This window comes from Parasteatoda tepidariorum, chromosome 2 (assembly GCF_982258835.1).
Source record: "Parasteatoda tepidariorum strain Cologne lab strain chromosome 2, Ptep-v5.0, whole genome shotgun sequence".
Lineage (NCBI taxonomy): Eukaryota > Metazoa > Arthropoda > Arachnida > Araneae > Theridiidae > Parasteatoda > Parasteatoda tepidariorum.
The window spans coordinates 100424011-100496099 of record NC_141756.1 but is presented as its reverse complement, the minus strand read 5'-3'; the positions used below and the strand labels follow the sequence as shown (position 1 = coordinate 100496099).

General features: G+C 31.1%; 1 protein-coding gene across 1 annotated transcript; it reads right to left on the bottom strand.

The window, feature by feature from the left end:
* Positions 1–18175: 18175 nt before the first annotated feature.
* LOC107436097 (dual specificity tyrosine-phosphorylation-regulated kinase 4) lies at positions 18176–66681 on the bottom strand. Its single transcript, XM_043054928.3, is given in 14 exon segments — positions 18176–18332; positions 25400–25522; positions 31236–31444; positions 34165–34294; positions 38079–38271; positions 39521–39643; positions 42130–42191; positions 42194–42267; positions 43758–43898; positions 45658–45794; positions 47265–47428; positions 51330–51601; positions 55300–55565; positions 66505–66681. Coding segments are annotated over 14 exon segments (2046 nt in total). The 5' UTR covers positions 66556–66681; the 3' UTR covers positions 18176–18231.
* Between the last annotated feature and the right edge of the window lie 5408 nt (positions 66682–72089).

The following is a 72089-nucleotide window of genomic DNA, read 5'->3' as shown; positions in this document are numbered from 1 at the left end:
TGCAAAAACTTAAGTTGTTCTTGTTGTCGTTGGTCATTAAAGCAGAGGGGGTGCGACTATTCTTTTTTTCCAATGGCACCTTTAAATGCCAAGAGTTCGACTTCCGTCCCACCCATACGTCCCACCCGTTTATAGGGCGGAACGTGTTCATTCAACCACAGTCAGTATTTGTGACCTGCTGAGCTTTTGGAACTCAAGTAAGTCAGTAGAGACATACTCTCATAATATTGTTGAATTCGTGGTCTTCCTCTCCATGTAACGCAAATACGGGTTAGTTCCATCAAAAAGTCTTCCACGAAGGCAAAATTTCTCCCAATAATTGATCCAGGACTTTCCTTGTCTTCTGGATTGGGTTCAAAATTACAAGGGTACGGAGTTGAACATTAGAAGTCGTAAACCCAAAACTTGGGTCGGCTGTTCAACGACGGGTACAAAAATATTGTTGAATTGAGCCGCTATGGCTCAGGGGATAGAGCCTTCGCCTTCCTATGAGGCAGACCGGGTTCGAATACCAGTCGATACGAATTACGTATCCGGTTTGCACCGACCACAGTGCTGACGTGAAATATCCTCAGTAGTAGATGGATCATGGGTTAGAGTCCCCTTGCCGTCAGGTTAACCGTGGGAGGTCGTCGTGGTCTTCTTCTCCGTGTAACGCAAATGCTGGTTAGCTCCATTAAAAAGTCCTCCACGAAGGCAAATTTCTCTCAATAATCGATCCAGGAGTTCCCTTGTCTTCTGGATTGGGTTCAAAATTGCAAGGCTACATAGTTGAACAATAGTAGTCGTAAACCCATAAAAATTGGGTCGGCTGTAAAAAAAAATATATTGTTGAATTTTTTTCTTACATATACTATTTCATTTATATCAATTTTCAACTTACTGTTCCAGCTTAGAGCCCCGTCATAGCTAGCTTCTTTTCTGCGGAGCATATTTGGAGCTTGAGTAAAGATAAGTTTTTTTTCTGCATTGCTTATTTTCGTTTCTGCATTATTGAGTTTTTTTCCCAGCATTATTTAATTTTCTCACAGTTGCGATCGACTGATCGTAAACACACGGCTCCCAGTAGAACACCGAAGTCAAGCCGGTGGATGACAACATTGATCAGCCTGCGTAGGGACTGAGTGTGCGCCTCATAAAACTGTTCTACCGTTAAGTGCTCGACTTCGCACGCAGGTCGTCGAGCCAAAGAATATATTGAATATAAAGAATATATTCTTTGATCGATCAATCGAAGCAGGAGACCCAGCTCCTCCACAGACGATCGAAATTGCGACGGCACGTCTTCGGATCATCCTCAGGAATGTTTCCCAGACAGTCGTCAATAGCCCATTGTGCAGATCTAGTACGACGTAAACAAGGTAGCCAAGTTGATATTTCAACTTGCGATCTGCCTACTTTTCGTGAAAAATAAAAATACTCATTTGTTGTGACTAATACAAAAGAAAAATATTAATTTTTTCCCCGAGCATTTTATGTTATCGATTTTCTGCCAATCTTAGAACTATTTTTATGTTTAGTTAAAAAGTATGATTTAGATGAGAAATAAGATTCACATTTTCCCAACACATTTCAGCTTTTGATAATTTTAATTATTTTGCCCTAAACTACTTTTCAGCTGAGAATATTCACATCAACCTTCATTTATCAAAAGGTACCCCGAGATTGAATCGAGTTAGAATGTCTTATATACTAGTGCAGAGATCGGCAAACTACGACCCGTGGGCCAACTGTGGCCCGCCGGAAGATTTTATCCGGCCCACGGACAGAATTTTAACTAACCGATCAGTGGCGAATATAAACAATATACATTATATACCCATTTTCTTGTCTACTTTGTTCAAAGCTATTTTTGTTCTTTTTTTTTTAACCAAGTACTGATGACCTTTTCATTTTTTCTATTTTTGTTCTACAAAACATAAATTAATTAAAGTAGTTAGCACAAACAGCTTCAATTGATAAAATGATGAAAGCAAAAGTTCTTCATAGAATAGCCGTAAATTAGCCCCAACTAGTATTTGTCTTTCTCGAGGAGTAGACATATAGAATCTAATATAGGTGAATTGTACTTCACATGAGGCTGACTACGCATTTTAAGTTCCAACGAGCGGATTTTTCTGCCGGCGTGAGTTCTAACATAATTTACAGCGTATGGAAAGGTTGCACAACGCCATTGTAAATAATGGTGAAATTATTAAATGTATAAAATGGCTACTGCCTTTTTTAATTATTTGTAAACATTTTTAATCCCAAAATGGCAACTAAAAAACGCAAAGTTGATGTAGAGTGCCATGCGTTCAATGATGAATTGACTTTATTTTATTTCAGAAGTCAGAATTTTTATTTTAGAAGTTTTTACTCGGCCCACCAAACTTTTTTTTCCAGATTTTTGGCCCACGACCAAAAACGTTTGTCTATCCCTGTACTAGTGAATTGATTATTTATTAATCGTAGTTGCAGTTACGCCACAATACTTCCCCACCAGAATTTTATCAGGGATAGAATTCGATGAACGGATACAACTAGTTGCCGTATTTTCGAAAGATCAGGAGAGCTGTGTTAAGTTCACTGAGTTTTGAGCATTTGTTGTGAGAGTTGTATTAGGTTCATGGTTGAGTGAGGGGTCTCTCCTGTCTTGCTATTAGCATTCGAGTGAGTGTATGATCTCGTTGTGTGTAAATGATGACTAAGTAACAACAGCGCGAGTAAGACGCAGTCACAAATAGAGAGTCAACTGCACAATGTGGGCTATATGTCGAAGTAGGCGTATTCACAACACGTCCGCAAGTAGCAAATGTGGGGAAAGGATCTTTCGACTATGTCAGCCTTTATCCATAAAAAGTTACCACAAGACAGTGTTGCCAGAACTTAAGATTGAAAAGTAGTGAATGGTTGCTCCAAAAGTAGCGGATTCGAACATTTTGTAACCCCAAAAAATGCTTAAAACAAATCAAAAATCCAAAACGAATGCGTTTAAAAAAAAGTAAGGAAATTCAGACGTTTCAGAATCATTTTATTACGGGATGGGAAAAAATTAAAAAAGAAAAATAATTTCGGTAGCTCATTTTTAAGATTTGTAGCGTACGAGAAATAATGAGTTGCCCAGAAAGTAGCGGGTAGTCCAAATTTGAATTTCAGTAGCAAGGACTAATAAAAGTAACCCAATCCACCACTTGTAGCCCATTTGGCAACACTGCCACAAAGTAGAATTGAGTTAGAATGTTTTATATACTAGTGAATTGATGTTTAAAAATCTTTCTGGTAGTTACGCCACACATATTTGCTTTGTTATCTTTCAGTTTTTTTTATTCTAAAAAACGCTTTTTTCCACTGAGCTTGTTTCGTTATCGATCGGAAAAGAATATTGAAGCAAAAGTGAAACTTAACTTTTCTATATTTTTTACTTATACTATCTTATATACTCGATATTTAAAAAAAATATTGCTTGGTCTTCGCGGCTTATGGAAATTTTCCCCGAGCGTAATTTTCACTGTTCTGCCTCAAAACCTAAAAAATAAAACTTTGCATATTTTAGAGCAGGAGTTTCCAACTTACATGTGGCCTGGGGGCCGCAATTAAAAGCACCAGTCAAATGGCGGGCCACAAGTTTATCAAAATTTTATGTAGGACTCTTTTATTTTTGATGGAATATTAAATATTATTGTCCGATTTTTATCAAAGTATTTTATATTGAAAAGCAAAATAACAAGCATTACAAATAGTGCCTGTTACGTATCATTTTGAATCTTCTTCAGAAACTTAGTGACAAGATTTTTTTTCTTTCAAATTTATTTCTGTGATAATTTAAAAAAAAATTTTCGACTTATTAGGAATTATAGCAACAACAACAACAAAAAAATTCTCGAGCATATGAAATTAATTTTTCTTTCTTTTCCGCTCATGCGATATTCAATTCAAGGAATTTAAATAAAACATGATATTCATTCCCTCTTTCATGCGTTTTAAAATTTACAAATGTTAATAATTTCGTCCAAAATGAGTGGTTTCAAAAAATTAAATGGGAGAATTTCTTCAAGAAAATTTCTGATACGCACATGCTAAGTTATATTCACAAAATACAAAAAAAACGAAATAAAAAAGAGCAACATACACGATTATTTTTGTATTTGAATAAATATTTTCTTGGATGCAAAACCTGAGTAATAGATTTTTTGCACCGTTGGCACAGAAACGAAGAAATTGGGTTTATTTAAACGAAAGAAAAGTATTTTAAACCCATATAGATTTTTTTGTGAAAATTGTCCGATAAAAAAAGACAAATAATATATTTTAGTTCACGGGCCACAAAAAAAGGCTTCGCGGGCCGCCAGTTGGTTACCACTGATTTAGAGAAATGTTTAAAGTACTTTCTGATATCAAGATCCAGTTGATGTTGTCATATTGAGTTATTTTATGTCAAAGGTTATCTTTTCGCACCATATATTTTAGTTTAGTGAAAACTATAAGCAGGGTCATTGTGATTTTTTTTAGAAACCATCTTCTAATTATGTGTGAGAAAACGAGCCTCCCTTTCTTTCAACTTCAAATATTTTTAGAGTAATTAAGAAGTTTATATATCTAGTGCTTCGTTGTACAATATAAACTAATCACAGAAAATTTATACTTTCTTCCAGCCACATATTCTTACGACAGTAAACAAAACAAAACAAAAAAACTTTCAACTTTTTCTGCCGAATCCAAATTTTCACCTTTCATAAAAAATAAAAATAACTAATTTTTTAATTAAAGGCCGCACGATAAATTTTAGTGTTGTTAATTTTAATTAAATTAAGTTAATTTTTAGTGTGTGAATTTTCTTCGTTTGTTTATAAAATCACCTTCCTTTTCTCGCCTTTCTGACGTGTACTTGTTCAATGCCTCCTTTAACTCCTCTACACTGTTTCTTATAGGTAGACCGATCAGACCACTATGACGGAAAACTAGTTTAAGAAAGAGCCAGATATCTAGTAAAAGATCTAGAAAGTGATAGATATCTAGTATAGCTTTAATAGAATGTCTAGTAAAAATAAGAAAGTGATAGCAAATACAGTTCTAATTTTTTTTTTTAAACTTATGAATATAATTGGCTTGTTTTATTTACTTGTCTACCACCAAATATTCAATTCTCAAATATATATGCTATCGATCGCTCGATTACTTTTAAAATAGAATCTAGTTTCATGCGCACTACTGGTTCACTTTTTAAATAATCTGCGCGAACTACTTATTAAAAACCGTGTGGTGGAGGCTTGTATCACTTTCACTGACAACCCATTTATTACTCATAAAGTATGTTATTATTAAGTAAATAGCTACTAAAATAAAATAGTAATAAGTAGTAATTGAGTTTTTAAAAAAAAAAACTTTTATTACTTGCTTTTTATATTGAACTTCAAAGATTTTTATTTCATTTTCTTTCAGGTAACAGTGAATAATTTTAATATATTTAATGTCAGGGGAAAAAAATTAAAAGAATTAATAAATGGGGACAGGAGTTAATCAATGACACCAGACGGAAACATTCATTCAAGTGCAGACTTGCACTTGATTGAAGTGCAAAAGTTGACATTTGTAAGAAAGAGAGAATGGAAAGAAAGGGATTCATTTATTGTAACAACTATAATACAATCTTTGAAAACAAAATGCATGATCTAAAAATAAAATCTACACAAAAGTAACAAGAATAAACACTCTCTAAAGAACGAGATTTTAACAGTTGGAGCTGTTCATTTATAGTTATATATCAATACATAACAGCTCCGATAACAGTCAATGAAAAAGAAAAAAGGTGCGTACCCATTCTCGTTTTCCTTCATCAATAAAATTGGAGTTTATGAACGATATGAGTTGGAATGAGCTAAGAATGTGCGTTTCCTTTTTCATTTTATTTCTTATTATTCAATTCTAGTCATTGCGGAATGTGTATCAACGAGCTTCTTTTTGAATTTTTAATCAACACACCATTTTTTTTTACCCATTGTCAAAATAGGTGTTGTTTTGGGTTTAAAAAGAATTAATAAATGGGGAACAGAATTAATCAATGACACCAGACAGAAACATTCATTCAAGTGCGTGCGCATCGTATTTGGAAGCTTTTCAACTGTGTTCAAGAGTAATAGTGCGCATGCGTCGTCATTGCATGCGTTGCTATAGCGACAGCTGCTGTTTTGTAATTTTTTTAGAATTCTTTTTTTCATTTTATGTTCCTGTCATAACTTATCGACAGAAGTCTCATTGACCGTTCTATTTATTTTAAAGTTCTCTCTCCTAACAACTCATTTTTTCCCTCTCATATGAATTCAAAGCTTATAAATGTGAAACATTGTAAAATCATACTACAAAAAAAGGCTTATAACATTTTATATTCGTAACAAATATTACTTTAAAAAGAAATTAAAGAAAGGAAATTTTTATTTTATTTTCGGTATAAATTTTCGCCATTTTTAATTTCGTAGTTTTAATAAAACTCATGAAACAAGTCTGATGAATAATTAATTAAAAGATAAACCTATAATTATACAAATCAATAAGTTTATTGATTTCACTGCATTCAAACGTTGAAACAGCATCCTTAATGTGAAATAAAGGAAGCAGATAGATATACTTCTCTAAGAGAGAACTTCCAAAGTTTTAAAGAGTGTTTCGAGCATTTTAAGCAAATCACCCATTAACAAGAGCTGCCAACGCATGAATGATGAAATCAAAACAAACTTGATAAAAGTAACTATGAAGAAATAATAAAAGTGAAAAGAAAAAAATCTTCGATAGCGGAGAGGAACGAGAGACAGATAATCGCAAAGGGCAAACCACAGCAAGATGCATTTCCAAGCGGAATGAAGGATAGTGAGGAATCTCTATCATTAACAAAGAAATCAGCATTCATATGAATGAAGAAAAAAATCCAGAAGATCAAGATGAATTGATGTGATAGGGATGGTTTCTCATTTTTCCCATTGGCTGCAATCATGCCCCATTAACAAAATTCTTCATAATCACTATCAGTGTTCATAATCACTCAAGAATATATCTCATGCCTTACCAATTCAACATTGGCTGTATTGAACAAACTAGAGAAGCTTTAATAATTGTATTAAGAAAGTACGACAGGTATCATTAGCGAATTCGATAAATCATCCAATGGCACACATTGCTGTGGTCATAGATTAAACTTCAGTAACACCGAAATTTTCTTCCATCCTTATTACATGGGCTTATCTTAATGTTCTGAAACCTAGTTTCATTGCCGTTTTTCTTGTTTATGACATAAGTACCTCACGTTTCCTTCATTCTACTTTAAAATTTTATTCAGCTTAGGTTTACCTCCTTCGATTTTCACTTTCATTTTGTTTTCTATTTTATCGTTGGCAACGCTAGATTTCATTTTACCCGTTGGCAAAATGGGTCTTGTTTTGGGTTTGAGGGCGTACGCACTTTATTTGGACGTAACCACACTTTTCGACTGTGTTCAAGAGTAATGGTAAACAGTGCACATGCGTCGTCATTGCATGCGTTGCTGTGGCAACCGCTGCTGTTTCGATAATTTATAATAATTTAAAGTACTTTTACTTTTTTTTATTAACTTATAATTACTGTCCTGACGGGGATTTCAATATAAATATGAATACTGAAGAAGGAAAAGTACTTTGTGACATCTTGAAACACGTATATAACCAGGATTTGAAAACCAATCCGACGACAAACATCAATTGAGAAATAGTTGCACAAATATTTGTCGTTTAAATTCGAAACAAGTTTCTTGAAAATGATTGCTATAATATAACGCAATTATCCTGCATATTTCGCTAATTCCTGAAATGTAATCCTTCCTGAAACTAGAATCAATTGCGAAATATATTATAGGAATTATATTTTTCAAAACATTATCCGCAATATTAAAGAGATTTAGTTTAACCTAACTAATGAAGCAGAACATATTATATTCATTAGCGACACACTGGAATAGCGATAAAAACAAATTAGGCTATATCAAATATATTTTTCACTGAAACAGACTAGACAACAACGAATAATATAGTTGTCTACATTATTGTTATTTGTTACATGCATAACATTATTGTGAATTTTTAGCAATCGTTAACAAATAATGCAGTTATAAATGATTCGTTAACATGCCTTTAATTATTCATCTTTCGTAATATCTTCACGCTACCTTCTATTGTTATATAATTGTACAAAAATAATTATGATGGAATAATTACAAAAAAAGAAGATTGAATAGTGTGTTAAAATCCTTTTCATGAATTATTCTCACTGGTCAAAGGAGAAACGAGAATGGGTGGGTAATAAATGTTCTCTCACAAAAGACGGACAATTTTATTGCTGAGTGGACCGCAGAAGTCCTGCTTCTTTTTTTTGTGCCACTAACAAATAATAAATATTTATAAAATATTCAACAAAGTGTTACACAGGTTCTTAATATTAAATTACTGGTTAGAAACACAAGAAAAACGTCACTCACTTTACTATGCAACACACTCAATGAATGCGAATATTTCCCCCCGTTTAAACATGAAAGAGTAAAATAAGATTCCTCAAGCTGATTCAATGAATTTTCAACAAAAACATAGTAATGAATGAATTATTAAATATGCACTCAATGAATGCGTATTAGAATATTTTTCCCCTTTTAAACAAGAAAGAGTAAAATAAGATTCCTCAAGCTGATTCTATGAATTATCAACAATGATAAACATATAAATAAATGAATTATTAATACACTCAATGAATGCGCATTAGAATATTCCCCCCTTTCAAACATGAAAGAGTAAAATAAGATTCATCAAGCTGATTCAATGAATTATCAACAATGATAAACATATTAATGAAGGAATTATTAAATATACACTCAATGAATGCGTATTAGAATATTTTTCCCATTTTAAACAAGAAAGAGTAAAATAAGATTCCTCAAGCTGTGATTCATTGAATTATCAGCAATGATAAACATATAAATAAATGAATTATTAATACACTCAATGAATGCGTATTGGAATATTTCCCCCCGTATAAACAAGAAAGAGTAAAATAAGATTCCTCAAGCTGATTCAATGAATTTTCAACAAAAACATAGTAATGAATGAATTATTAAATATGCACTCAATGAATGCGTATTAGAATATTTTTCCCCTTTTAAACAAGAAAGAGTAAAATAAGATTCCTCAAGCTGATTCTATGAACTATCAGCAATGATAAACATATAAGTGAATGAATTATTAATGCACTCAATGAATGTGCATTAGAATATTTCCCCCCGTATAAACAAGGAAGAGTAAAATAAGATTCTTCAAGCTGTGATTCAATGAATTATCTATAATAAACATATTAATGAATGAATTATTAAATAAACACTCAATGAATACGTATGAAAATATTTCCCCCGTTTAATCAAGAAAGAGTAAAATAAGATTCCTCAAGCTGATTCAATGACTTATGTAAACTCATACTTAAAATCTTTTCGTTCTTTCACATGTTATAATAAGAATTATGAGTCTTTCTCAACACATTTAGTAGAAGTGTAAATATTTTCTTGAAATAGGTTTCACGATTAATAAACAAATTATGACATTAAACATGAATTAAACATTATTTTTGAAATGCAGAAGGGAACTCATACATAGAATGTAATATTCATACATAGAACACAAACATAGAATTTTCATTTTGGATTTAAACATATTAATGAATGAATTATTAAATTTACGTATAAAAAAAGAGCTTTACAGTTTGTCATGCATCATTGATTTAGAAAACCCATTTCCTTCCAAATTTGACTGTTTGGAAGAAAATGGCTATTTCTGGTCATTAAATATTTTAAGTAAGTGACTGCTTTAAGCTACAGACGAAAAAATAAATTAAGGAATTTAATGAGATGAAATGTATGAAAGAGTTAACAAATGACAACTTCATTTTTAAAAAGTTGAGTAAAAAGGATTTTTATTCAACTTTTAAACTTTTAACCATAAAAAGAAAACTTTTACCTTTAAAGACCTTTTGAAAAAGAGCAATCATAAAAAGACCCTATCGTAGGGGGAAAAAATTGAAGTATCAATTTATATATTTTTAAATATGAAATTTTGTTAAGGTATTCATTTCAAGCTCAGCTTTTAAAACGTTTATTAACACATTTTAAACAAACATGACGATAGTTAACATTTCATAATTATGTCATTTCAGTTAGATTTTTTTAAAATCATAATATATAATCAAAAATTACGTATTTAAATGATACCAGTGTGGTTTTGATTTATTTAGTTCATATTTGTTTAAATCATATTTAAATATCATTCAAAAAGTTTTTAAAGCTGAAACAAATTAACAGATTTACAGAGGATTAGTATTATTTTACGCAAGAATAAATGATTTGCATATTTTTTTGTTTTACTTTTTATAACTCATTATAGTGAAAATAATGAAACTAAATTCATATAAACCAAGACTGAGTGGCATTAAAATGTTGAAAAGTTATAATTTGTAAATGCTAAATAGCATATAAAAATCTACTTTCCTGTGCCACAAAATAATTTCCTTACCACTTGAATGATTTCACCGACAATATGTATTTCAATAATAAATAATTTGCAAGCGAGATGAAAAATTCGAAGAAATAACATAAACAAGTGAAATGTATACATAACATCTTGTCACAATACAGATTTTCGTAAAACTGGAATATACTTTATTTTAAAATCTTCTCAATAATAGCCTTATTCACAATTTAACGTAATGATAAACTTTTCAAACTGATTATCAGACATTTTTAAAGATATATTTTTAACAACATTGCATAAGACATTTTTCCAATGAAAAGTCAAATAATATCTTGAAACTTTAAAGATCATTACTGCACAAATCAACTTAACAACTCTTAAATTGAAATAATTTCTGCAACTCAAATTGCCTTGTAAATGAAACATATGTTACAAAAAAAGCGTAGAAATTGCAGCTTAAAAATTATTTATTGCAGTTTTGAAACCAAAACTAAACAATATGAGTATTAACGATTTAATTCACATTGTTCATTTTACACAATTTATTCAATTATTAAGGTTTATACAATGACAATGAAACACCTTTGAAAATATCTCTGTTTGTTCAGTAAATGTTACTGTGAAAGACAGAAATTTGGGGTTGTTGACTTCTGGTGAATGTCGACAATCACATACTCGCTATGGTAAATGTCCGAAATATATGCTAAGTCAAGTGCCATTGCCCGGTATCCCCTACACTGACGTTTTTTCAAGGTTCAGTCCCACTGCCCAGTATATATTTAACCGGTACACTGTTAGAAATTTCTCGGAAAAAATGGTTAAATAACAATTCATTGACTGGTTATTTTACCATATTTAATCAAAACAGTCAAATAACCGTAAATAAAATGGCCATGAAACTGTTAGGTTTCAGAAAAACTGTTTACTAACTGCTTTCCCCAAATACGGTTAAACATCCAGAATTTTATCGCATCTACTAGAACCACTCAATGAAGCTACTTAGTTCTTTGCATATATCACAGCCGAGCGAGCTTATCTATCAATCTCAAGAACGGCAGAACTGGAGTTTGAGTCCTAGTGTTGACACCACAATAGTTCCTCCATTCCCTTCAACACTTGAAGAATTTCCTGCGTCCGGCACTCTCCAGTGCCCATTACCTTACGAAAAGCTGAGCTCCTATGGCTAGTTAAATAATTAATTTTTCATTTTTTTACGTTTTTGAAAAATGCTAGTTGTAAATGGTTAAAAAACCGTATAGTTTTGTATTCAAGGTTTTATAACCATACTTTTTGTAAATGGTTTCAAAATCATGGAGGAAAAAAATGTACCTTAAACTTTAGGGTTAATCAGATGGACAGACCGCTGTCAGTTATTTTACCATAATTTTAGAATGAAAATTATACACAGATATTTTTTTTAAAGGTTCAGTGCTACTGCCCGGTATACATTTGCTCGGAACTCCGGACGCTGATGTTTCTCCTAATCTATCCTTAACAGACATTAAAATATCGAATAAATATAACAATAATAAAGAATACCGTTCACCAATGAAGGTTCATTCTCTGGATTTCGGTCATTCACGAATAACGAGTATATCATTTGAAATTGTCATAGTTCACTGATTGTGCTTATTCTGTTGTACGTAAAGAAAATTATCACCTAACTTTTCCCTGATCACCACCCTTTGAGTTACACATTAAAAGGGAACAAGTTTCTATGAAATTATTCAATTAGAGAGAACTGAGAAAAGATTTTGCAACTAATGAAAATCAGTCGACATACTAAATATTGATTGAAGTCTGTTTTCCCAATAATATATCTTTCTAAATTCCATTAGTAAAGAGCAGTACATTATGTGTACATAATGGTCATCTTTAGTTTGCAATCAGCGGGAAAAAAATGAAACCTCAGTACATAATCAGCGAAAAAAATAAAACGCTAGTAAACAATCAAAGAATGAGCTTCGTTAAAAAAGGACATTTAGAGTATACAATAAGCGAAGAAAATGTACAATCACTATATAATCAGCAAAAAATGGTATTTTCAGTACAAAATCAACAAAGAATGCACATTTTGACGATATAATTAACAGTGGGAAAGAAGTGTTAATATGTATTGAGAAACGAAAAGCCATCGACAGTATGTGATCAGCATAGTTAGTGAAAGAATGGACAACAACAAAAACATCATTTGCTGTAGTCAACATTTGTTGTCCTTTTTTTTTTGTAATACAACAAAAAAAAGGGCATCGATGTCATGTGACCAGCAAAGAGTGGATAATGTTAAAAAAAAAGTTCATACATTTTAACTTTACCATAAGTATCACACTTCAAAATGGTACACAAAATAAAACACATTATTACACTGATTAAAATCGTTACTACTCTTAAATCATTTACTTTAAAAGAAGTTAAAAATGGCACCTTGGGATTTGATCATTTGAGCACCGCATTTGTCTTTTGGGAAAAACTCTGAAGAAAAACAAAAACAAAAAAATCCTTTGAAATAGTTCTAGAATATTTTAAGAAATATTGGACGTTTGTCTACTCTATACTACTTTTTTAAGGATGAAAGAAAAGAAGTTGAAAACAATTGTATTTACAGTTTTGTATAGAAAAGAAGAGCACCAAGCTCATGACACACATTTGACGCTAACATGTTTGCAGCGCCATCTTCGGTTAAGATGGCACACACGACGCCATGTTTTGGTCCGCGATATTTTTTGGCATTTACATATTTACAAAAATAATGCTTGATTTTTTTTTATGTTTGTATAATAACAGAAATCAAGAAAGTGAATTATACTGATGAACAAAAAAAAATTAGATCAAAGTAATTTATGACCATTTCGTTTTTGATTTTGTTTTATTTACATTTTCGTAGAAGGCATTTTTACTTCAGTTCTTAGAAGTTCATCAAAGGAAATTCCACATTTTCTGATATGTTGCGAGACAGGAAATTTAATTACAATGTAAATTCATAAAATAAAATTTGATTGAAATATTTTTTTTTAACTATGCGAAATTTAGGTATTCTCTTTGAATGATGTACAATGAATTAAATTTAAATTATTAATTATTTCCTTGTCGAGACACTTAAATAAACGATTTGGACTGGACTGAGAAGCATTTAAACTATCCATTTCAACTATGCACAATGAATTAAATTTAAATTATTAATTATTTCCTTGTCGAGATACTTAAATAAACGATTTGGACTGGACTGAGAAACATTTAAACTATCCATTTGAACTATGCACAATGAATTAAATTTAAATTATTAATTATTTCCTTGTCAAGACACTTAAATCAACGATTTGGACTGGACTGAGAAGCATTTAAACTATCCATTTGAACTATGCACAATGAATTAAATTTAAATTATTAATTATTTCCTTGTCGAGACACTTAAATCAACGATTTGGACTGGACTGAGATGCATTTAAACTATCCATTTGAACTATGCACAATGAAATAAATTTAAATTATTAATTATTAAAATACAATTAAGAGGAAGATTTTTCAACGATAGTATCATAAATCTCAAGTGCCTAATGAGAAAGAAAATGGAGAAAAATTATTCTATGAGGATCTTCGTACACTACACAGAAGCTGTCTTAAACATGATGTCAAGATCATTGTGAATAATATGAAAGCTAAAATAGGAAAAGAATTCAGGCCAACAATTGGAAGGCACAGTCTACACAAGAGCAAGAGCATTGTTCTATTTTGCTACTGAGACTATAATCCAGTTCTTTATTTGATAGCAAAAGAATTCACAAGGCGATCTCCTGACGTAGAGACGCAAGATCAAATCGACCATGCGACTCGTATCCATGACGTAAGAACCTTCCGGAGTGCAAATTGTGATTCTAAGATTTAAAATGCTCATAAATTAAATTGTGAAAGTCTAAGGAGAGAGTTGATTGTGATAGATTAAAAAGTGAATCCAGCCCCCAGTCTAACTTAAATGAGGTACTTGTCTCAACAAACCTTGCTGAAATCGAACAAAATGGAGTGTGACATCATAGTTACAGCTAACGATTGGCTGGGCACTGCGAGAAGAATTAAATCAAATGGCTAGTTTGATCAAGAGTGTATGCTGGCATCTCAAGCAAAAATGGAAGCATATAAGAAACATGACACAGAAGAGGTATTCCAGAAAATCAGCTGATTACTACAGGAAAACAAGGAGAGATCTCAATGTAAGTGACTACAGTTTTGAACTAGTTTCACCTATTAGGGTTTTGAGTTGAGCACTATAAATGACGTAACTACAGAAGTACGTAACAGAATAACAGATGTTTTTATGGAATACACAAATCTAGTCGCATCTGCAGGAAAAGAAAATTACTGCTCTACAAAGCAGGCCCATAGTTACACACGCTGCTGAAATGTGGGCACTGAAGTTAATGAAGAAGTTTTAGCGGTTTTTGCAAGAAAAATACTGTGAAGCATTTTGAGAGGTGTGAAGTGTAATGACAGTTGGAAGAGAAGAACAAATCCAGAACTTAATAAGGTATACAACAGACGTAACAAAATTTACATCAGTTCAAAAACTAAAATGGGAAAGACGCCTAATTAGAATGAATGATGACCGGGCCATAAAAAAGATCTTCGACGAAAAAGCTCGAAAAGGGGAAAGACCAAGAATCCGGTGGATCGACTGCCTAGAAAAAGATTTAAGAGCTCTCGAAGTTATAAACTGGAAGAGTCTATCCACGAAGAGGGGCAGCTTGGAACTTGCTTCTGAGGAAGGCCGTGGCCCACCCTGGGCTAGAGCGCCATTAGAGAAGAAGAAGTAACAATTAAGATAAGATTAATAGCAAGACTAAAGGAAAGATATCTACTATACCGTATCATTTTGTTACTCCAAATATTACAAAATGCTTGGAGAAAACTAGTGTGGACATGAGGCTAAAGTGGACATCTCGAATAACTTTAATATTTATGGGTCAAATTTTCTCTACGAGATATCGCAGATTGGCAACACTGATGTACACTTTCATACGTAGTTGCATAATCACACTACGAATACTTAAGTAGAAATTTGTATAAGAAGGTCTTTAAGGAGCAAAAGTATCTTTCAAATTTTCTTTTTACTCTTTTATTAACAAATTCTAGTTTCAGAATTTTAACTGAAGGTCATAATAAGTTATAAATGATACTGTTTTTTACCTATTTTATTATTAACTTTTGCTCAATATAGTTTCAATTAATCAGCATTAGGCATAAACAAGCATATGACTTTGAGACATATCATGGAGGAGTTTGTCATGTTTTATGTGGATTTTTTCATTTATAAGTTAATAACTTCATTTGTTTTTTTTAGTTTTTAAATTACAGTAATTAAATTACAGATGGATATAAATATATTGAAGCTTCTAAACAAAACTGACTTAATTAGAGTTAACAACTTTGTGCTATTCAAATAAAGGCAGTGTTGTATACATTGTGTTGGTGCGGTGGAAATTGTTTTAATAGATTTACAATTCTCAAGAAACAAAATAGATATAGTTCTTCGAATCATGAATCTCCCAATTTTTCTGGCTGGTAGTACTTCCAGGACTGCATAACACACATTTAAAGTTGACATTTCAATAACTTTGATAGCATAAAAATTAAAAATTCAATATATTTATCAAATGAACCAAATTGAATATCAGTTTTACAGAGCATTGATTTGCTTTCGAAATATATTTTTTAGTACAGTGAAATGCTTTGCTACAAATTAGTCTTTTAATTAATAGATGACAATATTTATTCCTCAGTGAAACTCAGGTTAAAATTTAATTTAATTTTGTCTTTAAAACTTTCTCAGTTGTAATAAATGATTATTTAGGAAGATATCAAGATTGTCCACAATAGCCCCATAGCTTGTCCAGTGTAGTGGGGGTCAGTTTGGAAAAAGATAACATTTTTAAAAAAAATATCATGGACTAACAACTTTATAAGTCCATATATAAACTAGAATGTAGTAGAGAGTCCAAATTATTGTTCAAAAATGCATAATGAATAAAAAAAAGTTATATTTAATGAGGTTTTTTGACAAATTTGTAAACAATGTCCACACTATACTCCGTTGCAAGAAAAGACCATAGCGGCATAGGATTATAGTAATCATTCGCGACTGCATATAGTTCCGTTTTTATTTCGTTATCAAATTATACAATTATGCTTTCAAACTAATAAAAAAAATTAAAAAGTTAAACACGTCGGACAGAAATTTAAATCGTGCTATCTTTCACCATGTATACGTATATCATAGAATTATTAAAAAAATGGTTATAGTTTCGTAGTCTTTTTGGAATCCTAAGGCCTGGCAACACATTTCGATAAATAAGGAGAACATTCGTTCTTGAAAAAGAAACAACTATATGAAATTACAAGAGCATTAGATTTGATTGGAGCACTAGAAATAGCCCGTTTTATGCTGACAAGCTCTTAACAAATCAAATGCGAGATAAAGAATTTTTTACTTTTTCGCTGTAGAAGAAAATCGTCTGCAAGAAACAATATTTACTATTCTTTCATCAGTTTCAATGCAAACAGAAAGGCGTATTTTTGTCACTATTTTTAGATATCATTTTTAATAATTCTTATTACTTGTTAATTCTTGATTCAATAAATTTTGTTTTTCTCATTTCACACAATTTAAGAAAGCAAGCAAAAAGATGGCTGTGTAGCGTCGTTTCAAGAGTTGGCGGTGTTGATATTCGTTCGCGCTGGAGCTTGACAGCCATTTAGTGCGCACTTACATGCAAACAGGTTCTCTCCGTAATGGTTTTTTTCTTAACTTGCAGCAGAATATAGCAAGTGTACTTGTTTTCGAGAATTATATACTATTCGTGTTCATCCAGTAATAGTGTCTCTTTTGGTTACTGTCAGTTGCTCTAGAATGAACTTCTTCTACTGAAGTAAAAATTTAATTTTTATAAATAACAAAAAACATATACTTTTAACTACTGTTGATTTCGAAAAATAGAGACGACATTAATAGGAAGATTAATAGATTTTACAAAATAAGTCCCCCCCCCTCAAAAAAAAACAAATATGATCATAAAATAAAAGATATTTTCAAGTATAAATAGAACCCTGAAAACAAAGCAAAGCACTGTGCGGCTTTGAGGCTCCAGACTAAAAATCTGGGGCTGTCTGCTACTATGGCAACAAGTGAGAGTACATCTCTAATTAGAGTAAAATAGAGAAAAGAAGGTGCCGATTGGTTTACTCATGCTGACTTATGCCAAAATTAAGACAAAACTAACTATTCACCCTACATCCCTATTCGAAGTGACTTTTCCTAGTAACCATAGCAACCGCCACTATTCCAGACGAGTGTCTGGAGGAGTTCTCCTGAAAGCCGCACTATATAGGAGAATTCAGAAATGTTAGTGCAATTCATTTGTAAAACAATAACAATTTATCTCGTGTAAAAATTTCATTAATGAGATTATTATTATTATTATTTACTACTTTGTTGGTGAAACTGATTGCAAATATTTCGCAAGGGATTAACCTCCTTCACAAGCAATAAGCTATACCAACAACTTACTTTTGAATTGAAAATAATAAGTGAATATTATATGATGTTGGAACACTAAACATGGTGGTTGAATCACAATTTGATTGCAAAAAACTCTCTTTTTTATTTTGGACCGGCAGCCTTTTCTTCTTCCTGTTGGAGGACATTCCTGAGAATGGCGTCGAGTATTAGTTGCTGTCACAAGATCTGGGGCAGAAAAGTCCCTGAGTCTTCCAGTGGGTCTTTGTGCTCGTACAGGCGAGGATCTTCTGAACTAAACTCTCCCCTTTTCAGTAATACTAGAAAATGATCAAATAAAAGCGATTGGGTTCTATTACTTTGACAAATGAGTAACGTATTACTCGCAATAAACATGTAATTTAGAAATGTAATTTTATTATTTACACGCACACATATATATGCAGTCCCTCGCCAAATTTTTAGACTCACTATAAGATTCTGTATAAGATCTTAATAATCAGGTGATACTATACAGCATTATTGTTTATATGCGGCTGAAACCGGTTTACACTTCCTTATGTTCGTGTATCAGTTGGTTAACATTGTAATGCAATACGTTAAAAATAAATACAAATAGGAAGTATATAAAAAATCTCCCGAATAAAAATCCATTGCATGTATGTTTAAATATAAAAGTATTGCATATAAAATCGCGCAAAACATGTAATTAATAAAACACTACAGTGCATCTAATGATTGATCTAATTATTATAATATACTAATATAAAACCTGATATAATAAATATTCTATATTTTTGTATATATATATATATATATATATATATATATATATATATATATATATATATATATATATATATATATATATATACACAGGTATAGGACAAAATAATAGGAACACCTGTGCATAGCGGTACTATATACAAGTGTTCCTATTACTTTGTCCTATACCTGTATATAAACCATAAACATTCATACTGAAAAGTATTCAAAATTAGTGATTTTAATCAAAGTTCAGAAAGCACAAATGATATTGAAATCTAAAAACCTTCCGAGTCAACCATCAATTTTACAATCACATCAGCAGCCATTTTTTTTTTCAAATTATTAGATTGAAGATGGTGCGTCATAGATAGATTTAAGTGTCGGATAAAGTGCACTTCAAAGTGGAGCTAACAAGTTATTAATAAAACGTATTTGGAATTTTAATAATTTTTAAACTATCAACTTTCAACTCAAAGTTAGATTTTGTGCTGCAAATGCGTTGAATTTGTGAAATAGTATTTCCTCTAAGCACTGGAATAAACAAAATAGCTTTGCAGATTTCAAATTAAAAATTTTTAAATTTGTTGCATTACATTCGTTGCTGTATATCTTGTTGTTGTATAGCGAGGTCCAAACGCTATAAGCGATTTCTAAAAAATGCACAGAAAAATGATGTTGGTTAGTATTTGTAACCAATCGGGATAGAGTGACTGGAAAGAATGACGTAAGTCAATCCATCCCAATTGTTTAAAACTTTCCAGAGACAATTGGCTTTACTAATGGAGCTCATAAAAATGAGGAGTTTTATTTTATTTTATAACTGCAGCGCCAAATATAAATTTCCGTAGTCTTGTAATTTTTAACACAATCCAGAAGAATTCTGGATCAAGTATTGGGAGAAATTTGCCATCGTGGAGGACTTTTGTTAGGAACTAATCCGCATTGGCGTTACATGGAGAGGAAAACCACGAAAACCTCCCACCATTAGCCTGATTGCAAGGGATCTTTAACCCATGATTCTGTGTGGGAATCATGGGTTAATTATCCCATCTTAAAATATCCTCAGGAAGTAAATTATCCTGAGGATATTTTACTTCAACACTGTGGTTAGTGCTAGTCGGGTTAGTGCTAGTAGAATTCGTTTCGACCAGCCATCACTGGGATTCGAACTCAGTTCACCTTATTAGGAGGCGAGCGCTTTATCCCCTAAGAAACAGTAGCACAATTGTGACTCTACTTTGAAGTGCCTTCAGTCAGTTGATGGATAAAGGATACCAATCCGTTTAAGAGAGGCGTACAAAATCACCAAACTATTATTGATGCCAATAACGCTTAATTAATTTTGATAATAAGCACTTAACTGAAATAAAAATAATCTATATAATCTGAGAATTATTAATCTATATAGTCTAAGAATTACAAAGCAAAATTAGTAGAGAAAGGACTCTGATTTGTTTAAAAGATAAGTCAATAAGTCAAAAATTGCCACATTTTTATTAACTCCAATGATTATTTAATTTTGGTAATAGGCATTACTGCTATAATGGAAATTGGTGCCGTTTTACTAGACATTAAATGTAAAAATATGTGTACAATATTATTAGAATACTTGAAACCTATTAAAACTGCATCTGTTGAGAGAAGCTTTAATAGGTACTGTGAAAAAAGGTTTTTACAGTTCTTCTCAAGTGATATTTATCGGAAAAGGTGTTTTAAATGTCTCGAGACCCATAAGATTGTAAAAATAAAAAAGAATAGATATGATTTGATATTTAAAAGTCTAAATGCACCTAACTCACCACAATTTTTCTTCCCACTTGATAACGTACAGTGCATAAAATAAAAAACAGATCACCCTGAACAACTTTTGATCTAATGATCGGATCTTGACCAGGGTTAAAGAGAATAGAAGGGCTGGTTCACTCCTTTGAAGTATCTCTCGCCGCGCCGATCCTCCGACGTCACTCTAGTGACGTCACTTTGGCGCAAAGCTCGCACTTTTACTTCAAGAACGGAGCGTTTGGCTTTACTAGCTCTAACTAATATTGGATCATTTCTTTTTGCGAGATATTCTAAGACATTTGTTATTTTCTATAATGACTTTCCTCAGTTTTTGCAGTGAATTTACAAGAATTTAAAACTATTATCTAAATGCCAGTTTGCGCGATTGCAACTTGCAAACATTTTGATATAAAAACAAAAGGAAAAAGTATAATTTTTCGAGTGTTCCCTAAAGTAAATGAACAACTATGTAAAGAATGGATTCCGAAATGACACAGTTAATATAAAACAGCAATACGTTTATTCTGTCGTAAAGAACTTTTATAAAAATTCATTATCTAAATAGAAACTGCCTCGTTACTTCATAAAGAAAGGCAGGTGAAAAGAATTAAAAAATAGATAAAGTCAACGAAAATTAAAATTTAAGTAAAAAGTATAAATTAAATATATAGTATATAGTTGAAATTCTCCTAATTTCATAACATATTTCTTAATGTAGTTATTCTAAATATTTATGATTTTTTTTAAAAATTATATTCTCTTCAATTTAAATATCTATAAATTATATCATCGTAAATTTAAATGTCTATAAACAATTGTAAAATTTCTAATGTCATTATGAACCTAAATTATTATTTTGTTTCAGTAATTAGCGTTTAAGGTTGATGTTTCCTAATGATTAAGTATGAACAAATTGCTATTAACGACATATTTTAAAATCAGGGATTCTAAATTTGACTTAACTTATCTTTATAAAAGAATATGTAGATAAAAAAAGTGTCGATATATGCCTTCATTTTTCTTAATAATTAAAGTTAAAACTGAACTTTTTAAAATAAAGTATTTATCGTGTCATTTTCACCAACAAGCAAAACATTTTTATAAGTTTAAAATGGTATTTTTTTAATATAATAACCAAGAAAGTTTTTTTTGAACTATGTTTATGAACGGAAATAATGTGTTAATTACGTAAAGTTTGAAGGCTAATAACCAGAAAAAATCTAACTTATTTTTACAAAGAGAAAGATGCAAAGTTATCATATCTTTGTTTGCGATCTCCGAGATCTGTGGACACAGTGACGTCATGAGGAGGAAAATCGTAGCTTCAGCTCTAAGAGCGGAGTGAACTGAATCTTAATGGTTCATGGAGGTGACATCAAATATGCTAATTTATTAGTGTAGACGGTATTTTAAGTTATGAAATCAGAGACAAAGACGTACTCAACAAACGTACAATTTCAAAAAAGAAGTCAGATTCTTAAAATTCAATTTCTCAGAAACTATTCGACCGATTTAACTTAAACTTTGTATTTTTCTATGCAAAATTATATGATGCCAAAAATTATTCATTAAAATTGAAAATTTTTCCACAATTTTTTAATACAATAATGAATATTTTCATAAAGTTACTTTTTGTATGGAAATAACCTTGGATAAACGAATTTTACAATTGCGTGTAAAAAAATTTTAATTCACGTAAAAGGCTCTTGAGATATAGCGAAATAAGTAAAAAGTAAAATTAACATTCAGGGGTCCAAACTTTAGAGCTCTCTCCTGACCAAACTATTGGGGCCATAATTCCCAGATTGCGGCTGCCCCCTATATTTTGGGAGACAGAAATCCGAATCCGTCTAAAAATTTTATGTTTATTTAGAGAAAGTGAGTTTTTGTGTCTGATTTCGGAACTCAAAATATTGTTTGCACTTATTAATTATCATGTTTGAGGTCACCCCCTCGAGTCATTAAGATAGTCCTAGAATGTGAAAATTCGATCATTAGATCAAAAGTTATTCAGAGTGGTCTGGTTTTTTTTAAAAAAAATTTTTTTAGCTCAGTGTGCATTATGAAAATTTAAAAAAAATATGTGTATCCCCCTAAATAACTTATGGTTTTATTTGGTTACTACCAAAAATTTATAGTGACCCATTTATAACCATTTAAGAGATACTGGTGGCCCAATCGAGGTTTCCTAGCAGGAGATGCATCTATTTACGTCGCAAAAACCTCGCAGTGTTGTTTTTGGAAAAGTAAGTGTTAATTTGTTTTAAATGAAAAAAAAAATTGTTTCTTTTAAAAAAGTTATCCCTTGAACAACTTTTGGTTACATCTAATTACTACCAAAAATTTTCACAGTGTCATTTTTGGATAATAAGATGCAAGTTATAAATGGCCTGTTCTCTTACCTGACCTGATTCTCCAAGAAAATTTGAGAGTTATCCTCAGTGGAACAATGTACCTAAAAGGAGTACATTCATTGTCTGTGTCAGAATTAAAGGTTACCATCATTGATGCTAACGCCCCCACGGTTTAGTAAATAGCGCAGCAATACTCTCAAAAAATCATTAGATCAAAAGTTATTCAGGGTGGTCCGGTTTTTTTAAATTTTTATTCGATATGTTTTTTCCTTTGGGTAACTGACGATTTTTAGTTTTGACCTGCCCACCTCACCCCCAAAAATAACCTTTATAAAGATATATATATTTTTTACAAAAATTAAAAAACAGATGTCTATTAGTTTATGTAAAGAACATAAGCTAAAAAAATTTCAACAATATCAAAAAATTTAGTACTAAAAATTTGTCTGATTTCTTTGAATTCTTTTAAATCAATGGCACGTGGAAAAATTATCATGAGAAATGTAACTGGCATAAAAAGTATTCAAAGTTTTGAAATTTAAGGCAACGAAAGAACTGCTCGAATTTTTATGAAAACGTACCAAGTTGAGAATCATCCTTTTTATGTCAAAAGTACGTATGTTTCACCTCTAAATTTTACTAAACATTCGTGAAACTTACGCAAACTGAAACGTTGAATCATAACTAAAAATGGTTATCTAAAAAACGTAAAATTTTACGTTAACAAATTTGTTTCATTTACGATTATTTTACCAACCACTTTTTACTAGGTAAGAATGAGTGCGTTATTTTTACATATTATTGACTTCAACAGTACGTCAAAATGTACGTAAGTTGAAACGTCATGTTATGAAAAAGGTATACCAAAAAAAAGAAGGAAAAAAAAAAAACAGAAAATTTGGGTAAATAAATTCGAACCGAAATTCAAATGACAAATTTTCTTTATTTTACCATTCCTGATCTCCAATGACTATGTATAGAGACAAATTTTTCCCGTTGATAAGAAAACATATCAACGGACCTTTCCGTTAAGTCATTTAGTGTTGTCACCAATCTATATAACTACTATCTCATGAGCACATTAAAGATTAATAAATCTAAAACTGAAAATCGACAAACCAAATGCACAATATTCAATAAAATATAAATTTTAATAAAATAAGGTCAGAATTTAAATGTTTTTTTTTTCTACTCAACTCCTGTTATATTGATAGACTTCATTCAACATAATTTTGTTCAACCTTAATCGTATAAGTTGATTCATTCAATTCATATTATGATTCGTAAAATAGAGTATGCATGAATATCAAACAAGTAATACCGGAAATACTAAATAACTTGAAAAATATAATGCACAAATTATCGACTGATTTTTTTAAAAAAAGAAAAAGACTTTTTTATCTAATTGGATAGAGAATAATTTTTGAATCGAGCGATTGGTATGATTGATTCATAAGAAGAAAAAGATTTTTTTTATATAATTGGATAGAGAATAATTTTTGAATCGATTAATCGAGTGATTGATAAGAATGATTGATAAGAAGAAAAAGATTTTTTTACATAATTTGGTGAGAATAATTTTTGAATAGATTGATCGAGCGATTGATAAGAAGAAATAGATTTTTTTTATCTAATTGGATAGAGAATAATTTTTGAATCGATTGATCGAGCGATTGATAAGATTGATTGATAAGAAGAAAAAGATTTTTTTTATATAATTGGATAGAGAATAATTTTTGAATCGATTGATCGATCGATAGATACAGTATGCTGATTTTTCTTTCAAAATTTGTTCGATATTGAATGGAAATTCTAATGCAGGAAATGTTTTGTTTGACTCTTCTTTGTCTGTTTTTGCAACAACAAAAAAAAACAAAAATTCTGACACTATACACTTTTTTATATAAAAAAAAATAAAACTCTTTAAAATTGTAATAAAATTTTACTTCCATTCATTTACTTATCCTCAAATTTGGTGTCGATTTTCGATAGTAGGTATTGATAAATATATCATATATTGTAACATTTCTCCTCATTAAACGAATGGAAGGTCAGAAATGAAACGAAAATGTTCAAAACCGGAAGTACTTATGTATCACAGACAAATTGATCAAAGCATTTAGAATAAGATTAATATTCACAAGCCCTCCCACCTTCAGAACTTTCGCCCGTTTCAATATTTGTCTTTTTCTTCAAGAAAAAAATGTAGAAATTTTTTTTTCAAAGGCCAGCAATTTCTGAAAGAATATTGTGGAATGCAAGTTTCGTCCCAGCATATGCCGATCTTGATCTGGCTAAACAAGCATGAAAAACCTTTCATTAATCGGATCTTTACAGAAAAAAAGGTCTTTAACCTTTTTCTTACGGCTGGAACAATAAGTGGACCAGAATGGCTGAGCGCCGTAAGCGAAAGGTTAAATGATGTGCTCAATAATGTACTCATGAGAAAGAGAGAGAATTGCAAGAAGAGGGATCGGACTCACACGACTCTTCCGATGATGTTCTGCTGAGTGATGTGTAAATGTAATCTTTTCTAGAAGAATCTCGCAATCTGACGTTATTCTTGCAGGCCTTGTACACCTTTGGCATCGACGAACTCGTACTCACTGAAAAAACATACAATATTCATAATCATTGGGGTGCAAATACATGGTAATTCAAAATGAATATGGCGATTGCAAACAGCTAAAAAATAATTTATAGATAGGTTTAACAAAGAATGTAGGTGAAACTTCAGAATTTCTTTACGTGAGGCGCAGTGAAGCGGAATCCTGCGCATGCGCGTGTTCGTTTGTGAAAATGGCGAGTCGCTTGCAGAAAGCATTCTGCGTGTTAGAATTTAACAATTGTCATTCTGTTATGTTATGTCATTGGAAAGCATGTCGTGTCATTTTTAGCGATGAAGCAAAATTCTACTTAAATGGGAAAGTTAACTGGCACAACAGTCTACTGTGGGGTACGGAGAAACCTTCCACCGTAATTGAACATGAACATGACTCAGCGAAAATTAATGTGTTTTACGCGATCTCATCACGAAATTATCGCGGTCCTTTTTTCTTCTGTGAGTGAAGTGTTACGTCAGATGTTTATCTTGACTTGCTTGAGGTATGATTAATGCTACAGCTAGATACTAATTCTGCGGATTACATCTTGCAGCAAGATGGAGAATCCCCACATTGGGGAACGATGGTTTGAATAGTTTTGAATTAACATTTTCCAAACCACTGCATCGGTCGAAGTAGAGATGCAGACAATGCCCTCTGCTCTTTGCCATCCAGATCTCCGGACTTGACACCTTGCGATTTCTATCTGTGGGGTTATGTGAAAGGCAGGGTGCATGTGCTTCCCTTACCTAAAACAATGGTAGAACACAAAGAAAGCATTTGTAATGTGCTTGCGCCGGTGACTGCACAAATGCTTTAGAATGTAAGGCGTGAAATGGTACTCCATTTCAGCGGTACTTCATTCAATGGTGCTCCATTACTAGTACCACCTAGATGTTGTCCGTGTGACCAAGGGGAAGTCACATCGAAGTTCTGTGACGCATGTACACAAAATTTTGAAGTTCCTTCTACATTTTGTGTAAATTTTATCGATAAATTCTTTTTCATTAAATAGTTATAGTAGTCGTTTGTAATCGCTATATTAATTTTGGATTACTCTATATTACGTGGTATATATATATATATATATATATATATATATATATATATATATATATATATATATATATATATATATATATATATATATATATATATATATATATATATATATATATATATATATATATATATATAAAAATATAGTGGGTCGAATAATTTGGTGTAATTACTATAATATACTAATATAATACCTGATATAATAAATGATTTATATGATACATCGTACAAATCCAATCGTCAAATTTATAGTATATATATATATATATATATATATATATATATATATATATATATACCGGTTTGTACTTGTTTACGTTCGTGTATCAATTTGTTAAATTAGACAATATATACTATAAATTTGACGATTGGATTTGTACGATATATCATATAAATCATTTATTATATCAGGTATTATAATAGTATATTATAGTAATTACACCAAATTATTCGACCCACTATATTTTTTTAAAAATTACATGTTTTGCTCGAGTATATATGCAATACTTTTATATTTAAACATACATATAATGGGTTTTTATTCAGGAGATTTTTTATATGCTTCCTACTTGTATTTATTTTTAATGTATTTAATTACAATGCAAACCAATTGATACACGAACGTAAACAAGTGCAAACTGGTTTCAACCGCTTAAAAACAATAAAGTTGTATAGTATCGCCTGCTAATTAAGATTTTACATAGAATATTATAGGGCGTGTAATAATTTGACCAAGGACTGTATAGGCAGAGTTCAATTGAATAAAAAAAAATATTTAGCACACTTATTAAGATAAGAAGTTACCAGTGATCCATCAGGGTTGACAGATCAAGTTCATCCCAGAATTGTTCCTTATTATCTGTGCCCAGAGTGAAAATTGCACGCACTATTCGTGACTCAGTACAATTTTTTCTTTATTTGGGAAAAGATCTTCAGATTTGGAGATTTCCTGGATGTCAGTCAGGAGATAGAGAGATGTTAAATTAATTTGTTGATCCTCTGTATAATCGATTCCCCTATTGCATACATTTTTGTTCTATTTTAAAATCTACTGAGATCGCCATTCAACATTTTGTAACCCAAAAAAATGAAAATAATAGGAAATATATATGAAAATAATAGAAAGCTTTTTTATAAAATCTTATTCGAAATGAAAAATTAGTTTCGGAAGGAAAAGCTTGTTTTCGAAATAGTTTATCCCAGCAGCAAATTGTTTATTTGTAACAAAAGAGAGAAGAACAGAATATTTCAATTCTTAACATAAGGTTAGAACAGATTAAACTTTTTTGCCAGTTTTCGAACAGTAGTTTCAGAACATCTTGAAGCGAGCTTCAAAAACTCCAAGCATGGTTGCAGCGAATTCGCGTAGGATATAAAAGATGCAAATGAGCTAACATACTATCCAAAATTGTTATCTTACAAAGCAGTTTTAGCATTCAAAACAAAATATAAAACAAAGTAAAGTTTTAATATACTCATCGTCAATTAAAATGCTCAAAGACTAGGTCACGTGTCTGTGAACAAAAAGAAACATCCTGAAGGATTTAATGGCTCATTTACCATGAATGTCATTACATTTTATACACTGGTTATCATAAATTAAGGAAAATTCACAAAAATCGCGATAACTCAAGAAATTACACATGGAATTTTATGAAACTTACCCACAATATACAACACATAGTAAGGTATTAAACAACATAAAAAGAAATTATCAGACATTAATAGTAGTATAGAAATTAGCACATGTATAAAATAAACAAATTGGAAGTATCGGTTTGCAATAGAAAAAGTACCTTTAATATGGAATATGATTGCCTCTAGAAGCAATACAGCACAAACAGCGATGTGTGATGCTTTCAATTATGCGGTCTATCAGTTCAATAGGAAGTGAGAGCCATTGCTCTTGTAAAGCAGTTGCAAGCGTGGCAAGGGTCTGAGGGGGTGGATTGATGGCAGATACACGCCTCCCTAGAGCATCCCAAACGTGCTCGATAGGATTCAAGTCCGGGGATCGAGCTGGCTACTCCATGCGAGTAATTGTTTCCTGTTGAAGATAATCATCAACAATGCGAGCTCTGTGTGGTCTTGCATTATCGTCCTGTAACAGGAAGCAATCACCAATTGCCCCGGCATATGGGCGCACATAAGCATCAAGGATGTTGTCTCGATAAACCTGAGCATTCACGGTTCCCCTTGGAAAGACATGGAGGTATGTGCGCCCTCCTAAGGATATGCCTCCCCAAACACAGACACTGCCTCTTCCGTATGCATCTCTTTCACGGATGTTTGATGGATGATAACGGGTCCCAGGTTCTCTCCATATCAAATAACGTCTACTGTCACTTTCTAGACTAAACCTGGACTCATCCGTAAAGAGAACAGGCCTCCATTGATCTGACGTCCAGTGGACATGTTGTCGGGCCCACTGCAAACGGTCTCTCCTATGGCGTGATGTGAGCGGCACGCAAATGGCTGGTCGTCTCGCATACAGACCACCTTCGTGGAGCCTTCTGCGCACAGTTGACGTTGACACCAACCTTCCGGTGGCTGCAGCAAGAGAGGATCTAAGATGTGTCGGAGTAGCGGTTCTATTCCTGCGTGCACTTAATGTCAAATATCGGTCATCGGCACTGGTCGTAACAGTTGGCCGTCCTTGACTGAACCTCCTAGATGCCGAATCTGTGGTTTGAAATTGCCTCCAAAGTCTATGAACCACAGATGGACTCACATTTAGCCATCTGGCCACTTCTGATTGACTCTGCCCTGCCTCTAGTCTCCCGATGGCTCTCCATCGTAGTTCTTCAGGCAAATGATGCCTAGAGGTCATTATTACGAATTGGCTATCTCAGATTTTCAATGTCGCAATCACAGTAAAATTTGTGTGCTTTCTCTCAAACTTGGACTTTTATGCTCCAGGCAGATGACGTAAGCCGAGTGCAGCGCCACTAGTTTGCATATTGCAATTTTACTCAGCTACTCTTAGTGGACAACATATGCAAATTTTGCACGGTTTGGCTTACTTTTGAAAGAGTTATCGCTATTTTTGTGATTTTTCCTTAATTTATGATAACCAGTGTATTTACTTTTAAGTTTTTGACTGTTATTTGTTATCGGTAGAGACGTCATGTCTGTTATAGAACTCATATTATAAGATAAATTTATCCAATATATCTATAGTTAGTTTCGAATATTCAAGATTTGTTTAACAGTTGTTGTAGTTCCTTTACGCCGCACTAGAGCTGTACAATGGGCTATTGGCGACGGTCTGGGAAACATCCCTGAGGATGATCCGAAGACAAGCCATCACAATCTTGATTCTTTGCAGAGGGGATTGCACCCCTGCGTTGGTAACCCGACAACCTGCAAGCGAAGTCGAGCACTTTACGGTAGAACAGTTTAATGAGGACCGATACTGCCCACCCTCGGTCCCTACGCAGACTATTCCAAGTGGTCACCCACCCGCACTCTGACAGCAGCCAGTGATGTTTGATTTCGATGATCTGCTGGGAACCGTGTCTTAACGATCAGTCCACTACGGGACATTTGTTTAACAGAATTTGATCTTAAATCATCAAGCTTCTAAAATCGTGTTTTCCTTGCAACCCACACATTGAATTTCCAAGAAGCTGAAGAACTCAGTCTCACAGTGGACTCATCGTTATGGCACAGCTCCCAGCAGATACCGAAGTCAAGCATCACTGGCTGCGGTCAGTGTGCGGGTGGGTGATCACTTGGATCAGTTTACGTAGCGACTGAGAGTGTGCGATATTGGTCCTCGTTAAACTGTTCTACTGTAAAGTGCGCGACTTCGCGTGCAGGTCATCGGGCTACCGAATCGGGGGTGCCATCCCCTTTGTAGAGGATCAAAATTGTGATGGCATGTCTTCGGATCATCCTCAAGGATGTTTCCCAGACCGTCGCCAATAGCCCATTGTACAGCTCTAGTGAGACGTAAATGAACTACAACTACAACAACAATTAAGGAACTCAAATTTTTACTGGAGCTCTGTAGTAAACGATAACAATTCAAGTTTTAATCTTTTCTTGACAGCTACTAACACAGTTTAACGCCATTTTATTGCCAAACGAAATTTATGATAAATCAACCGATTTCCAACTAATTAGAGAGATCATAGAGAGCATGCATAATTCTAAAATGTGTACAGATTTAATTTTATTGTCAGTCAGTTCCTTTTAATAAATAATTCTAAATTTCAACAATACTTTTCTTAGCTCATTCAAATTATGAAAATATTTTCTTTTGATTTAAATTTAGGTTTCCTAGTTCAAAAAATTAGTTTTATTCTTCACACGCCTATAAATACCTTCACTAATTCAAGATTTGAAGCTTTTCTTAACACTAGATTGCCTAAAGGAAATCCTTTTGACTGCTTTTTCATTTGCAAAAAATGTACAAATAATAATGCATAAATTAATATTTTCTTTCCAAGTGAAGTAAATTTTTTTACTGCTAATATTTACTAATAACTTGTTATGTGACTGTAAATAATATAAAAAATATTATAAATGAATTAAACAAATTTCTTTACACATTAGTTATTCTTTCACAATGCAGTCATTTTGACTGCTTTTGGGCATTATAGGTATATACTAAGTTTCAGTATTTCTAGTTTTAATTAAAGAATCGATTTACTTTTGCGAGGAGGTGTCTTCTTGTTGGTAGTGGTAGCGTCCCCATTCTGACGAGAGCTGTTTTTCCGTTGTTTCTCTCTGCCCACCTCCTTTGAGGAAACTATGGAGGATGCTGTAGATGGCCTCCTGCTGTGTGCAGGACCTCGGTTACCGGACAACCATCGGTGCCGATGGCTCTCTTCCGGTTTCATCCTCTTCTCAGGATCCCAGCTACAACAAACCACTTGGTTAGACTATATCGATTGATAGAAATATCGATTGATAGAAAAACACTATTATCAAACTAAGAGTGAGTTGGAAATTTTTTTTAAAAAATTCGGTAATGCTTTACTACGCCGATTGCAATAATAATTACAAATGACATAAAAAATCTTGAGATTGGCTATTGTCCCCTACTTGCGTATCGTACTTAAAATGAAAACTTGAAGAAAAAAAATCCCAACATTTCAAGTCGGCTTGAACTTTTAAAATTCACACGGTTTTAATTTTTAGGCTTGCTTGGTTGCTTAAATCACCTAACTAATTTAAATTCTGACCAATAATAAAAATTTTTACCGGTCATTCAACAACCGACCAGCCTGTGTAGAGGTCTAGCCTTGCATTAGAAAGGTTCTGGATTCGAATCCAGGGTAAGGCATGGATGTTCTTTCCTTCTCTGTACCATCTGTCCTTACTGTGGGGACAACGTTAGCCCACCTAATATGAAAGAGTAGCCAACCCTGAAAGAGTGACCAACAAATCTGTCCTTCAAATGCCTGTATGACGAGAGGTCATTCTCCCGGTGGGCATCGGAAAAAAAAGCGTTCACGGAGCATTTTAGAAAAAAAAAGTTTATGAAATTCACATAATTTTTACTGTGCATGTCATTACTCATTTGTTAGTTGCGAAAAATCCAGGTACTCACTACATGAAGATGATTGCCTATCGAGTTCCATATAAGTTTTGGTGGGATATTTGCATTTTATTTATAGTTCAGTGGGGTATTTACAATTAATTATTAAATCAAGAGTTTAAATGTAGTAGGATTTTTTGATTTACTGTATTTTTAAGGCTTCGTTTTGATATCTACTACACATATGAAGTCAGATTTTTTTTAGAGAAATGAGGATATATATATATATATATATATATATATATATATATATATATATATATATATATATATATATATATATATATATATATATATATATATATATATATATATAAAAGTTAAAAAAATTAATGAAAAGAGAAGAAAAAAATTACTAAAAAAAGTATTTTTAGGAACAATTGAAAAAATTATTAAAAAGCCGGGAAACAAGATAATGAAAATATATAATTTCTTCATCAGCTCACACGATTATATCCGAAAAAAGGGGTGCTTTCTTGTATTGTAATAATATAGCTAAAGTGAAATCTATATCTATACAATAGCGTGAGGAGCACTAAAAAAATTGAAACGAAAATAGAACACTTAATATGTTCTATTTCCGTTTTCAATTTTCAAAAAAAAACAAAATAAATTTCAAATTAGAAAGCGGACCACCCTGAATAACTTTTGATCCTAATGATCCGATTTTGACGTTCTAGGACTCAATCGTAATGGCACGAGAGGGTGACTTCAAATATGCTAATTAATAAGGGCAAACGATAATTTAACTTTTTTTTCCAACAGATTTTGATTTCTACTCCCAAAATATAGGGAGTAGCAGCAGTCTGGGAAATATGGTCCCAATAGTTTGGTCAGAAGAGCTGTCTGAAATTTGGACCTTTAATGTTAATTTTACTTTTTGTGTATTTCGATATACCTCGAGAACTAAGCTATACAATTTTTGCATCATTTTAAGAAATATAATTTTACATGGTAAAATACAAAATGTGAGCAAGTTCGGTTGAATAGCTCCTAAGATTAAATTTGAAAAAAGCCAGATGTTAAGAATTTCTGCCTGACCAAAAGAGGGCGTTGCAATCGTTCATATAAATCTGTAATCACTTGTGTGGTAGGCAATGGATTGAAGTGGATGGCTTATTGGAAAGTTCTATTCTGTACTATCAAACTGTTTATTAGTATTAATTTTTTTTTTAAAATCTTAAATGGCCTCTTTATTCATCACCCTTTTGCCACTGAATAATTCTGCAGCACCAGATATTTAAAATTCGATTTCCCAGTAACAATTCAACCGATTTTGCTGAACTTTCTTATTTCACTAAGTAAAATTGCCTTCTTTAAGGAGAAATTGTATTTCAAATTGTATTCAAAAAATTGTATTTCAAATTCGAAATTTCCTTCAATTCAAATTTTTTTCAATTAATGTTAAATAAATCAATAAAAAATATAATAAAAAATATGATAAATATTTATTAAAAGTTATTTTTTGCATAAAATTATCTTTGGATAAACGTATTTTATTATTGTGTGCAAAACTATATTAATTCGACTTGAAATTTCTTGAGGTACGAAATTAACAATCCAATCTTTAGACCGCTCTCCTGACTAAACTATCAGGACCATATTTTTCAGAATGCGGCTACACCTTATATTTTGGGGGTCAAAAATCTAAATCCGTCAAAAAAAGGGTATGTTTTTTTAGAGAATGTTTTTGTGTCTGATTTCGTAACTTAAAAAACTCGTCTGCGCTAATTAATTAACATATTTCAGGCCACCCATTCGAACCATCAAAAATAAGTCCTAGAACGTGAAGATCCGATCATTAGATCAAAAGTTATTCAGCATGGTCTCTAATTTACTTTGCGCACTGTACAAGGATGTTATAAAATTACTTATTTAATTCTTTAACAATTAAAAAAAAAGTTCTCACCTGAAAAATATAGCATTTGCTTCAAAATTTTGCACGTCTCAAGTAATAAATGAAATTTTTATCGAGTGAAATTTATTTTTTCTTCAATGATTAAAAAAAGAAGATAAGACGATGAATGAAAACGCATACTTAAGACATCCAGTGAGGAAGTTGACAAAATCTTCATCACTGCAACCTAAAACCACTCCGAGAGTCTTGGAACTCGGTTTTCTCTTCTTTCCTTTACTATTCGTCAATGTTCGAGGAACACCTTTCGAATCTGTTGAGGGGAAAACACACACACACATTAAACTCGCATTTTGGCAATGCACATTTTATGATTATAAAAGCATTCATTTTATTTTATTTTATTTTGTAACCGTCATTGAACAGTCAACCCAATTGTTTGGATTTATAACTATTAATGTTCAACTCCGTAGCCTTGTAATTTTGAACCCTATCCAAAAGACAAGGGATCTCCTGGATCAAGTACTGGGAGAAATTTGCCTTCGTGGAGGACTTTTTGAGGGAACTAACCCGCATTTGCGTTAAATTGAGAGGAAAACCACTAAAACCTCCCACGGTCAGCAAGACGGCAAGAAGACTCTAATCCATGATCCGTCTACCACTGAGTCAGCACTGTGGTCGGTGCAAGTCGGATGTGGAATTCGTATCAACCAGCCATCGCTCGGATTCGAACCCAGTTCACCTCATTGGAGGGCGAATGCTCTATCCTCTGAGTCATCGCGGCTCAAAAAGCATTCATTTGGAAAATAAGTTCACCAGAACATACTTTTCATTGATTTTTAAGCAATATTTTTGAAGCTTCAATTTTCCAACCTCCGGCCAGGTGGCCGAGTGGTTAGCGTGCCTGACTGTGAAGCCCATGACTGCGGATTCGAATCCTGCTCAGGGCATGGATGTTTCTCTCTGTGTGTTGTCCTCTGTTGTGAGTGATGTGGCCCATCCTATAAACGGGTATCTGTGACAGGGTGGCGGGAGTAATATTCCCATATAGTAAAATAAGGTTTATTTTCACTCAGCAAAAGCCTTTTAATGTAAACCTAAAAAGGTTTTTATGCGGTTTATGTGTGAACCTTGCAATCTTAAAACGAGATCTATGACAATCTGCTCTATTCTACATACATTACCCTAATCCAAAACCTTGGAATACAACCTTCTATGCAAAAACCTAAAAATCGAGGTTGTCTTAGGGTTTTCAAACATGACAAAAATCCTTGAATAAAGCTAGTCTCAAGGTGAAAATAATCTTAAATCTAGGTAATCATAAGGTTTCTTTTCGCAACGTCTTGTATGCTCAGCTTAATTCCACCTTGTCATGAAATTTCAATAGACAATGAAATTTGATCCTATCGCTAGTGTGACGTCAGCTAGAACGTCATTATGGACCTAAAGGCCTGGTTTCTTAAGGTCTGGTTTCTTAGGACAAGCGCCTTATCTGAGCGTCAGCGGGACGTCAACGTCCCGCTGACGCCAACAAAATACTGGTTTGTTAGCTCAAAGCCTGGTTTCTTAGAACTAGCGCCTTATCTGGGCGTCAGCGGAAAGTTGACGTAGAGCTGACGCCAAAAAAATACTTTTTTGTTAGCTCAGCGTCAGCAGTCGGTCCAACGCAGACATTATCTCTCATTGCGCATGCGTTAATAACGTAAACAAATATTTATTTTGAATTTGTATTGATTTTGTTTTCGTCGACCAGTGTTTTAGAGAACAAATAATGACTTTGTTCAAGAAAAAACACATTATAGCTGAGCTAAATGAAGAGTGCTATGTTTAATGAAGAAGCTATGTTTAATGTCAAAATCAAAATCTTGGCTGATTTCAATGTGCTGTTGGATGTTGTCCGCCATTGCTTCTGTGGTTAACGTCACGTTGTAATCCATCTGCAGTTGAGTTGGACGGCAATTGTAGTTCAAGATGAGCGTTCGATGACGTATACTATCAAACTCACAAATGGACCAATCAGAGGTTAGCGCTGATTGGTCCATTTGTGAGTTTGATAGTATACGTCATCGAACGTTCATCTTGAACTACAATTGCCGTCCAATTCAACTGCAGTTAGACTACAACGTGACGTTAACCACAGAAGCAATGGCGGACAACATCCAACAGCACATTGAAATCAGCCAAGATTTTGATTTTGACATTAAACATAGCTTCTTCATTAAACATAGCACTCTTCATTTAGCTCAGCTATAATGTGTTTTTTCTTGGACAAAGTCATTATTTCTTCTCTAAAACACTGGTCGACAATAACAAAATCAATACAAATTCAAACTAAATATTTGTTTACGTTATTAACGCATGCGCAATGAGAGATAATGTCTGCGTTGGACCGACTGCTCACGCTGAGTTAACAAAAAAGTATTTTTTTGGCGTCAGCTCTACGTCAACTTTCCTCTGACGCCCAGATAAGGCGCTAGTTCTAAGAAACCAGGCCTTGAGCTAACAAACCAGTATTTTGTTGGCGTCAGCGGGACGTTGACGTCCCGCTGACGCCCAGATAAGGCGCTTGTCCTGAGAAACCAGATCTTAAGTGACCATTTTGCCAAAGTGACAATGCTTTTTTAAAAAACTAATTTCTAATCCTTTTAGAATGAAAGGTTTGAAACTGCAATATTTTTGCTTCATTGAAACAAGGTTTTTAGTACAAACATTTTCGTGACAATAAAAAGAAAATGCTGACACAAGGTTGCCGTAAGGTTTGCTCCGTGACTTTGGTCACAAGGTGCCCACCAGGTAGCGCAAAATGAAAAACACTTCCGGCATCTTCCATCGTGACGAATGATAAGTTGAAGCTGTTGAAGTTGAGCTGTTGGAAGTTTTAATCAAATATTGTCTTGTTTTAATTTATTTGTTTCAATGAAATAAAATGAAGTGTTGTAGTTTTTTCCCCAAAAAACCTAATTTTCTTTTTTTCATTTATATCCAATCAATTTTTCATACTTCTTAACGAGAAACACCTTCTTTACATTTTAACGACCAAATCAGATTAATTTAAATATTGTGGTGAGCTTATTTTGGCACAATTCCTCTGCGGAAATGTCTCAACTAGTTTATTTTGCTGTTTATTCCTCCCAAGTTATATTAATAAAATAAACATAAGTTACTTTTTGCCGGATTTTCGTGACTCTGGAGCAAAAGAAAATTCCTTCAGCATGTTTCGAAATGTATGTTTATGGAATGTTTTGTGTTAACTTAATATGAGAGGATAATTACCAAAGAAGAGCCGCCGTCGTGATGCAGCGTCATACATCAGACTGAAATAAATGCCATTGTTTATGGAATGTTTTGTGTTAACTTAATATGAGAGGATAATTACCAAAGAAGAGCCGCCGTCGTGATGCAGCGTCATACATTTGAATGAAATAAATGCCATTGTTTATGGAATGTTTTGTGTTAACTTAATATGAGAGGATAATTACCAAAGAAGAGCCGCCGTCGTGATGCAGCGTCATACATTTGAATGAAATGAATGCCATTGTTTATGGAATGTTTTGTGTTTACTTAATATGAGAGGATAATTACCAAAGAAGAGCCGCCGTCGTGATGCAGCGTCATACATTTGAATGAAATAAATGCCATTGTTTATTGAATGTTTTGTGTTAACTTAATATGAGAGGATAATTACCAAAGAAGAGCCGCCGTCGTGATGCAGCGTCATACATTTGAATGAAATAAATGCCATTGTTTATGGAATGTTTTGTGTTAACTTAATATGAGAGGATAATTACCAAAGAAGAGCCGCCGTCGTGATGCAGCGTCATACATTTGAATGAAATAAATGCCATTGTTTATGGAATGTTTTGTGTTAACTTAATATGAGAGGATAATTACCAAAGAAGAGCCGCCGTCGTGATGCAGCGTCATACATTTGAATGAAATAAATGCCATTGTTTATGGAATGTTTTGTGTTAACTTAATATGAGAGGATAATTACCAAAGAAGAGCCGCCGTCGTGATGCAGCGTCATACATTTGAATGAAATAAATGCCATTGTTTATGGAATGTTTTGTGTTAACTTAATATGAGAGGATAATTACCAAAGAAGAGCCGCCGTCGTGATGCAGCGTCTAGGACGGAAGGTGGAGGCGGACCGAAGATTTCCATGATACATGCCAACTGATCAGCCTCGTTTTCACCCGGAAATAATGGATAGCCAGTATAGAGCTCGGCCAGGATGCAGCCTAGGCTCCACATGTCGATCGGGGGACCATAGGGGAGACCCAGGATTACCTAAAATAGAAAGAGAATACTCTCAAAAAAATGCTGAACCATATCATGCACCTTTAATAAGTTTAGCCGTGTTCAAATTCAAGTTGAACGTATCATAGCATCAAGTTGTAAGGACGCGTTACTAAAATGGATGCAATATTTCAGCTCAACGCTTTGTTTCGTTTTTCGACATGCAACATTTTTTAGAAATATATTTGTTGGAACTGTTATCCTCAAGAGGAAGAAAACAGTCCTGCATTCTGCTTTGGATCAATATTCATTTTTCGATTTATGGTTTTATCACAAATGGAGAGAAAAAGATTTCCCTTAAATCTATTTCAGATACTGTTAAAACAGCGAGGATCTTCCTTAAAAATGGGATTCAAATAAACCATTTTAGGAATTATTATTATCAGTTCTCCATTCATGTCTGCTTCATATTCATGCCTCAGTTGTATTGCTGTGAATTCCTCATTTAAAATAACAGCAATGAATTGATGATAAAAATATCCCGACACCCTTTTTTTCTTTTGCATACTTATTCATTTATCTGTGTATCCTTTAACTAACCTACATAATCTACTATTAAAATGGGGGAAACATGTTCAAATAAACCATTTTAAGAAAGGAAAATATTATTATCAGTTCTCCATTCATGTCTGCTTCATATTCATGTCTCAGAATTATTGCTGAGAATTTCTGATTTAAATTAATAACATTGAACTTATAAAAAAAATATCCCGGCACCCCTTTTTCTTTTGCTTACTTATTCATTTATGGGTGTTCCCCATTCATGTCTGCTTTATATTCTTGTCTCAGTAGTATTACTGTGAATTCCTCATATAAATTAATAACAATGAATTGATAATAAAAATGTCCCGATCACCTTTTTTTTCTTTTGCTAACTTATTCATTTATGCGTGTTTCCCATTTATGTCTGCTTCATGTTCTTGTCTCAGTAGTATTGCTGTGAATTCCTCACATAAATTAATTACAATAAATTGATAATAAAAATGTCTCGATCACCTTTTTTCTTTTGCTTACTTATTCATTTATGCGTGTTCCTCATTCATGCCTGCTACATATTCTTGTCTCAGTAGTATTGCTGTGAATTCCTCATATAAATTAATAACAATGAATTGAGAATAAAAATGTCCCGACACCATTTCTTCCTTTGCTTACATATTCATTCATCTGTTAATCATTTAACTAACTTATAAAAGTTTAATTTTTAATAGATAGTGAAGAAGAAAGAAAAAAGAAAACTTACTTCGGGTGACCTGTAGAATCTAGATTGAATGTAGGTATAGACCCTTTGATGACTAAAGCAGGAGCTACCGAAGTCTATCACCTTGATGGAGCTACTTCCACGACTCTTCAACAGAATGTTTTCCTTTTGAAAAGAGAACATTTCTTTTTTCACACAAATGCTTGAAAATTACACTGTAAAAACTGTGGCATAATTCATACCGATATGTTTTAAATAAATGATACTTGAATTTGTTTCTCGTTTTAGCTTTCAAGCAATAGAATATGTCAGTCAAAAAAATTCATTTCTGAAATTAACAGAATTTCTTAAATGGTTCATTGGAGCATTCTTGTCTCCTTATAACGAATTTTAGGAAAAAAAATATATTAATTATTTCTGTAGAAATTGTGATAACCTTCTCATTGCGTCTATTTTTTTTAAACCAAAATGGGTTCAAAAATTGCGAAGCATAATTATTGCATATTTAAAATTTAAATAGATAATATAGTGAAAGCAATAAAAAATTTATATACGAGACAAGATCATAAAAAAGGGTTGTTGGAAGCTGGAAATTGAAGAATAACCATATGGAAGCAAAAACTTAAAATTTATCTTGGTTAAAGTATAGTTTATTTTGCGAAATGAAAAGGCAAAATGTATATACCAATTTAATTCACCAAATACTATTCTAACATTTATTAGAAATGAAATTTAGTATGATCAATTTCAAAATAAGACTCGAGAAAATCTTTCCTTTCGCAATCTTTGTACCGAATCTGCACTTCTTTGGAAATTTTTGATTCACAAAAAATTTATGCTTCATAATTCAAATTCTTTCTTAGACGTTCAATTATATAAAAAAATAATAAATGAATATTAAAAATTGCTTTTCGCCTGAAATTATATTTGGGTAAACTTTTATAAATGACTGCAGAGTTTCTTAGATTGTTAAATTAGTTTTAAAGATGTGACCAAAAACGCAAATAGTGAAATAAACATCAAGGGAACTAAGCTTTCATACGCTCTTTTGACTAAAATAAATATTCGAACCGTAATTACCAGGCTGCTGCTTTTCATATTTTAAAATCTTAGGTCATATTTTGAAATCTTTTCTTATTTTGAAGAAGGTTATATTTTGAAATCTTTTCATATTTTGAAATCGTAATATGTAAAAAATATATGCATTAATTGGGAAAAAGTACGTCTTAAGAGATAACTAGCATTAATTAATTAACATATTTAAAGTAACCCCCTCAATCCATTAAAAATGACACTTAGTACGTCAAAATCTAACCATTCAAACAAAAGTAATTCAGAATATTTATTTTTGTTCACTATATTGACCGGACAGTTGTTTCATTGTTCACATTGACATCTTAAGCAATGTTTTTTCTTATCTTTCATTAATGTTTCAATATTCATACATTGATACACTCATTCATTGATACACTAATTCATAGAATTTCTTTGATTTTCAAAATGGAAGATTTATTCACTCATTCATTTATTTGGTAATTCGTTAATACGCTCTTCACTGATTAGCTGATTGATTGTTTTTCTCATTCACTCTCAGATTTATTTGTGTCTTACTTACTGTTTTAATTTCAGGGCTATAGTGAAATAATAAATAGTTTTTATACTCCGTTTCAAGTTAAGAAAAGTTCTTTGCGATATAGGATTTAAGTAATCATCTGCGACTGCATATAGTTCCATTTTATTTCATTATCAAATTATGTAAGTATGGTTTCAAAACAATATAAAAGCTTTTAAAAGTTTAACAGTCAGACGTAAATTTAACCCTTGTTATCTTTTGCAATATATATCATAGAATTATTAAAAAAGAGTTATAGTTTCGTAGTCCTACTGGAATCCTAGACTTACTGACATATTTTGAAAAATAAGGAGAGCATTCGTTCTTGAAAAAGAAACAATTATATGACTTTGCAGGAGCATTAAATTGATTGGACACTAAAAATGGCGCATCTTATGCTGTGCTGAAATGCCCTTATCAAATCAAATGTCAGATAAAGAATTTTTACTTTTGTTTCTCTGTAGAAGAAAATCGTCTGCAAGAAACAATATTTATTAATTGTTCTTTAATGAGAATTGGCGATGTTAATATTCGTTCGCGCTGGGAGCTTGGCATCCATTTGGCGTGCGCTTGTGCAGTATGTCCATAAGGGTAATGGCTTGCAACAGAGTAGAGTTTCTAATGAATTGTTTGTTGTAGAGAGTCTTTTTTCCCCTAATCTCTGCAGTAAAAGAGCGAAAAGACGGATGAACACTAAACATTTTTACTGGTCATTATGAAACGCATTACAACTCATACTCGATAACTCATTTGTGGAGTCTTTGTTTTCGCCGCATTCGCTAGGACTCACGTTGTTTCAAATTAACTGAATTAACTTCAAATTAACTAAAATTAACTCCTTCAATACCATAACCTTGCATTTTTTTAAAAAATAAATTTTGTTTTCTTGTATTCGTTCGATTATTCATTTTGTTGTGTATACATGGTTTGGTTTTTCAGTTATTATGTTATGTTTCAACTGTACAATTTTTCTTTGTTCAAATATTCACCGCATATCTCTTAGATACATTTTTAACAATGAGAAAATTTAATTATTTACCGGTTTAAGATCACAATGTATAATGTTCTCTCGGTGAAGGAGTCGGAGGCACTGGACTAAGAGAATGCAAATCTTCGGATCAGCCCTAAACTGAATCCTTGGTACTGATTCTTTTTGATTAACTCGTATAAATTGCACCTGAAATACGTAGGCTTCTGTTAGACTCTGTGCTAAATAAGATTAAACTGAACACACACGGAAATAAATTTAAATATTCACTGGATTGGTACTGATTATTTAATTTGCACGATTAAATTGCACCTGAAATACGTAGAATTCTGTCTGTTCAATCAGACTCTGTACTGAATCACCTCTGCACTAAATAAGATTATACTTAACACACAGAAATAAATTTAAATATTCACTAGATTGGCACTGATTATGTTTAATTAGCTCCAATAAATTGCACCTGAAATACGTAGGCTTCTGTTAGACTCTGTGCTATATCATCACTGTACTAAATAAGATTAAACTGAACACACGCAGAAATAAATTTAAATATTCACTAGAGTGAACTGATTCTTTTTAATTAACTCCAATAAATTACACCTGAAATACGTAGGTTTCTGTTAGACTCTGTGCTATATCATCACTGTACTAAATAATATTATACTTAACGCAGAGAAATAAATTTAAATATTCACTAGATTGGCCCTGATTCTTTTTAATTAACTCCAATAAATTGCACCTGAAATACGCAGACTTCAATTAGACTCTGTGCTGTATCATCATTGTACTAATAAGATTAAACTGAACACACACAGAAATTAATTTAAATATTCGCTAGATTGGCACTGATTCTTTTTAATTAACTCCAATAAATTGCACCTGAAATACGCAGACTTCAATTAGACTCTGTGCTGTATCATCATTGTACTAAATAAGATTAAACTGAACACACACAGAAATTAATTTAAATATTCGCTAGATTGGCACTGATTCTTTTTAATTAACTCCAATAAATTGCACCTGAAATACGTAGGCTTCTGTTAGACTCTGTGCTATATCATGACTGTACTAAATAAGATTATACTGAATACACAGATATAAATATTAAACTAATATATGAAAAACAAGTGCTCATGCTTGTTTTAAATTACATTGATTTCGGTTTCTAATTATTCCTTATTCTTATTATATTCTTGTTTCTTATTATTAAGGTTAAGTTTTAAATTCTAGTTTTATAAAACTAAAAGACACCTTCGATTTTTTTAAATTAATAAAGAGGTTCAACATACTAAAATAAATATAAAAAAGCAATTGCTTCATCTGCAATGCAATGTGTATAGCAACTAACGATGATTTTAACCGGAGGTTCCTGGCTCAATAAATTTAATTTCAAATTGATGATAACAGACACTTTTTCTTGCATTAAATTATTCTTAGTTGCCATTTGGATACTCCGAAAATTCTACTAGATGGCAGCACAAAATGTGGTTTATATGGGTGTTTTAAATGAAAATTTTTACTGCGCGCATGTATATAATAAAAGTTCAAATAAGCTCAAATGTTAGCTAAACGTGTTGTTCTTTTCTTAAAAAAAAGTTTCCACTAAAATCGTATGAGACGAAACATCTATTTCATAGATTAACCGGCAATGCTTCAACAAAATATATAAATATACAGACCCCATGAGTTCAAAAGTGATGCAGAGGTGGTTCCTGAAGTAAAAATGATCCAGCATGTGAATAACATTGAAAAATCCGTCTCTGTCCTTCTTTGTCACCTGTTCCAAAATCTTGACTTCTACCAGTGCTTGCTGATGAAACCTATAAAGTAAGTCTTATTAAAATTTCACGCAATCCTGCTCTGGCTCATTAACAAAAAGAAAATATAATGCAAAATAAAAGTAACAATTAAAAGAAAATGATCGAATTATTGGGAGGTATCTGGTGCCACCAACATCGACTAGTCTCTGAGACGCAATGCCGAAGTGCTCTACGGCATGTCGCATAGAGCAGCTGTTCAAAACTGATGTTCCGTGGAACCCCAGAGTTCTGTGGAAGAGTGAAAGAAGTTCCGTGGAACCCCACAGTTCTGTGGAAGAGTGAAAGGAGTTCCGTGGAAAACCAGAGGCCTGTGGAAAGGTGGAAGAAATTCCGTGGAACCCCAGAGTTCTGTGAAAGGAGTGCCATGGATTGGATTTATTTTTAAACCAGTGATGATTTTTGGAACCTCAAATCCATGGATGGGCAAACTACGGCCCGCGGGCCAACTGTGGCCAGCCGGAAGGTCTTATCCGGCCCGCGGATAGAATTTTAACTTGCCGATGCGTTATGAATATAAACACATAGTTATATACATAGTTACACATAGTTACACACGCATTGTACATCCATTTTATATTCGAAGATACAGAATGGCATTTTTCACAGATCTTCTTTATCATATGAACAACTTGAACGTTAAGATGCAAGGGAAAAATCAATTCATTGATGATATCTGGGCCCATCTCAAAGCTTTCTTGAGATGGTCAAAGCTTTCTTTTCTCAAAACTGAAGCTCTATTTGTTTGCCGGGCAGCTAGCAAAGAACGGCTTGTCTCATTTCTCGAGGTTAAATTCAATACCCTCAGTAAATAAGGAAAAGCTTAAGAATTATGAAAATAGCTTGAGAAAACTCCATTTTTAGTTTCAGGTATCAATATTTCAGTGCCATTACAATAGAATTAGATATTTTTACCACGCCCTTTAACGTAAATTGTGAAACAGCGAGGTTAGATTTGCAGCTTGAATTCATTGAGTTGAAATCTAACAATCTTCTCAATCAACTGTTTCTAAATGTGCCAAAGTTTGAGTTTTACAAATCATTACCAAAAGCTAGCTTCCCAAATTTTATATCTCATGCCCAGAAAATAAGAGCTATGTTTGATTCATCTTATATATGTGGGCAAGTGTTTTCAACTATGAACCTTAGAAAAAATAATTTCAGAAGTAGACTAACAGACAAACATTTAACCTCGTTCCTGAAAATAAGTACATCTCACTTCGAACTTCAATACAAGGAACTTTTAAAAATTAAATCGCAATTTTATTCATTTCATTAAATATTTAAATTAAAACTTATATATTGTTTCCTTATTTTAGAAATTTTTACTTTGCCTACCAAACTTTTCTCTCTCGATTTTTGACCCTCGACCTAAAACGTTTGACCATCCCTGCTCTAATCCAACCAATAATACATTATTTATTTAACATTTCGGTTGCCTTTATGAGATCATTTAAAGTAAAACGGCAATTATCGTTTTAAAAAAAAACATTTATAATTTTTCCAATAACTTTATATTGAATGAATTATGAAAAAGGCATGCATTTTCAAAATATTTTATGAGTATTTCTAATTACGCTTTTCAAAATGAAAATAAAATAAATAACTTCATCAGTAAGAAAATATGTTTCTCTATTCACAAATTTTCAAATTCCATAGCAGTTCTTTTTATATTTCATTACAAAAGAAAACCATAATTTCTAAATCATTTTTTCTAAAACATTTCTATAGAGGCAAAACCATAATGACTTAATAAAGCTACCTTTTCTTGTTCCTTATTATTTTCAATGCCACTTGCTGGTCCGTCCTGTGATCCAGTGCTCGTATTACTTGTCCGAAAGATCCCTTGCCGATTACTTCCAGAATTTCATACCTGTAAGCTATGTGGTCGTGTAGCACCTTCAATCAAACAAATAACCATCTTATTAGACAATCATAATACAACCCGCTTTAGTTAACGCAATGAAAATTGATCTTCCAGCAATTATATGTGTTTTATTTAATTTTACAACCGTCGTTGAACACCCGGTCCAATTTTTTGATTTCACGACTGCTAATGTTCAACTCCGTAGCCTTGTAATTTTGAACCCAATCCAGAAGACGAGGGAACTCCTCTATCAAATATTTTATTTTATTTTATAACCGTCGTTGAACAGCCGACTCAATGCTGGGTTTACGACTATCAATGTTCAACTCCGTATTCTTTCGATTCCAATCCAGAAGACAAGGGAGCTCCTAGATCAGTACCCCAAGAGGTATTGATTTGTTATGGGAACATAGAGGACTTTGTGACCCGATAGACTTAACGTGCATAAGTCACCATTTACTACACGGGGAGTCTTCGGCTGGCGGGGACCGAACCCACGATCTCTTCGTCATGGGCCCAGTGCCCTATCTATCCCGGTCCTGGATCAAGAATTGAGAGAAATTGCCTTCGTGAAGGATTTTTGATGGAATTAATCGACATTTGAGTTACATTGTGAGAAAACCGCGAAAACCTCCCGTGTTCAGACTGAAGGAAGGGGAACTCTAGACCATGATCCGCCTGTCCCCGAGGATATTTTATGTCAGCACTGTGGTTGTACAAGCTAGATACGGAATTCGTATCGACCATCCATCACTGGGATTCGAACCCGGTTCACCTCATTGGAAGGCGAACGCTCTTTTCCCACGGCTTATAATAAAATATAAAATAGAAAAAATAAATAAAAAAATAAAATAAAACAGAAAAAAATATCGATGTAAAATTTTAAAACTTTGAAGGAACGAAAGAGAATGAAGCTCCTGCAAAAACCCTTCGATGCTGCGAGATAAAAAGGTAAAATTTAATTCAAACTGAGATTTGTCAATAATAATCTTAAGGCAATCATTATTATATCATTTGTTTATTTACTGGTTTTATTTCATTTATTGAAATATTTATAATTTTTATGCTTATTAACTGGAAATATTAGGCATAAAGTCACGTTTAGTATATGCGCTTCTAATTCTTCACTTTTTAAATTTAGCATAAAAAGATATTTTAAATGATTTCACTAATTTTTTTATTATAATTAGCTTTTTATTCCATTTTTTTTTAATTTTAACTACTGAAACTATATTTTCATTTTAAACCATCGATTCTCATAAATGCATGCTTTATTTCTTTTTTGTTTTCGACGAGATTTCCCGATTGCTAAATCATTTGTTATTCTATTCAAGAAACAATGAAAAACTGTCTTCATTTCAGCTGCGAGTTAATTTCTTTCTCTTTCTATTGCATTTATTTTTTAAACGGTTCAGGATTTATTTAATAATGGTTTTTATAACTTTATGACTTATATCAATTTTATGACATCAGTATTTTCGCTTTTGGAAAGACCAAATTACCTTAATATAAGATCCATTGTCATCATCGTATCCACAGTTCTGGGCTCCCCTTAGCTCCCCCTCTATTTTGCTCGCATCCAGTCCTAGGTACCACACTTGAGGGTACTGAGCTACTTCTGCTCGCTCATATTTATTTAGGCGGCCTGCGTAATAGGTCAAGGCTTCTGAAATTCAAAATGATCAGCTTATTTCATCTCTTCTTCACATTTTTTTGTTATAAATTAAATAAAAATTTTACAAACTACGTTTGTAAAGTGGATTAAAAGCAAAACTCCTAAAGGCGTAATAACTTTCGAAATAGGAGGATTTTTGATGATGATACACCCTTTTGCAAATTAATTGAAACAAACTTTTTTTTTTCGTGTTTTTTAAAGAAGATGTTTTGGGGTTGTTTCGATTACAATGGTGTTGGACCTTTGCAGCCTATTGACGGTATGATGCGTTCTGAGCAGTACATTACTATTCCGGGAAAAAAAGTTGTTCCAGAGTTGAAGAAACGATACCCTGATGGAACAGGGATTTTTCAACAGGATTTAGCTCCTTGCCATATGTCCAAAATTGTCAAGAAATTCATGTCTGAGAATCAAATTGAGACGTTGGAATGGCCAGGGAACTCTCCGGATATCAACCCAATTGAGAATCTCTGGGCCATATGCAAGAATCGCCTATTAATTATGGACTGTACAACTATGGAGAAGCTAATCACGGCGTTAATTCATGTGTGGTACAAGGACACAAATATTATAAATGACTGTAAAAAAATTAGTGGAATCCATGTCGAATCATGTAAAAATGTTAATAAAGTGTCGTGGAGATCATATTATGAACTAAAAATTTTTGAGTTTGTATAAATTTAAATAAAATAGCATTTGCTCTTAGTTTTCTGAATTTATTGAGTTTGTTTCAATTAATTTGCACAAGGGTGTAGAAATATACAGTGATACCTCTAATTTTTATGATATAAAATTAAATGCAAACTTAAGCAAAAAAAACATAATTGTTTATTTATTTAAAATAGCTTTATCATTTATAATTGGCAAATTTGTTTTTACTCATAATTATATCAGTTGTGATAATTTTTATCGACTCTAAACTTTATTCATCGATCCGTATTTTCATGACGCCAACAGAAATAGCATTTCCGCAGCAGGAAAATGGCACTGACTAAAAATAAAATTGTTTTCGAAAAATCATGTACCTTCGATAACAAAAGTCAATAAAGGTAACCTCTAAGAACAACCAACCTCAATCATCGACCATTTTACTGAGGCAGGGAGAGTGGAGGTTTCACTGTATTATGAAAGTGATACACTCAATTTTTTTTCGTTTTTGGTCTAACAAATTCTCTAATTGCATCTTCTTTTTAGTACAGTTCAAAAACACAATTTTTTGAAAGTTTTATTATTTTTCGCTTTTGAGTCTTACAGTATTTACGAACTATCATCTTTTTTCTGTTGGTTTGTGTATTGAAAGTTCGTAAGTACAAAGCATCCATTTGTTAATCCTATTTGTGTATAATTTTATATTTTTCTATGTGATTTTTACTAGATAAAATTTTTCTTTCAAATATAATTTTTTCTCACACTATTCTATTGATATATTTTACTTTGATACGCAATACTAAAAAGCACAAATAATACAATGTTAGAAAGCACTAATAATATAATGTTAGAAAGCACTAATAATACAATGTTAGAAAGCACTAATAATATAATGTTAGAAAGCACAAATAATACAATGTTAGAAAGCACTAATAATATAATGTTAGAAAGCACAAATAATACAATGTTAGAAAGCACTAATAATATAATGTTAGAAAGCACAAATAATACAATGTTAGAAAGCACTAATAATATAATGTTAGAAAGCACAAATAATACAATGTTAGAAAGCACTAATAATATAATGTTAGAAAGCACAAATAATACAATGTTAGAAAGCACTAATAATATAATGTTAGAAAGCACTAATAATACAATGTTAGAAAGCACTAATAATATAATGTTAGAAAGCACAAATAATACAATGTTGGATAGCACTAATATTTTATCTAATAGAGTTGTGTGAACTGGTGACGAGTCTATTTTTTCGTTGTTGCTTTTTCTATTTTTAGTTAAAACTGTTTTAATTTTCTTTTTAAATTTTTTAAAAGGAACATAAAAATATTTATAACCATTTTTCTTCTTCTCTAATATTTTTTCCTTATTTTTATTTTTTCCTTTTTTTAAAATTTTTTCTTTGTTTTCTTACTCTCTTTGCATTTTTCTTACTTTATCGATTCTATGCACTTGCAACTTATTCCCAGTAATAAAACGTAATAAACTCAAATGCTTAGTTTTTGAAGTGTTTCTTATGTATTTGTATGTAAAGTGCGCCAAAAAAGTATATAGTCTAATAAGGTAAAATATGAAATTGGAGCGAAATCGGTCGTATAGTTTCTGAGAAATCGATTTTTAAATATTTGACTTTTTCAAAATTTTATGACGTTCTCTACTCCCTACGGTTAGGTCTTAAATCATTTTTTCTGATAATTTTTTTTTCTACAGATATTTTTCATTTTTTCGCTATCTCCACACGGTTTTACAAAATCTGATTTTTTAATACGATGCTATTGCGACACATGAATTTCTAGAATTTTCATTTATAATCACTTTTTGACGCTGTTGATTAGCGATTATTTTATTCTTAATCCATATTATTTTCAAGGCAGATATTTTTCGTTCTCCCGGCAATTTTCACATGATTTTTTTAAATAACAATATTTTTAATACGATGCTGTTAGGACAGCCGAATTTCAAATTTGAGTAATCTCTATTTGACGCGCTCAATTCGCAACGATGTCGTTGTAGGTTGACGTCATTTTGAGATCGTTTTCCAGACAGTTATTACAGCTAGTTATCTTCTTCCACATCGTTTTTTTATTAAATTTTGATGTTTTAAATACAATAGTAATACTACCGTCAATTTTTGAATCGTACACTTTAGTAATATATTTTTAAAACTCCCAAATACGCCTTATTTGAGACTTTATTTTTTGCAAAATTGATGTGGTTTCGACCTTTTTTTTTACCTAATACTCATTTAATTTAATGAGTATCTCAGAGAAATCAGTGGTATTTGAACTTTGAAACGTGTAGCATTAACTATCCAGTTGCTATCTTATATTTCAAAATGGATAGCAGCGTTATCTCTTTGCGAAATGCTAGTATGAACCGCTATTAGCATTTATTAACGCTATCAAACGAATTTACGCCTTACGAAGCATGACTTAATTTACTTATTAACTTTAAAAAAACTACATTAGTTTGTTAGAGAGAATACAGGATTTCTTAAAAATCGAAATCGAATTAAATATTAATAGTGTTAATTCATCACAAATATTCCATTAAAATTACTTAATACAACAATTTTATAAGTAAATGATTTATTTTCTTCATATAAAAATAATTTTTAAAAATGTTAGTAATAATAATAATAGGTTATGTCCTACGTGTTCAATGCCAGCCAACAATCCTTGTTAAAATTTAAAAAGACTCTTTTTTTTTTTTTTAATTTTCCAATGCCCACCAGTGTTGACATTTCATCAATTTAGGCCTTTTACAGGGTAGATTTGTCGGCCACTCTTTTCAGGAGCACTCTATTAGGTGGGCCAACCCTGCTTCCACAGTAAGGACAGATAGAACAGAGAATGAAAGAACATCCATGCCCTTTCCGGGATTCGAATCCAGAACCCTTACACAGTCTGGTCGACAAAGAGTTTTTCGAAGAGGAAAAAAGAAATAGCATTAAAAAATAAAAAGACTGAAAAAGTTTTGAAAAACAATTTCGTCATAAAATATTATAATGTTTCATAAAATTTTATAATTTATTTAGGGAATTATATTTAAAATAATACGTAAAAAGTTATCTGTCATTTTTAATAATTAATTGAAATTGATTCTATTTTATACATTTTAAGCAAACAATCACACAACAAAGTGAAACATTTGCTTTTTTATTTCGTAATTTTTCAAAAATATTATTTATACTCGTTAAAATATTTACTCATCTTCCATTATTGCGTACCTTGAGGGGTGAGAGGTAATCTTCTTCCGTATGGATCATTCTTAGGTTTGGGTGAGGGACTTCTCCTTCGATAGAACTCCACCCTTCTGGGAGGAGTATCGTCTGGTGTGAGATCTACCAATTGTCCTTCCCTTGCAGCGTTGAGGATAAGTCGTCGTTCTTCCAGGTAGAGAGAGATGCGGGACATGGAATCAGCATCTGATCCCGCATTCGGGCATCGAATATTGTACTGGGATCTCGTGATTCTGGGCAGAGATTTACTCGGCTCTGACCTATAATATATTACGACTTCGTTTTATTATCTCTCAAACATTTTTAACGAACGAAATAAAACGGGCTGAATATTTTTTTCCCTCCCTAATAAAAGAATATTTTCCCCTGAAAGTAAATAGAGCTCATAAAATAAGCTCAAAATGTAGAGGAAACAAGTGAAAAATTACAGAACAATGAAAAAAGGGGAGAAAAGTAATAAAAAAAAATAAAAATAACAAGAAACCGGAAGAAAAAAACTTACAAAAACTTTTAAAAAAAAATAATAATCCGGAAAATAGAAGATATAATCTTTTTATCAGCTCACATGATTATATCCACAAAATCTTTTATTTTCCGGATCATTTTTTTAATTTTTGTCCTTTTTTTTCTTCTTCCGGTTTCTTTTTATTTTTATTATTATTATTATTTCCCCCCCCCTTTCTTTCATTGTCCTGTAATTCTTCCCTTGTTTTCTCTGCATTTTGAACTTATCTTATGAGCTCTACACACTTGCAGCTTATGCGCAATAAATAATATTTATTTATTATGCATATATTTTTGTATTTATTTATATTATATATATATATATATACATATATATATATATATATATATATATATATATATATATATATATATATATATATATATATATATATAACATTTTATTTTAATGTGTCTATAGGAAATAAAGGGGAAAAATCCTTTTTAGTGAATTATTAATTTTTTAATAAAATTTTTAAAAAAGTGCATTTTTAATTTAAAATATTTTTAATATCTATTTCCAAATGCCTTTATTCTTAAAAAAAATTCAAAAAATATGCTTCTTGCCCTGTAGCAATCTGTCTGTAAGGTGTTTTTTATTTTAAATAAATGAAAATTGCTCATTTAAAAGCGTAATTTGTTTGATTTTTTCAAAAATACGAAATTTTAATTTATTAAGAATTATTTTAGGAAAGATATTTGAAACTTTTTTGTGTATATTATGATACAATAGTATCAAAAAAAGTTTTAAAAAAATTCTGGATTATTTGACTGGATAAAGGTACCGACATCGCAACAGGCTACCGACACTTGTTTTACTTATGGTATCCGACTAGTATGGTACACCGCTTTTTATTTAAATATATTAATATAAAACTTTTAAAAAACTAATTTATTTGCTTTATCTAGTTATTATCTAGTTTTATCCAGTTATTATCTGTAAAAACTTATAAAACTGGCAAAAGCAATTATCATCATTATTATTTTCTTTTTAGAAGGCCATTTTTAGGTAAAAATAACGCTTTTTTTTGCATATATGCTAAACACGGCAAAAAAAAAAATTTATCACCTGAAGCAAAAAATCTTTTGAGGATTTTAATAAAGAAATCAACTATATTTTGAACTGTTATCTTAAAAGAAAGTGGATATAGTTTGGAGTCAGTGTAGTTAAAAAAGCAAATTTTTAAAATTCTCTGCATTTGTCTTTGCGAAAAAAACATGAGTATAAATGAAAATTTACTTTTTTCTCTTAGTCTGTAGTTCAAAACATGTGTACTATAATCATAAACATTCATGAAGAATTGTAGACATTTATTTTAAAAACAGTATGGAGTTATCGTGTTTAAGGTGGTTTAAAATGTGGAAAAAAAACTGATTTTGAGATTAACGCATTTAAAATTTTAAAATCACTAGTCACCTTGATGTATAACCTAGCACAATAACTGATATAACTTAAATAATTAGAATTAAGTAATTAAATAATTAGAGCATAAACAAAAGTAAAGTACCCTAGCAAAGATTTTACCTTGGCTCCAGTTGGGCTCAAAATTGACTCCATATGGGTCCTATATGAATATCCAACTAGGGACCAATATTGGGATGTCTAAAATTTTTAATACTGGTCCTATATACAGGGCAAATATCAGCCTATATACGGCCGATATAAAGCTTATATTAGCTAAATAATGAATATAAAACATTAGGTAAATCTGACTACTCCATATAGAACCGATATTGGTTATAAAATGGCTGTAAAATATCGTATGAATCGGTCAATTCTACATAAGACCAATATCGGGAATTAACGGTCCTTTGAATCTTTATTGAGCCGAAATTCGTGAATATTGGTCCAATGAGGGCCCAAGTTATTTTGCTGCTAGGATATTTTCAGAAAGCTAAAAGTTCAGGAATTCAAAATTTGTAAAAAACTAAATTTTGAAATTTTTGCTCAAAATTATGTTTTTGCACTAGTCAGATACCTTGAACTATTTGTTTCATTTGATTAGACCAAAACTATCGATGTATAGAGAACAATGACTGAATTGTTTTTTCAATTGTTGTGGACGTAAGTCTGTTAAGGCAGAGGGGTGCGATTGTTCTTATTTTGCAGTGGCGCCACCTATGGCCAAGAATTCGATTTCTGCCACACCCATACGTCACTCCCGTTTATAGGGCGGACCCATCCATTCATCCGCAGATCGTAATTTTGACCTGAATCAGAGAACGATTAATCTCCAATTCAGTACCCCCAGAGGTTCGATTTGTTATGGGAGCCTGGAGAGACAGATTTAATGTGCAACAGTCACCATTTTACTACACGGGGAATCTTCGGCCGGTGCGGTTCGAACCCACGAACTCTCGGACATGGGCCCAGCGCCGTACCAACCGGGCTATCATGGCCCTTTTTTTTCAATTAATACCTTCAAATTACTTATCGGGTTTTAATAAGACTAGAATCACGTTACTGAACCCAAAGAATGCGTATCTCATTTATTAAGTTCCGTGACATATTTGCCATGATTATTTTTTAAGAAAAATATCTGACAACCTGTCTCAACATACTGTTAATGTTTCTGTAATGTTACTGTAATGTTTCTGCCACACAGTAAAAAAAATTGGAGGACAAAATACTATTGTGTGCAATTTTTAATTGACAAAATCTATCAATTCAGTGTGAGAAGCACAAAATTCATTCGTTTCCCTATCTTAGAAAACTCCTATAAATATTTAAATGCGCAATTAGAATTGATATCCGTAGCCATTTTGAAAAAGGAATGATGAAGAGAAAAAATGAGCTGTTCCTCTGTCAAACAAAATTAAAACATCTTCGCATGACAAATGGCTTAAAAACTATTCGAAAGATTGATCGGACATTTCGTCAAAAGCTCCATTAAATGACCGGTATTCAAACTGAGAATTGATAGTTGACTGATCCCATTAGCTGGAAGGGAGTCTCTGTTTGCACACGAAGAAGGAATTCTGGGAAACGAAAGGGAGACAAACTATCGTAAGTGATGTTTAATAATGCGCTCGAAACTGCAGACTAGAACAGTGTGAAATTAGGATGTAATCGGAAATAAAATAAAAGGGAATACTTTAACTTTATTTCTCATTTAAAATCAGCAGGTGGTGATTTCAATATATTTTTTTTACTTAATTGGTTCATTAATCTTGTTTAAAAGAAGATGCGTAAAAATAGATATCCAGAAGAAGTCTTTAATCTAATTGTTTAAATAAGCAACATTCTATTCTTGAGATGGTAATTCAGTTAATAATAATTTAATTCTCAAAGAAATCAAACAATAATCCTCTTTGAGAGAAGTATATTTCTACTAGGAAGGGAGGATTATCGCATAGGGTTCAAGTAAGTTCTGCTACAGCTCTAAATAATAAGATGGAATTAAAGAAAAAGGAAGACTTAGAATTAAGGCATTTTAAATTGGAAGCTACTCACCCAAGTGATGAGGTGCTTCCGGAGGTGCTGCTTTGTTGCCTGTGGTGGTTGGATCTGGATCGTGGTAGTCGAGGCACAATGGCGGGCATGCTGCAAGACTTGTCCAAAAGGGTCAAACCTTTCCTCGGATTCTCGCTCGACGACAAACGGTGAGTGAGAGAGGCCAGTGCAGCCATAGGTCGACTCTTATGGAATTGCAAGTGCTTTAGAAAGGCTCGCCCCAGCCTCGACACTCGATCCCTGCTGCGGGAGGAGGTGGGACTCTGCTGCATAAACAGAATATATATATATATATATATATATATATATTAAATAAATAAATACAAGAAATCACGAAGAAAGATAAGAAAAACAATAAGTTTCATTTAATGCGCTTAAGCTGCAAGTAAACAGAACTCATTAGATATGTTCAAAATGAAGAATAAAACAAAGAAAAATAATAGACAAATGAAAAAAAGGGGGAAAAATAATAAGTAAAAAAATAACAAACAAAAGTTTTTTTTTTAAAAAACAGGAAGAAAAAAAACCGGAAAAAAAGATGTGATCTCTTCTTTAGCCCACACGATTATATCCGCAAAACAGAGTGCTTTCTGATATTGCATCAATAAAGCCGAAGCAAAATATATTAATACAATAGTGTGAAGAGCACTCAAAAAATTTTTTTATAAAAATAACAACAAATAAAATAGATCACAAAAAGTAAAAATAAGTAACATGTAAAAACAGAAAATAAAATAAAATGAAAAGAAAAAAACATTAAAAAGGGGACTATAAAGCGAGTACCAAAATCAGATCAACTTACATGGACAGAAAATTTTTCAAGAATGATTTAAAAATGTTTTCGCAGAAAGATTGCTAGATTACAAAATATGAAAACAAAAGATGAAAACAAAAGCGCAAATTGAGTGTAACAAGAGGGTTTTAAAGTGTCGTTCTTACTGCACTGCTGAAGTGATTTGTTCTGAGCTTTGATTTGTTAGTTACCAAGGATGGGCCCGAAATGGATGTGCGCAAGGTAATATTATACTGGATAATTTTAGAAATTGATCATAAATAGTTTTAGAAGATAGATATTTATTTAAGAAAACATATAAAATAGAAAAGAGAAATATAAATTGCCTGTTTTTGCAAATAATTTTAGCCGCGGATTTGCACGATATGAATTAGCACATAGAAAAATTAATTAAATTATCAAAGAAAAAAATTTTAATAGATAATTTTAACACGGATTTGCCCGAAATGGATTTGCACATGGAAAAATTGCATAAATTAATAAAGTAATTTTTAGCAAACAATTTTACCCACGGATTTGCCCGAAATGGATTTGCACATGGAAAAACTGTATAGATTAACAAAGGAAATTATTTAGTAAAGGAATTTTTAGTAAATAATTCTAACCACGAATTTGCCCGAAATGGATTTGCACATGGAAAAATTATACAAATTAACAAAGAAATTATTTAGTAAATAATTTTGGCTATGGATTTACCTGAAATGATTTGCACATGGGTAAATTATAAAAATTAACAAAAAAAATGTTTAGTAAAAATATCCACGAAAATATACGATTAATTCAATGATTTTATATAAAATTTTATTACTTTAGTTGGGTATCCATTGTTTTTTATCAAATTTTGAAAGAGTTTATCTATTTGTTTTTTGGATAATTAAATAACTACATATTCTTTTAATTCTGTTCATTTCATTAAAAGTGGTATTTAAATAGATGCTCCTAGAAACATTAGAATTCCAAGTAAATAGTTTATTAATATTAAAATTAAAATCATCTCTTTTATCGTATAAATCAACAAAGTAGATATTTTCAACCTTCATAATACCCAAATCCAAAACACTGAAATTAATATTATCATCATGATTACGAAGTAAGATCAATTCCTATATATTACTCAATAAAATAGTAAAATCTTGAAAATTAAAGATAATTAAGTCATCAATATATCTAAAAACAAATTTAATACTAAGAGTATAATTTTTTTCATAATAATGCAAAAATAAGTTAGCTGAGAGAGATGAATAATTAAATCCTTGTGGTATTCCATTAATTTGAAGAAAAATATCCTTTCCATTGTAAAGATAATTACTAAAAAGACAAAAATTAATCAGAATTTCCCAATAATCAAAATCGCAACAAAGGATATTTTTAAAATCACAGTAATAATTCAAAAGGACATCTTTTAGTTTAGAAAGGGGAATGCTATTGAAAAGATCCTGGAAATCAAAAGTCGCAATAGAATTAATTTTATTATGTTTAATGAAGTCTAAAATCGGTTGATTATTAGTGATAATCCAAGGGAAACCTTCTTTAGTAATATAGTTAATAATCTTATTTAAGTAGTTAGAGAAAATGGTGCCAGGTTTAGTTAAATAAGTATTAGACCCACATGTGGTAGTTCTAAATTTTACTGGAATTTTATGAAATTTAGGACTGATAATTAGGTAAGGAAATTGTATATTGCTAATTTTAATTTTTAATCTCTTGTAAAAAGCTAAAAATTTTTTAATGACAATATTATTATTGAAATTACTGAGTTCAAATTTTTTACTATTTTTTAATTCCGTATTTAAAAGTTCAGCATAGAATTTTTTACAGAAAATAGCATAATTATTGTTAGCTTTGTCTATGGGAGTGATTAAAAATTTTTTTTGAAGTTGCTTAATTGATTGAACAATATTAGAAAAATTTGTTGAATTGTTATTCTTATTTAAATTATCCTTATTATTGAAAATAAAGCTTTTAAAGTAATAATAAACTCCCCATTTCCATTCTGTTAGCATACCTAAAGGTAAAGAGAATCTCTTTGATAACTTTAAGCAAAAACTATTGAGATCATTAAGAAAGTATTTTAGAATCCTATTGATAGATATATGGTAAATGGGTCTAAATTTTGTGCCTTTTATCATTAAATTCCTAAGTTCCAAGTTTTCTATAATATTTAAATTACCAGCAATAATATGTTTATGATGTTTATCAACAAAATCAAAATATTTATCCTTCTCACAGTGACATTCATAATCGGATATATTAATACTCCCTAAATTTTTGCTTATATCATTATAGTTAAATATGGTTCTACCAAGAGATTTGTTATATTTAAAACTTTTAATTATGTTAAAATCTTTTAATGGAAATAAAGCTTTAAAATTTTCAAAAATGTTGTGAAATTTGATCTTATCGAAAATAGGATTTTGAAAGTTAATAACGAAATATAAATTATCTAAACTTTTGTTTTTATTAGGCAAAATTCTGCTCATTTTGGCTTTTATAAGATCGAAACAAAGAATTTTGAAATGTAAATTAATGAAAGAAAAGTTAATAATTAGATGGTAGAACTTATATACTTCATAATTCTTAAGGGAGAAGACAAAATCTTTAGTTGGTTTAATGCTATATTGTTTATTAAAGTCTTTTTCCATATTAGAAAGAAATTTTATCTTTAATTTGTCACTATTAAGAGAGTTTCTATTACTTCTTGAACCCCGTTTACCTCGATTTGTACGCTTATCTTTAATATGAAAAAGTGAAAAAATTGATGAGTTATTGTAGTTAATCTGTGTATGTTGGAAGGTATCGTTTAGCCCATACGGCAAAATTGTTTTGTATAAAAGCATGTAGTAATTTTCTTTCTGTAGTCTTAAATCTAAATCCTCTATAAAATCTAAAATATTAATTTTGACACTGTTAAATTTATGTACTCTAAAATGATTCAATTCCAGGTTATTGATAGTCTTATTACTGTTAATATCAGAACGGTGTTGATTAATTCGAATGTTAAGTGAGTTACTAGTTTGTCCAACATATTTCATATTACAGAAACCACAGGTTAACGTATAAATAACATTTTTAATTTTGCAAAAAGATTTGGTGCTAACGTTATAAAGAACAGTATGTTTTTTGTCAATATTAGGGCAAGTTTTGCATCTTTTATCATCACACGCTTTATAGGAAGGTAAAGTTTCGGGAATAGAATGCAATTCAAAAAATCGTTTGCTTTCGCTTTTGCTTTCAGAGTAGCTGCTTTTGCTTTCAGCAATTTTTATAATTTTCCCATGTGCAAATCCATTTCAGGTAAATCCATAGCCAAAATTATTTACTAAATAATTTCTTTGTAAATTTGTATAATTTTTCCATGTGCAAATCCATTTCGGGCAAATCCGTTGTTAGAATTATTTACTAAAAATTCCTTTACTAAATAATTTCCTTTGTTAATCTATACAGTTTTTCCATGTGCAAATCCATTTCGGGCAAATCCGTGGGTAAAATTGCTTGCTAAAAATTTCTTTATTAATTTATACAATTTTTCCATGTGCAAATCCATTTCGGGCAAATCCGTGCTAAAATTATCTATTAAAATTTTTTTCTTTGATAATTTAATTAATTTTTCTATGTGCTAATCCATATCGTGCAAATCCGCGGCCAATAAATTGCCTGTTTTTGCAAATAATCTAAAATTATTTGCAAAAACAGGCAATTTATATTTCTCTTTTCTATTTTATATGTTTTCTTAAATAAATATCTATCTTCTAAAACTATTTATGATCAATTTCTAAAATTATCCAGTATAATATTACCTTGCCCACATCCATTTCGGGCCCATCCTTGGTAACTAACAAATCAAAGCTCAGAATAACTAATCACTTCAGCAGTGCAGTAAGAACGACACTTTAAAACCCTCTTACACTCAATTTGCGCTTTTGTTTTCATATTTTGTTTCAATCTTTCTGCGAAAACATTTTTAAATCATTCTTGAAAAATTTTCTGTCTATGTAAGTTGATCTGATTTTGCTACTCGCTTTATAGTCCCCTTTTTAATGTTTTTTTCTTTTTATTTTATTTTATTTTCTGTTTTTACATGTTACTTATTTTTACTTTTTGTGATCTATTTTATTTGTTGTTATTTTTAAAAAAAAAAAGAATTTTGAGTGCTCCTCACACTATTGTATAAATATATTTTGCTTCGGCTTTATTGATACAATATCAGAAACCACTCTGTTTTGCGGATATAATCGTGTGGGCTGAAGAAAAGATTATATCTTTTTTTCCGGCTTTTTTTCTCCGGTTTTTTAAGTAAAATTTCCCCCTTTTTTTTCTTTTTTTTTAAGAACTGTTGTTTGTCATTTTTTTTACTTATTATTTCTCCCCCTTTTCTTTCATTTGTCTATTATTTTTCTTTGTTTTATTCTTCATTTTGAACATATCTAATGAGTTCTGTTTACTTGCAGCTTAAGCGCATTAAATGAAACTTATTGTTTTTCTTAACTTTCTTCGTGATTTCTTGTATTTATTATATATATATATATATATATATATATATATATATATATATATATATATATATATATATATATATATATATATATATATATATAGTTTGAAATGTAGAGAAAACATGGAAAAAATTACAAAACAATGAAAAAGAGGGGGGGGGAAGAAAAATAATAATAAAAATAAAAATATCAAGAAACCGGAAAAAAATGAGAGAAAAAATCAATAAAAAACCGGATATTAAAAGATATAATCTTTCATCAGCTCACACGACTATATCCACAAAAAGGAGTGCTTTCTAATATTGTATCAATATAGCCAAAGCTAAATATATCAATACAATAGTGTGAGAAGGACTCAAAAAAAATTTTGTTACAAAAAAATTGCTACAAATAAAATCGAACACAATAAGTAAAAATATCACGAAAAAATAGAAAATAAAATATAAAGAAAACACAGAGTAAAACATGAAATGAAATCTACAAAGAAAACACAGAATAAAACATGAAATGAAATCTTCAAAGCGAGTAACGAATTCAAATGAACTTACATGAACGGGAAATGTTTCAAGAATGATTTAAAATATTTTCGCAATAAGATTGCCAGATTGCAAAATATGAAACCAAAAGCTCAAATTGAAGTAAAAACGTAAATAGAGGGGTTTTGTATTAAAGTGCGTTCTTACTGCAGTTCTGAAGTACGTTTGATTTGTTAGTTACCAAGGATGGATCCGAAAATGGATGTGCGCAAGGTAACATTATGCTGGATAATTTAAAAAAGTTGACAATTAATAATTTTAGAAAATTAATACTTATTTAAGGAAAAAAAAATAGAAAACAGAAAGAAACATGATATGCCTGTTTTGCACGTAATTTTAACCACGAATTTGCCCAAAATGGATTTGCACATGGTAAAAATTATATAATTTAACAAACAAATTTTTTAGTAAATTTATTTAGAATTATATACAATTATCTCAATGATTTTATATAGAATTTAATTACTTTAGTTGGGCATCCATTGTTTTTTTTATCAAATTTTGAAAGAGTTTATCGATTTGTTTTTTGGATAAATAAATATTACTACATATTCTTTTAGTTCTATTCATTTCATTAAAAGTGGTATTTAAATAGATGTTCCTAAAAACACTAGAATTCCAAGTAATTAGTTTATTTATATCAAAATAAAAATCATTTCTTTTATCGCATAAATCAACAAAGCAGATATTATCATTATGATTACGAAGCGAGATTAATTCCTCGGGGTAAATATTATTTAATAAAATGGCATAATCTTGAAAATTAACGATAATTAAATCATCAATAAATCAAAAAAAAATATTTATATTAAGAGCAAATTTCATTTTCATCATTTCATCATTTTTGCAAAAATAGGTTAGTTAAGAGAGATGAATAATTAGATTCTAGTGGTATTCCATCAATTTGAAGAAAAAAAATATCTTTTCCATTCCATACAAGATAATTATTAAGAAGACAAAAATCAATTAGAATTTCCCAATAATCAAAATCGCAATAAAGGATATTTTTAAAATCATAGTAATAATTCAAAAGGACATCTTTTAGTTCAGAAAGGAGAATGCTATTGAAAAGATCCTGGAAATCAAAAGTCGCAATAAAATTAATTAATAAATAGAATTAATTTTATTATTTTTATTTATGATGAAATATAATTAATTTTATTACAATATATATTCCTATAACGCTTTGTAAACTAGAAGGAGAAGCATCCTCACACCAAGCATATTTATCTATGCAATATCCTACAACAATGGAAGAGACACCTCATATATAATTTTTGAATCATTTTCCGTCTCTTTATCAAATTTCTCAAAAAATAACTAGAGAAATATTGAGTAATTTTAGAAGTCACATATCATCTTTCATAGTTATCTTTTTGAGTTTTAAGGGTTCGACAATAAATTAAAAATGAAAACTGCTAATTTTTAACACACTATGCCAAAATATATAAAAGTAAAACTTGTAACTTATTTAAAAAATTACTTTGGTTATCATATGCAATAACTTTACAAAATTTCGTAAACCTAGCTTAAATTTTTTTTGCCTGACGTTTTCTTACTATAACTGTAGAAATATTTAATAAATTTAAACAAAATTTTTAGAGTAATAACAAAAATATAGTTTTAAAATTTGAAAAAAAAAAGAAAAGATTTCGCTAAAAATTGCTTAAAATATGAACATTAAAGTATTCCTTTCATACTGTGCATGCACGGGAAATACTTTCTTTTTTTTCATAATTCTGTTTGCTTTTAAATATATGAATTTTTTGAATTTGTAAACATTACTAATTATAGTGAAATAATATAAAAAGCAGTGTCTGAATGATGAGCTATTTTTTGAGAATGAGAAGAAATTGGTTTAAGAATCGTCGCACAGTAGCTGTTATTATTTATTGCAGACATTTTTTCTCGTAGTTTAAAGTTTTAAATTATCATATAAATAGAATACACAATCATACGTTATATTACTGTCCTCGGCAAACACTGAATATGTTTTCCATAACTCAGAAGAAACTCTAAAGCACCCTCTAAAAGCAATTATTTTTGTTAATTTACAATTTTAAAATTTTTCGTGAACTCTTAATGTTTCTTCTATTGACTAATTAAATATGCAGCATCATTAAAGCATTTATCACACTTACATATTATGTAATAATAATAATTTTAAATAAACTGGATTTTTTTTTCATGATTTACATTAAATTATTTTCTCACGTTTTCAGCACTAGAAAGATTGAAACTTAGTATATTCAAATGCAATCAAAATGACTGGATTGTGGAAGAATAACTAATGTGCAAAGAAATTTGTCTAAAATTAATTTTTAATATTTTTTATATTATTTACAGTTATATAACAAGTTATTAGTAAATATTAACTATAAAAAAAATTATATGTTGAACAAAAAGTCACAAAATTCTAAGAAATTGTGTCATTATATACATCAATGTTTTTCTAATTGAAATTAAAAAGCAGTCGAAATGATTTCCTTGGGCAATCTAGTGTTAATAATGTTACAAATTATTCGCTCTTATAAAAAATATATATAAAGTAAAATTATGCATACTTTTATCAATAAAACTCTTAGCGAACAAAGTAAAAAAATCTTTTATTCAAAACATAAAGCAGAATTTAAGAATAAGAATGCTATAATCTCATAGTAAAATTCTCTATCACTTTCGTGTCGATTTTAATAGAAGTAAAACCAGAATAATTTCTTTTAAATGAAAAAGTATAACTTAAATAATGAAAAAAAAAATTCGTGTTCATGAAAAAAAAACTGTTTTTCACAGTTATTATAAAAAGAACTAAAGTTTCATGAATTAAGTTGCATATGATTTCGTTATAGACAAAAAAAAATTAGAAATGCATTCTATTTTCTTAAATTTTGATCATTTTATCACAATATTTTAGAACATTTCATTTATTTATCAAAAGCATTATGTTTACTCATTTCCAATAATTCCGTATAAATCACTTAAACAAGAAATGACATTGTTACCAACTATTAAAAACTATGACTGTCATTAAATAAATATTAAACAAATAACCCTAAAAATAGCATCCATTTTTAGGCACTTAAAAAATTTCGACTGTTATTTTCAATCTGTATCCTTCTTACACGAATGGAGTTTTTTAATCAAGTAATAAGAATGTTATTGTTGATTAAATACGTATGTATAATAAGTATAATAAGTATATATGTATGTATAATATGTATGTACACGGGAAAAATTAAGAAGAGAGAAAGTGAACTTTTTAATTCGCATCACTTGGTAGGTAATTTTGATTTGAATTCATTGTATTTATTAAGACACTATAAAACACTATAATCATAAATTAAATCATTTGTATCTTAAATTTTTGCGTATTCATTTTGGAAAAACTGTCAACAATATTTATAACTAATATTTATAATAAATTAAATAACTATTAGAATGATTTTCTACATCAGAATTCAATTTAAATGAGTAAATCTTTTTTTTTCTTCTTTGAGATTACGAAACTTTATATTTATAATTACTTTTATGTGTACATGAAATAATTACGTGAGCAAAATATTAAGAAAGAATTAATTTTCATGAAATGTTGGTTTTAATTTAAAAAATGTCTTTTTTTTTTAGCAATTCTCTTTTTACTTAATTCTTAAACTGTAAAATATTTTGCCAATTTCTTTACAAATTTTAGAGCAAACTTTAGAGCTTTTAAACGTGATTTATTTAAATTCATAATTAATATTGACAATTGCGATGTTTTTTTCTCCTTAAAGAAACAAGCAACTGCAATTACTTTCTGCTATTATATTTCTACGGGCACGTTGTTTATAGTGTTTTATTTTATAACATTCATTTAATTTTTTTTATCTTAATTTTATATAAAATACTGTTGTAAATCATTTCTCAGTCACTTGAAAGAAATCCTCTTTTTAAAAATAACTATGTTTTTCATATTTTATTATAAAGTTTTTTATGATGCTAAACTGAACTGAATTCCCACTTCGTATTTTAAAAATTAATCACATAATATTCTGTAAGATAAATAAAACTAATAAATTATAAAAAATCAACGAATTATAGAAACTATTAAATTAATAAATTATAAGAAATCTTTTGGAAGAAAATATTTAAAAATATGAACGGAAATTCTTATAAACAAGAAGAAGTAAATAGCGGAAATGATTTATTCAATAATCTTTCTCATTCTAATGATAGATGTTCAATTTAATAACATTTTCATTGACAGAAAGAACTTGAATGCATTTTAATACTCACAACAGAAACTGTTTCAAATTATATTACTTACGGTTTATCTACAATATTATTAGCGACGTTTGAATCGAATAATAGTTGACAAAAATGAAAGAAATATAGTTTTTTGGAACTGTGTAACACAACTCTGCTTCGACAATGCAACAAGGTTAAGATATCAAGTATAGACATTTCAAAAAGGTATTCAAAAGGTATTTTAAACATTTCAAAAAGGTATTTCTTTAAAAAATAAATGAACTTCTCAAACACTTTTTGCTTTTTTCACAGAAATGGTTCCTGGGCTAATTGTGGGCTATTTTCGAGATCAATATCACTCAAAAATGACACTTGATTCAAATTTTCTTTTGATTAAAGTTAAGACAAAAGGTTTAACGTGGATAAATTCATAAATTATTTCATTTAAATTTTACACATTTAAAACAGAACATTTTGTTTAGACACGCTTCAAACCCTGAGATTATAATTACTTCTATTCCATATTCAAAATACACTTTACCTTTTTTTTATAGTTATAAATTTCGATAAAAGATTCGACACTTTATTTTTGTACATCCACATTATTTCTGCAAATCGGATGAACGGTTTTTTTTAAATAAAATCAAGGGTTATTCCTGTCTACCATTTTCTTGACTACCATTCTTGCAAAATAGAAGAACTATTCAACTAGAATAAATAAAGAGTTAAACGATAGAATGACATATAAGATCATTTCTATCGGTTGTCCACGTTCAACTATGTATTCTCTTTTCGGGACCGAAATACTCATCTTTCTAAATATTATTCCAGAAGGAAATCAAATGATATGCGGCTTCCATTACAGAACGTTCTGCGTGATGGTTCACACATTTCAGACCACATCCATCCGAGATAGGGGATGGATACTAAGCGGTCTCGCTAAGCCTAACTCATCATATTTCGAATAATATGTCATATTTCTGAAAGAAAGTGTTAAATGAGTGCAGGTTGGACAATGGAGAAGAAAAAAAAATCTGTACAAGATATGGAAGTAGAAGTAAATGGAGGGGAATGGGGAGTAGGGTAAAGAATCGGATAGGCAAGTATATAACGTGGAATTTTTTTATTTATTTATTTTTTCGAAGGAAAAATGTTCACCCACCTTCAAGAGACAATCCTCTTGTATATTTGGCAATTGTCTGTCTTCAGCCATGACGGCTGAGGGGATGGGGGGGCACGGATCACGAGCGGCCTTGGGGACGGAAAAATGAATCTTGCCGCAGCATCTCCATCCCGGCAACTGCAGTGCCCCCTGTCGGTGGTATCCTCCGCATCCGCTCATTCCTCCGCTTTTTCACACACCGTAGGATTCCACACGCAAGCCTGCCCGAGGAGCATGCGCAGTGGTAACGTGTGAGGCAGTGAAGAGAGAGATGAATGATTGAATATTTGGAGGAGAAAAAGCTATTCGCGTTGGGTTTATTTTCTTTCCGTTTAAATGGGGAGAATGCTTATTTTACGAACGGAATGTATCGATAACAATAAAAAATTTCTGAAGATTTTGTTACGTATTTCCAGAATTCTGTACCGAGTAATATATAAAAATTGTTCCACTTTATCTTTCATTTGAATTAGCGTAATGTATGAGAAGAAATTTACACATAAAAGGAAAAATACTGGACCAAAAATCGGGATTTTATTTTCTGGGTAGTCAATGAAGGAAGTAAGGGGGGATATTTAATTTTAATTAAAAGAGATTTTAACTTTTGGGGAAATTATATGTCATTGTTATGCCTGCACAGCAGATATTGAAAAAAAAGCATAACGTTATTAGTTTCTTAACTCAGATCACTTTACAGTTTAAATGACAGTAGTAAATTTAAATGAAAAATTTATTAAATGTGTAATAAATAGTGTGACATGTACGTGCAAGCGTCACTTCAGCAAAAACGTTTTATAACTATTTTTTTCTTCTTTTTTTTTCCTTGAATAACAATTAAAACGTCTAATAAATGCGTTATGTAAAAACTTTGAAATAAACTTATCTCCCATGATGTCTAAATTTAATAAATGTCGGTCCTGTTTGTTTCAATAAATGTAATTTCTTTTGTTCCATTTGTTACCTTACTATACATAAAAATCTAATGATGGTGCCACAGTATTTTGGTGTTGTCCGTGCATTCTTACTGGCCGGAAAATCACGTGGTAGGATCCAGTTTTCCTTCATTCATTTCCATATTGTTTTGGTTGTCATCAGCATAAAATTAATAAGAGTCCTAAAGAAATTGTTTTTCTATAAATATTTCTGCATCCTTAATTTAAGGTTATTTTCCTGTACTACTATTACCATGCTATTAATTCAAGAGTTTAGAAAATTGTTAGAATTGAACTAAGAGAATGGTTGTTTTTGTTATTATTATTATAATGTAATACTGCACTACATTTTAAGATAAAGTTATTTAGAAAGGTAGTCTAATCTTATTACCCCTTTTACAATTATTATTTTTGTGCAAAAAACATTAGTATACTGTAATAAATTACAGTTAAAGAGGTCTGTTAAATGATTTAGAACTTAACGATCAGCTTCATGCACAATTTCAAATTTCAAGCAAAAATAGTTTTTAATATATCCACTCGTTTGGTAAGCAAAAATATTAAATTACGGTTGCTTGTTTGAACAATATTAAGGTTATAACAATGTAAATGTTATTTCAAAAAATGATTTCTTAGAAAAATTACATATGTTCACCAATAGATCTAAATATTTATAATACTAATAGAGTAAGCAAAGCGAATTTTCAGTGCATATATCTTAAGTGAATAATTTTAACTTTTTCCGCTTCTACGATACCTTGCATGAGAATGAGGTATTGTAATCACTGCTTCTCTGAGCAACTATTTATTTTTATTTCCACCTAAATTTGTTAAAGTGATTTCTTCCTTTTATTTAAATTGACTTATCATATGTAGTTGTTAAAAATGAATCAATAATTTATGTTTGGAGTTCTATATTTTTGAAGTTATACTTCTTATGCGACTTCCAACAAGGTTGCGTTAAACGTTTAACGCTACATTTTTATTATTGGCTGGGAAATCGCGTGGTAGGATCCAGTTTTCCCTCACTCATTTCCATATTGTTTTGGTTCTCACTAGCATAAAAATAATGAAAGTCATAAAAATATTGTTTTTCTATAAATATTTTTTTAGTTTGATTAGATACACACATAATTTAATAGGATAGTATTTTTTATTTTCAAATTTAGTGGATAACAATTGTACAAAATGAGTGAAAACAATCCCACGGACAATGCGACGGATTTAAGGTTATGTCAAGGTACGTCTCTTGTGAATATCAATTGATTGTTAGATTTTCTCTTCTGAAATTACATTATGATGCATTCACATACATTATTAATACAAATACATTTTCCAGGGCGAGACGGTGAGGCAACCACAAGCACTTCCACTGGTTCAAGAGGTCCACGAGGGAAAAATGCACAATATTACCGTGATTATAGAGCACGGAAGCTAGCGGAGCAGGAAAAAGAGTCGTTGAATAGAACTAGTGATCCTTCTACGACTGCTGATTCTTCTACAATTAACGTCGCAGGTTACGAAGTTTAACTTCTTCCTCGTGGAGGGACTCCACGCACTATTTTTTTTTATTTAAAAATTTCCGGAAAAAATGCATTTCTAAACATTTATCATAAATATTTTTTTTTTAATTATACCAAAAAATCTTTTTTTTTTATCATTATTCAATGGAATTTTAACAAATTTCAAATTAACTGTGTGAGAGTAAAGATTTCACTAAGAATATGTCGATGTTTGTAAACATTTTGAATGCGTTTTCGTACATTTCATAAAAATGAAATGATCAGCTTTAGATGTATTACTAGAATACTAATATTGATTAAAATTTCAGAAACATAGTTCTATTTGGGGATATCCGTTTAATGGGACAATCTTCTAAAAATTACAAAAAGGGATGACTAATAACTGCTTTAAAAATAATATTTTATAGCTTTTATAAGGAAATGAAATTTTGCAAACGAAGCTTGAAACGATTTTTTCAAAAACTTAACTCAATAAATCAATTGGCGAAGATTCAGAATTAAATGAATGAATGCGCCGCACTTAAAAATAGTTTCAGAAACCTGCATATAAAGCTGATTGCTTAAAGAGCGTTATAACCGGGTTCGAATCTCGGTCAGTACCAATTTCACACCCGGCTCCCACCGACCACAGTTCTGACGTAAAATATCCTCAGTGGTTGACGGATCATGGGTTAGAGTCCCCTTGCAGTCAGCGTGAGGTTGTGTGGTCCTCCTCTCCATGTAACTCAAATGCGGGTTGCTTCATGTCCCCCACGAAGGCAAATTTCTCCCAATCAGAATCAGGAGTTCCCTTGTCTTTTAGATTGAGACAAGGTTGAGCATTAGTATTTGAGCAAAATGACAAGGTTGAGCATTAGTATTTGTAGACCCAAAAAATTGGATCAGCTGTTCAATAACGGTTTTAAAATTAAATAACACAAAAATTCGAAGAACCAGAGTTATAGTAAGTTCGAATAAAATTTAGTGGAAGCGTAATTCATCCAATTGACATGTATAACATGGGTGATCATTAATCTATAGGGCTGCATAGCAACAATGAAATTAAACGTTCTTTAAAGTTGCGCTTTTGAAAGGTTCATTTATAAACCCAAACGTAAAAAGAACGAGAAAATGAATTTTGACTATCGTGAGTTGAATTACAGTTCTTACGATGAATGGGGCACCTGCAAGTGACGTAGTGTGGGTATCTTGATCCTGATTGGTTGTTGAAACGTGGCATTTGTTTACTTTAGCAACTGTTCTTTCCATTCTATTTTGAGTAAGCCAAGCCCGTCAAGCATCAATTGTCTTAAGTGACACATTTTCTTTCGCAATGATTCTTTCTCACAGATTTCAATTCTTTCACTACATATTTACATAAAGACAGGCATGAAGCCATCTTTCAATGACACATTTAAAAACTCTAGAATATAACTTCACATTTTTATTTTCCTTGGTTCATTTTTAGTTGTTAATCTACTTTGAATAAAAAAGTACTTATAGTTGAATTTGTATTCAGAATTATTTTCTTTTGTTTTGTTATGAACGTTTATATTTCCCCCCATTTATTTTAATCATGGTCGCATCCTTATTATTTCTATTTTAGTTCAAAATATAACTTTTTTTCTAAAAGGCACACTTAAACAAATATATAATTTTGAAATTGCGAATGGGGAAAAAAGGGATTACATTAAAAATGCATTTAAAGATTCATTCAGCAAAATACATTATTAAAACTGAAAAAGATTAATCGCACAGTTTTAAAATTAAGCAAACTAATTCAATCATTTTGCAAAACGGAACTCGTATACTAGAGTTATAAAGCTATCTTTTGATACAACAGTATGTGAGGGAGAGCATTTTAAGACAATTTCTATCACTTTTATTTTTGACATCCGATGAACTTCATGAACGAAATAAACTTTTATAACTTAAAAATAAATATTCATCTACTTATAACCTGTGTTTAATTATAATGTTTATAAAGACCAGGATAGCCTGGATGCTAGGGCGTTGAGCCAATATCCAAAAGGTCGTGAATTGGACTCCCCGTGTAGAAAATGGTAACTGATTCACGCTAAATCTGTCGGGGTTGTAAAGTCCTCCAAGTTCAAATAACAAATCAATACCTCTGGGAGTACTGGATTGGATATTGGTGGTTCAGATCAAAACTAGGATCTGCGAATGAATGGATGGTATGTGAATGCGCCCTCTCTATAAAACGGGCTCTGGCGTATGTATGTGGCAGAAGTCGAATTCTTGGCCATAGAGGGCGCTACTGGAAGCGCACTCTTCTGCCTTAATATAGACCTGTCAGTATTGACAAGTAGCAAAAGTCAAGAAAAAAATGCTTAAAGAAGAGAAAAATTTCAAGTAATGAGAAAATTATAATAATTTCATTAGATTGTCTACAATTTTGATTCTTTTAAACTACGTGGTGTCTGAACAGTGGTACAGTAAAGCATGTTGTTCCTTGATACCTAAGATACAATCTATGCATGATTTTGAATCATTTCTATACATTATATTTCGTTTCTTTTCCATCCATAATATATAAGCTAAGCATCTTTCTTTATGCATCCTATAGTCCGGTTACGTGAAAAATATGTATGCCATTGGAAAAAAAAATGAATACCGTATTTATAATACCCTCTATTAAACCAATTCACCAAACAACTTAAAAATCAGTCATTGAATTTTAAATACAGTCGAACCCAGGTTGAACGAACCCCTATTTACTGAATTTCACGATTTAACGAATTTCGTGTAGTTAATGAAGTAGATTTATAGGAAACAATGAATAGCAACTCTGACCCAGAAGTCGATGATAATGAATCTCCAGTGAAAACTGTTACTTTTCCTGATGCTTCTGGCACAGTTTGGAAACAGTGAAGACTTACCTAATGAATGAGTATTTTCTTCTCTTTCATGACGTCGAAAAAGAACTTTTAAAAGTAAGAAATCAAGGTAATAAGCAAACCTTATTCACGAAATGCTTTGAAATTTCAAATTAATCAGCGCGTAATCATTCGCCGTTTTTTAAGTTAATGAATAAAAAGTGTTAGATTTCTATTTATTTTGTGCATTTGTTTATTAGAGATGTTCGGATACTCCATAAGGTTAGTCAATTTTTTTTTTATTTTGTCCCCGA